The sequence below is a fragment of the Lissotriton helveticus genome, chromosome 3_1 (assembly GCF_964261635.1).
Source record: "Lissotriton helveticus chromosome 3_1, aLisHel1.1, whole genome shotgun sequence".
Taxonomy (NCBI): domain Eukaryota; kingdom Metazoa; phylum Chordata; class Amphibia; order Caudata; family Salamandridae; genus Lissotriton; species Lissotriton helveticus.
This window is the reverse complement of record NC_136061.1, coordinates 535,748,004-535,820,092: the sequence shown is the minus strand read 5'-3', so window position 1 is coordinate 535,820,092 and position 72,089 is coordinate 535,748,004.

Below are 72,089 nucleotides of genomic sequence, written 5' to 3'. Positions count from 1 at the left end.
GCCTAGGTTACGTGCGTGGTCTGTGGGTATGGGTGCCGTGCCCAGGGCTGATGGCCACCATGAGTCGTCCCAGGCAGAGGGGGATGATCCTAGGATGAGGACTTCTGTTTTGTCTGAGTTAAGTTTTAGGCGGCTGTTTTACATCAATTCGGCTACTTCTTTCATTCCTTCATGAAGATTGGTTTTGGCGGTGTTAGGGTATTTGGTAAGGGAAAGGATCAGCTGGGTGTCGTCAGCGTAAGAGATGATGTTAAGGTTGTGTTGTCGCGCGATGGATGCGAGGGGACTCATGTAAACGTTGAAGAGGGTGGGACTGAGTGATGATCCTTGTGGTACTCCGCAGATGACTTCGGTGGCCTCTGATTTAAATGGGGGGAGTCGGACTCTCTGGGTTCTCTCGGCGAGGAACGAGATGATCCAGTCCAAGGCTTTTCCCTGTATGCCGATGTTGCTGAGGCGTTGTATGAGGGTGCTATGACAGACTGTGTCGAAGGCGGCGGAGAGGTCGAGTAGGATGAGGGCAACTGTTTCTCCGTTGTCCAGTTGTGTTCGGATGTCGTCTGTCGCTGCAATAAGGGCGGTTTCGGTGCTGTGTTTGGCCCGAAAGACGGACTGTGAGGAGTCGAGGGAGTTGTTGGATTCAAGGAAGGCGGCGAGCTGTCTATTGACGGCTTTCTCAATGACTTTGGCAGGGAATGGGAGGAGGGAGATGGGGCGGTAGTTCTTAAGTTGAGAGGGGTCCGCTGTGGGTTTCTTAAAGAGGGCGTTGAGTTCGGCGTGTTTCCAGCTTTCTGGGAAGGTAGCGGAGTTGAAGGAGCAGTTGATGACATTATGGAGATGGGGAGCGATGATGGAGTCTGCTTTGTTGAAGATGTGGTGGGGACAGGGGTCGGTTGGCGAGCCTGAGTGGATGGAGTTCATAAGGCGATTGTGTTTTCAGTGGTGATTGGATTCCAGGCGTTAAGGATGTTAGAGGGCGGTTTAGGTTCGGAGGTGGGTGGAGTGGACTGTTCTTTGGAAATGTTCTCAAAGCTGTTATGTATGTCGGCGATTTTGTTGTAGAAGAAAGAGGATAACGAGTCGCAGAGTTCTTGGGAGGGAGTAATGTCGTTTGAGGCTGTGGTGGGGTTGGTAAATTCTTTGACGATGTTGAATAGTTCCTTGCTGTTTTGGGCGTTGTTGTCGAGTCGATCCTTGAAAGCAGATTTCTTGGTAGATCGGATCAATTGGTGGTGTTTGCGGGTGGCTGTCTTGAAGGTGGTCAGGTTGTCAGTGGTTGGGTTTTTTCTCCATGTTTTCTCGAGAGTACGGCATAGTTTCTTGGATTTCTTGAGGTCCTCGTTGAACCAGGGGGCCTTTTTGCTACCCTGTTTGGTTTGGTGGTTTTTCAAGGGTGCTAGTTCGTCAGCGCTGTGGGTGATCCATTGTTTGAGTTTGGTGGCCGCTTGGTTTGGGTCTGATGAGAGGGCGGGAGGGTTTTGTTTGAGCGATGTGAGGAGTTGGTCGGTGGTGATTTTGTTCCAGTTTCTTCGAGGAATAGGTTGTGGGGGGTTGTGGGTCGAGGTAGTTTTGTAGCTGAAATGAACACAGCTGTGGTCCGTCCAATGGAGAGCTGTGGTGTGATCGAAGGAGATGTGCTTGCTGGAGGTGAAGATTGGGTCGAGCGTATGTCCGGCTATATGGGTGGGGGTGTCAACAAGTCTTGGTATCATGTTGGTCTTGTTTGCACAGATAAAACGTGGTTATTTTTCTAAAACTGGTGGGGTGTCTTTCTGTAGTGTTTACACTATTACTGTTGGTTATGTGAAAATGCTTCACACACTGCCTCTGAGATAAGCCGGACTGCTCGTGCCAAGCTACCATGGGGGTGAGCAGGGGTTATTTCAGTAGTGTAACCCCCTTATCCTGATTAGAAGGAAGGGTCCTTATTAGGATAAAGGTGCAAACCATTGCCAACTAGAGACCCCCATTGCTAACACTTGTATAATCTATTTCATTTCTGTTGGGGAAGTCTGTCTAGATTGGTGTTTGTTTTGAGCCAACTATGTTGTAATGTTCTAATTTGCTGGTTTACCTCTTTTATCTCTATATTTCTCCAATGTGTTTTTTTTTTGTTCTGTTGCATTGTTCTTAGTGTATTAGGATATCAAAAGCATCTTGTAGCCACTCACAGTTTTTTAACCAAATGAATTGTGTCTAGATCTGTAATAGAAGTTAGTTGTGTTTTTAAGTGTTCACAATTGGGTTTGTTCCATGGTCAATAGGTGGATGCATGTAAGGTGGGTATAGGTGTATTGATTTGCCTTGGTTTGTGTTGGAAAGCAAGCAAATGGTGGTCTGACCATATGACTGGAGTAATTATTTGAAAGATAACTAGTTATGTATTTGCAAATATGTCATCTAGGATGTGTCCAGTGATGTGTGTGGGTTTGTGGGCGATCAGATATAAGTTCAGTGTGCCTAGGCCAGTGATGATTGACTTTAGATGTGGCATATTGGGTTTGTCAAACCAAATGTTTAGGTCACACAGAATGCATAGGTTGGAGTGAAGTGTTTTAAGGTTTGAACCTGTATCTAAGAAGTGTGTGTTGGAATGTTGCATTGCAAGGTGAAGAATATTTGACCAGTGAGTTGTGACACAGTGCCTAAGAGCTCTTTACTTGTTGTATATTGTGGTGGTTTGTGTAAATCTGGCATTTGCAGTAAAACTCTGTTCCAAATTCAGGAATGATGGCGTGGTTTGCAATAGACTAGCCTTTGGTCATTAGTAGTTAGAGTATTGGTTTAGAAGAAACAGGACTATCTGCTGAGAATTGTCTCTTACATGATAACTGAATATAGTCGTCGATTAGGTAACAGTGAGCTCTGTGCTCTACATCTCTTACCCGTGTCTTTTTCTTACTCTAAAAAAATCTAAATAATATGTCAACAGTTGTGGATTCTGTGTAGGGTTTTGTAGTGGAAAAGAAAATGGCTGGTTGTTGTTTTTTGTCTTGATGTCAACCTTCCAGAACAGGTAGACCTAATACACCCTAAAGAAACTTTATATACGTGTCAACCCTGTCTCATTACGACTGTTTCGTGCTCCTCACTCTTTATGTAAAGAAAATCTTTATGATTAACTATTTATAACGTGTGCACAGGACTTGTGTTAATATGTCAACAGTGATGTCTCTGACCATGTCATAAGTGATGCAATGTATGAGGTCATAAGCAGTGCCCTTAAGGGGTGTACATTATAGTTCGTTCAGGTAACTGTTGAATTTCTATGGTTTTGTGTGTAAAATCTGAACCTAACTATAATGTTCCTTTAACCTTTGTTTTTTTCTGTGAATTTCTAATGTTTTTAGTGTTATTTCGTAACTATAAAGTCCCAGTAACATTTGTTTTTTTCAGTGAGTTCCTATGTTTTTTAACGTTATTTCCTAACTATAACATCCCTGTAACCTTTGTTTTTTTAGTAAATGTATATTTTTTTTAATTGTATTTCCTACCTGTAACTTTTAGCCTATGAGAGTGGGTGTGTGAGTGGCTGTATGGCTCTGTGAGTCGGTGTGTGAGTGGGTATGTGAGTGGTTCTCTTGGAGTGTGAGTGTCTGTATGGATCAGTGAGTGGGTGTGTAAGTAGGTGTATGGGTCAGTGAATGGGTGCATGAGTGGCTTTATGGGCCTGTGAGTTGGTGTCCGAGTGACTGTATGGGTGTATGAGTAGGTGTGAGTAGTTTTGAGAGTGTGTTAGTGGGGGTATGCGCGTTTTGTGGGTCAGTGAGTGGGTGTGTGAGTACCTGTGTGGGTGGGTTTATGAGTGGCTGTATAAGTGTGTGAGTGAGTGCATGGGTGTCAGTATGGGTCTGTGAGTGGTTGTGTGAACAACTGTATAGGCCAGTGAGTAGGTGTGTGAGTGGGTTTTTGGGTATATGAGTGGGTTTGTGAGTGGCTGTTTGGGTTTGTGAGTGGGTGTGTGAGAGGTCTTGTGGATCTGTGAATGGGTATGTGAGTGACTGTATGGGTCTGTGAGTAGATGTAACAGTAGCTGCATGGGTGTGTGAGTAGGTGTTTGGGGGAGCTGTATGAATGGCTGGGACAGCACAGAACCTCACCTGCCCATTTATGCAACACATTTCCATAATTTTGCACAAAATGTCTACCCAACTGGAGTACTTTCTACTGGTTGATTAGTAAGTGCTACCTCATTGGGTAAATGTCTACTGCATATTTTATATTATAGCTTCTTATTGGACCATGAGGAAACGTCTCCAGTGACTTTGTGTGTGTTTCATTTCGGCAATGTGATTGTTCCACCTATGCCTTCTTAATCCACTTCCAGATACTCCTACCCCTTTATCTCACTCCTGCAGGTTCCTGCTTTCTGCCTTTCTGACAAGTTATCTGTCTTTCTCTTCTTTCTTCTTTCCCCTTAGTGTATTTTTCCCTCTTGCTTTTGGGAAATGCCTGATGAGGAAAATTAAATGCCAGTCCCCAAAAATGAGTGACGGTGCCACCCACTGGCTCAAATTAAGCTATGTATATGCCTTGGAATGTGAGTACCAGAAGCTATACATAGGCAACATTCTTAAAAAACAAACTAAAAGGGAGGATTCTGAAACATTTAACATTTAAAATCCATAAAAATGGGTCCTGGCACACAGCAAAACATCAATGGGAAAGCCATGGGGGAAAGAAGCAAAATCTGCTCTTTTATTGCATCAGACAAGTTCCAAAAGCATGCATGAAGGGATAATAGATGGCTCGCTCTCAGAAGGGAAGAATCACAGTAGATCCTACTGGTGGGCAGTGAGGTGCCATGGGGACTAAATGAGGATGCTAAATTGCATGTTCACTTGTAGAACATAGGTGAATACAGCAATGGCTCTTTGTATTTAACCCCTTGGCAATAAATAAACCACTAAATGAATGCAAATTGGCTAAAATTATGGAATCAAGTGAGTATCATTAATCTTTGAATACATTTTTGAATCTCTGGGTCACAATTTTACAAATTTCTTGCTTGTGTGAGTTGTGACACTTGGGTCTCTGCTGCTATCTTGGATCTGTGAGATCTTCTGTATGAAATAAACTTGGAATCTAAAATCTACTCTGCGTCCCTTGTGAAGGGATTATTTTGGATTACAACAATGGCTTAGTCAGCAGGTGCAGATCTACAGGCGACTTTATGGTGAGACCCAACTGAATTTGTGACTGATTGAAACATGTGTTTTATGGTTGAGCACATAAACATTGCACTGTGCTTGCACTGGTTTTCTAGGCGCAACTACCTCAAACATAGGTTTATGCAGTGCGCAAGAGGATCTTGTGCTGGGTCTGGCATCATCGCACGAGCAAGGAGTCGGTCTGGTGTGTGTTCCATGATCACACCCTGGCCATGCGCCTTGTAGCAAGTTCTGACCCTTGCTACAGCTCCGATGTACCATTTTTAAAATAATCAACCGCTCCTAGTCAAGGTGACATTGCAGCTGTATGACTCACCTCTTCCGGAGTTTCAATGTGTCGCGGCTCGATATTCCCTTTCTCCTGCAGGGCACCTCTGGTCTCCGGTTTTCGCCATCTCCTCATGCAGGACTCTGTCCATTACGGCAGCTGGTTTTAAACGTGCCTGGAAACTGGAATGTGATTGGAACGTGATTGGTTACTGTGCTTGCCACTTGCAGCGATGCACACACTTAGAGGAAAGGGGAAACATCCTTTACAACGCAACTTTTACCACGCAGTGCCTTTATGACGCAACTTTTACAACACAAACCATTACAACGCATTGCGCTGGGGGCGCTCTAGGATAGGGAATAGATTGAATTTACTATCCAACAGCTTCCCTACTATCCGCGGGGACTGGAGTTGGAATAATAAATTAAACTATTCACTTTCCAGCACCCCAAAGCGTTATGTGTTGTAAAGGCATGCGTTGTAAATACCGTATTGTAAAGGCATGCATGGTAAAAGTATGCGTTGTAATGTCATACAGTCAGAGGTGCTTGTCTTTTCAGTGACATGCACACTTGTTACAAGCAATACTTTGGTGCACGATATTCTTCTTATGCCCATAAATAGAGGTTCTTGTCTTTTCAGTGACACTCACACTTGTTTCAAACTGTACTTTGGTGCGCAATATTCTTCATATGCCAATAATTAGAGGAGATTGTTTCTCCAGTGATACACACACTTTAATTTGGAGAAGTGCTTGTTGTTTCAGTGAAAGACACACTAGTTTCATTGAGCCTATGCACTCACCGAATATGATTGTCATCTTCATTGATACGCACACTATTTAATGCTCACATTTTTACTTTGATAAAGCGCCTGTCATTTCAGTGACACACCCTCACTAATGCTTGCTGCACTTTGGACATAGGTGTTCACCTTGTGTACTAGTCACCTGCAGTAATACTCGCACTATTTAAAATGTATAATTTAACTGTTGTGATTGTATTTGGTTAATGAAAGGTTTATTTGTGTCATTTTGGTGTGCATTGGTTAATGATCAGTAACACACTTGCATCTCACAAATATTGCTTTATTTTCTTTATTGCTTGTTCAAAAACATTTTGATTCATCCTTGTTGAATTGGTGTCTGTATTATTTCTTGGGCACTGTTAGTCGTGTGCCTCAAAAGTCCTGCAGAATGTTATGGCACCACCATGTCAAGTCCCAGCATTCCTTCCATCAAGTGTCAGAAGTGGAAAAAAGTGTTGTGAAAGATACACCAACGTATGTGGAACATCTTTAAGTGCAGAGAGTAAGACCTCACTACTTCTTCACTGTCTAGGTTCAGAAGGGCAGGAAGTGTTCGATCATCTTCCAGAGCTTCCAGCTATGGAAGCAGAGGACCTTAATGAGTATGACGTTAGTGTAAAAAAGTTAGATAAAGATTTTTTTCCAAAAGTGAGGACTATATTTGAAAGATATCATTTTGCAAAAAGAACTTAAAGTAATGAGGAATCTGTTGAAAGTTATGTAACAGATTTAAGGAAGCCGGCATTGTCATGCAAGTTTGCCTACTTGGTTGAGAAACGCATACGTGCAACATGGAGAAAGTAAGAGAGGAACTATGGCTACATGATGAGCCTACTCTTGATGAGGTTCTTTGAGTAGCTAAGAGAATTGAGCACTCCATGCAGTGCATGGCAGTAATTAAAAAAGAGAGTGATAAAAGCCTAAAAGTTCAGGTTGTGAAGGAGAAATTTTAAAAAATACAGGCGATAAAGAAGTACGGAAAAATAAGGTAGATTAATGCAAGTGCTATAGGGGTGAGAAAAGTGGTCATCTAGCTAATGGCAAGAGGTGTCCTGCATTGAAACATGTCTGTAGTAAATGCAATGAAAAGGGGCACTTTGCAGAGGTGTGCAAGAGCAAGTGTGAACCTAAAGTCAAGAAAGTTGATGTAAAAGTGGAGCGTGACAGTGACGATGATGATTCAGATGATTTTGAGTGTGACCAGATAGTAGAATTGGTTTGTTACGCTGCTACACTTAGAATCGCTGCCGTGATTTTTAAGCATTACTGGAGTACTAGTCTCCTTTTAAAAATGGATCTAACTGTTTTTTATGGATTTATGTTATCGATGTTAGCTTAAAATTTTTGTTGGTGGGATCACCCGACATAGCGGGTGGAGAATTGTGGACATTGCTCCCTCTACAACCTATTTCGCATTGCCTGCACTTTAAAACATTGAAACACAGCAGTCACCATTTGGGTGAGACTCGCGCTGCCTTGGCTCCCGACCGCCATCTTGAGTGGGGGACTAGGGGCTCAGAGACGCTCCCAAGACGCCATCTTGGGTAGCGCTCTAGTGTTTGGAGGGCTGCTTACCAAGTACGATTTAAGCACCCAGAATGCAAGCGCGCAGTGCACGCGCCACAGGCGCGCCAGAGGCGCGCCAGAGGCAAGCCCGTCTGCGCCAGGACGCGCCAGGACGGGTCCAGGGGCTAGGACCTCTCCTCAATCTTATATTTACTCCATGGATACCCTCCTGGCGTTAAGAACTGGAAATGAGGCGCTAGCCGAGTTTACTTCAGCCAGGTTACAGGAAGAATCCCTCTTGCGGGGAAGGTGCGAATACACACGACCTAAGATGGTGCCACACTCTCACACGATCCAGGGGTTAAAAGTTGTAATGTTGAACACACGCTCCCTGCAAAAGCACCATTTAGAAGTGTTCTCGCTCCTTCTGGATGGCAAGATTGATATTCTTGCCCTCACTGAGACCTGGCTGGGGGCTTCATCTAACCCGGATGTTCTTGCGGCACTGCCATCGGAATATGATGCATTGTGGTATAACCGCCCTAAGGAGTGCAGAGGGGGGGGTCGCAATATTATTTAAAAAAACTCTCAGGGTGACACAGGTTGTCGCGGAAAATTGTGATAGTGCAGAGCTACTGGGCATAAACATTTTATTAAAATTGACATGCTTTATGATGGTGGTAGTGTACCGCCCACCAAAGGGCTCCCCAGATTTCAATGATGCTTCCCTGGAGTTCTTAACTGATCTGGGTTCTAGATATAAATCTCTTTTGGTGGTAGGGGACTTTAATTATCATTGGGAGAAGCTACCCAGAGACCCTACAGAGGCAGGGTTTGACACCAACCTCACCTCACTAAATCTGCACCAACTAGTGGTGGGCCCCACGCATGTCAAAGGCCACACTTTGGACCTGGTTTGGTCCTCTATATCCCGGGCAGAGATAATTGACGTTAGCCCTTGCATATGGTCAGATCATTCCCTGATCAAGTGCTGGGTTCCGTGCGACCTCTCCCTGGCAACGTCTGATCCACTTTGGAGAAAGGTCAGAGCTTGGAAGAAGTTGGAAGCTGAGACTCTGACTTCCACGCTTCTTTCCATTCCACCTCCAGAGAGGAGTGAGGGCAATCTAGATTCAGACACGACAGCCCTTATGGCCTGGATTCGCGCTGCCTTGGATACTCTTGTCCATGAGCGAATGGAGAGAACCAGAGCTAAAGGGAAGGGAGCACCTTGGTTTGATGCCTCGCTTAGAGAAAAAAAAAAGTTCTTCGGCAAGCAGAGAGAAGGTGAAGACTCAATTACAGCCAGGTTGAGTCTGAAATTTATAAAGTACTTCTGTCAAAATATAAGGCTGATATACTGCTGAGGAAGGCAGCCTTTTATGAGGACAGAATTAGACGTGCAGGGAATAAGCAAAGGGAGATATTTGCCATCCTCAGGGAACTAACGCAGTTGGATGGTAAAGCCCCTGCAAACGATCGACCGGACTGTGATACCTTCCAGAGGTTTTTCCTCCAGAAAATACAAGACATCATTAGGGACATCTCAAAAACTCCAGCTGATCCTCTTCTTCTATCCACACCTGCCCTCCAGGAGTCGACCTGAAACTTGAACAGTATCCCATGTTTGGATGCAGGGAGTTTGTCAGCTATCGCTCGCCAAATTAAGTCAGGATCTAGTATGGACCCATGTCCCCTGAGAATATTTCAAATGGCCTTGCCTGGACTTGAAAGACAGCTGCTAAGCCTATTAAATGAGTCATTAGAGTCTGGTTATATCCCAGCGAACTTGAAGGAAGCCAGGGTCATCCCCCTCCTGAAGAAAGCAGGAGCGGACATTAAGGCTCTAAAGAATTATAGGCCCATCTCTCAATTGCCCTTTTTGGGAAAGATCTTGGAAAGACAAGCCCTGAATATGCTGGCCAGCTACCTGAAGGAGCATGGTCTACTTCATCCAAGGCAGGCGGGCTTCCGGCCGCAGCACAGTACGGAATTGGTCATGGCAACGGTCGCTGACGATCTAAGAATCAGGGCAGATAATAAACAGCCTTGTGCCTTGATTCTATTAGATCTGTGAGCGGCGTTCGATACGATCAGCCACACCATTCTGCTTGACTGTATCGCGAAGCTGAGAATAACAGGGCAAGCATTTAAGTGGCTTAAATCTTTCCTTACTGGCCGGACCCAAAGAGTGCAATTGGGAGACCAAATATCTGAGGCCAATGTTGTGACCTGGGGGGTACCCCAGGGGTCAGCACTATCCCCCCTGTTATTTAACATATACCTTCAACCTCTTGTGGAGGAGTTAATGCATAGGAATTGCCAAGTTTATAACTATGCCGACGATACCCAACTGCTTGTTCAGTTGGAGAATTTGAGGGAGGCACAGGAATCAGTAAAGAACTTGCTTAGATTCACTGTAAATTGGATGACCAGAAACCTTCTGAAAGTGAATGCCGAGAAAACGGAGGTGTTGGTTATTACCAATCAAGAAAATCCCTGGTGTCATTTGTTCTGGCCCTCAGAATTAGGGGAAACACCGACTCCGGGAAGAGTGGTCAAAAGTTTAGGTCTGAAGATTGACGCAGACCTTTCTATGGCCCCCCAAGTTTCGGCAGTGGTAGGTTCCTGCGTTGGTGTGCTTAGACAACTCCGGAAGCTGGTACCCATTCTGTCTACCCCCACATTGCAATCCATAGTGTCCGCCACCATTATCTCTCGGTTGGACTACGGCAATGCTTTGTATTTAGGCCTCCACCAGAAACTCCTGAGGAAACTGCAGGTTGTGCAGAATGATGCGGCCAGGTTGATCTATTCTCTGCCGAGGAGCTCTCATGCGACCCCCCTTCTTTTGAAGCTGCACTGGCTGCCCGTCAAATTTAGAGCGCAGTTTAAATGTCCTTGTGTGGCCCACAAAGCCATCTTTGGTAAGGTTCCTAAGTATATTAAAGAGCGCTTGAGGAAGTACATTCCAGGGAGAGCCCTGCGGTCGGGCAAAGCCTGCAAATTGATTGAACCTAGATTTAAGCTTAAATCTAAAGGTGGCAGGGCTCTGTCCGTACTCCTTCCGCAACTTTGGAATGAGCTACCTGCATTCCTGCAGGAAGACTCACAACTATTGTCTTTTAGAAAGAACTTAAAGACCTATTTGTTTAAAAGGATAACATCAATACCTTAATGAGGTTTGATGGCGGAGGGCGCTTTTTGGGTTGCAGCAGGTTATGTACTTTTTCTGTGAAAGCGCTTAGAGACCAGTGGTTATTTGCGCTATACAAAAACATTGTAACATAACATAACATAACATAACATATTACAGGTGTCAGGTACTGGCAGTAGTAAACCCAGTCCCTTGACACCATGTTGGTGGAAGGTGAAGCCACAAGTGTCTTGATTGATTCAGGTACTAAAATCAACATTTTTCCCAACAATTTTTTCACTAGAAAATTGAAAGTTAAGGTTGGGTTGATTAAACCAGACATTCAGCCCTGTGTGTATGCTTGTGAACCCATAAAGTTGCATGGGTATTTTGTTGGGTTGAATATAAGGACAAATTGGTTGCTGGGAAGATATATGTTTCAAAGAAGGGTGACATCATCATCAATTGGCTGTATTAGGGTCATTTGTAGATTATGCTTGATCCCAATGTTAATTCCCCTATTCAACTTAAGGAGAAGGATGAGATGTGTGCGTGGAGGTGGACTCAGATCTTGGGTTTGTGGATGATTTGAAAAGAGATTTTACTAAGGTGTTAAGGGAAGATCTTGGATGTTTGAGAAATTATAAGAAAGCCTAAGTCTCAGATGGGGTACCCTCTACCTAAAATAACTGAGCTGCTGGTGTTGCTAGGTGGGGGATAAAGTATTTAGTATCATTGACCTCACCTCTGCATATCATTAAGTCGAGTTGGAAGAATTGTTGAGGTATTATACAGCATTTATCACTTCCTTTGGAATGTATAGGTTCTTCAAGCTGCCCTTTGGGTTAGTTTTGGCTTCATCAGTTTTTCAGCGTCTTATGGAGAGGGTGCTGAAAGATATAGATGGGGTATGCATATATCTTGATGCCATCCTGATTTTGGGAAGGGATGAGGCAGAACAAGATGTACGCCTGAGACTAGTTTTAATGGAGTTATGTGAGTATAATCTCACAATTAAGGTCAAGAAGTGCAAGTTTTGCACTGGTTCTATTAACTACCTTGGTCACAATATTACTGGTGAGGGTATCAAATCAAAACATTATCTGGTCTCAACCACCCAGGGCATGAGTTCTCCTTCCTCCAAAAAAGGAGTTAATGAAATGGGGATGGTGGAATATTATGGAAAATGTGTTAGAAATTTTGTGGAACTGACTGTTAACATAAGGAATCTGTTAAGAAGACGTGTGGAATTTGCATGGACTGAGAGTTGCGAGAGTGCATTTATCTCAATCAAGGAGAGTGTTAGTGCTGCACCTAGTATGAAAAACTTTGATTCAAGGAAGAAACCTATTTAACAACAGATGCAAGTGTAATAGGTCTGGGTGTAGTGTTGCAACAACAGGGCACTGATGGCGTGAATACCATTATGCTTTTGTCACAGGGCTTGAGGGATGCAGAATCTAAATACTCAGTGGTGGAAAGGGAAGCACTTGCTGTCTATGGGGCTGTTAGGAAATTAAAGAAATTCTTGTGGGGTGTTAATGTTGAGATCCAGACTGATCATGAGCCTCTTGTTGAAATATTTTAGAAGAAAGGTTTAGATTTGGTTTCAGAACAAGAAAGTGATCTCCCTCTAGACCTACATTATTCTACAAATGAATTAATCCAAATACATAAAGTGAGCACCCAAACCAACTTATAAACCCACTAGACAAATACTCCAACAATTATAAAAATATATTATTTTATTTCATTTCTTTTGTCAAAAATATTTTCATTATTGTACATGGTGTTATATGCTTTTTTTCATTTCCATCAACATTGATTATAAATTCATAAATAATAACAAAGTAAGAAGACAATAGATACAAATGAATCAAATAAGCCCCGGTAGAGAAGTACAAATCAAGTTCAAAACAACCCATTCAAACCATACTCACACAAACCCAGACAAACCTTCACATTCATAACGTATCTGGGGAGCTCAACTACAGAGTAACAATGTAATTGGAATGACCAAAGACAAAGACTGCAAAAAGCAGGATGTTCTCAAGGCAGTGGTCGACGCGTTTCGGTGGCTGCAAGATGATAAAATGCCACCTTCATCAGGACCTGCCAGATATAAAGCCCTCACAAGAGCCACTCCACCCGGGGAAGAAAATACCACCTGAAAGGTATAAGAAAATAAGAACACTATACCCACAGACTATGTCAAAAATAATTTGTATCGAAAGGACCAGCTTCTACAATGGTAGAAAGACAATAAAATATGCATTGCTTTGACGTTATGTGCTCATAAAATCACATAATGTGTTCATGCCGACTTAAGACAACCACATAACACAACCCACTTGACCCCTACCTACTTAGGGCCATCGTGGGGGTTGTACAAATACACCCAGTGTTTACATTTGCAGTCACCAAGAAATTATACAAAAACGTGCAATCAAACACCAACTGTGTGGCAGACATAATAAATGAACCAACATTTCACACTCCACAACAAAGCCCAGTATGATCCTCTATATATACTTACTCGAAGAACAGTTTCAATATCCTCTTTATCGATACAGACTGAAGTTTCGAAATACACTGTATGCGGATCAGCCACTGCTCAAACAGTTGCCAACAAACACCGCTTGCAGTACCTGTGAGGGCAAAATACACATAAGACCAATTTCTACATATCTGTAGGTCAACAGACTAATATGAAAGGCCCATCCAGTGTACGCTAATATCGCCAAGAGGACCACCCAGTATACCAATAGTCTGGGAATTTCACCTGTCACAAAGGTCCAACAGCATAAGGCTCCCCTTATACAGACTACAGTAGTCTAGCACATAGCAAAAAATATCTCACCTCAAGCGACTAAACACCGTGTATCTTTGCTTCACACAAGGTTTGTTTGTAGATGATCCAAAGAAGCTCTAATCCTGCATACAAAAGGAGAAAGAAAAGGCGTGTTTCACAGCCTGCCAAGTCAGATACCAGTGGGAGCCTCCAAGAGGTATATTAATTTACGCGACTGACTGACTGACTTTTGGAAAAATATGTACAAGCTGGTAAGTCGCTATTAAAGGTTCTCGTGCACAGAACACCAGTTATCCTCGAACCTAGTAGTGCAAAATCCCTAGAGAGATAATGGACATGAAGTGAGCCCATAATGTGATCAATAGAGTAGCCCCTACTTTGATCGATATCATACCAAAGGAGTACTAACAAAAAAACATACCTAGTCGGCCATCCATATGTATCCACAGAGATATTCCATATAAGTCACGTTTCTTATTAGCAAGAGACAACTGTTTTAACTGTGGGGAAGATTATAAAACCAACCATAAATATTAACTACTTTATTAGAATACCGAGTCTATTACAAATATTCACTCTACTTCGTAATTACCTAGATTGCTTTCGTATCGTCCATAGGGCTACCTACTCCTGTATTGCCAAATTTCTGAGCTTCAATCTCTAATGTGCTGTAATTCATAAAACAACAGAAATCTCCATGTTATCACAGGCTACAAAACGTGCAACAGAATCTAACTGTACGAGAACCCTCTATAATTGCAGGGTCCACACGGCGGCTGCACTCTGTATTCCTTGTCATAGCAAACAAAATTACACCTTCAGAAATGCACTAGTTGCCCCTAATCCCTTTAGATCATTGCCCACCAACTAGCTTGTTTACTCGACCGGTGTGACATTACTTATTATTCCAAACACACTACACATAATCCCTCCTCACCTTCCATCGTGCACGGAGACCCGCATAACCGTTGGCACGTCACGTCTTCACAACAGCCCGATCGTATTACGCCGAGACTGCCAGTCCGATTTAAATATACAGAACACATGCGTTTTTTTACAAAAGACCAACACCTGCGATTATTGGTCATAGCGATAGAAGAAGGACAAAAAAGATTAAATATCAGAGCCATCTATAAAGGTCAAAATACGAATAGAAAGCTGTCTGGCATGGGCATGAAGGGAAAACCTCACCTAACATAATGCACCGAACCCAACATAACCCATAGCACGTCAGAACATCAAAGCTGCCCGATCGCATTACGCAAAATCTGCCGGTCCGATTTAAATATTCAAAACATGTGTGATCTTCACAAATGACCCACACCAGCGGTAATGGTCACAAAGATAGAAGAAGGACGACAGAGATGAGGTATCCGCGCCATCATAGAAGGGTAAAATATGAATAGCGAGCTGCCCAGCATAGGCATGGAGAGAGGACCACCTAGTATTCTACAAAATAGAGGAAAGACTAAATACAAGTATATGACCTACAAGGTAGACAAAAATTCAAAAATGTTTTTTACAGAAGATACGTTACCATCTATGACAAGCACACAAGTTGCCAAAGATACAGCGACCTATAAGAAATCCTTTTCAACACATAAATCACAAAAAACAACGGTTACACAAAAACGGGTGATCCTTGTTTCTAGTTAGATAGAGGCACATAAATCGAGTGCCATGTAATTCAATAGTGCCAGAGGCACCACAAATATCAAAAAGGAAAAGGTAAATAAAGCAGCAGATACATCAGATGGCCTACCACTAATTTCCTTCAATATGAAGTCTCCCCAAATGTTGCTGCCTACCTTTAAAGGCAGTACCTAAATTCACAGGGAATGTGAACATATCCACAAGATATCGCCATATTCTCATTATAAAAAGATGGAGATCGAGGTTCTTTACACCTAGCTGCACAAAAGGATATTCCTAACTACAATCATGGTGCACAGCCACAAGAACTAGATCTGATATACGGTAGCCATTGCACATTCTCTCATAACTCATGATAAAGAATTGATAAGTAGATTACCAAGATTGAGTCACATACCATTGGATGTCTTCATTAAGCCCCTGTTTCACACTATCCAGGGTGAAAATCCAAAAGGTTTCCCTTCTTTTTCGTAAAACATCAATAGGGAATCCCGCTTTGCTTCTTATTTTCTCTAAGACGCACCACCTAATGTCACCCTCAGAGTGGTCTTTATCCACACAATGTTGGACAAGAGGTGCTGACAACTTCCTGGTACGTATGGCCGATTTGTGCTCGCTAAAGCGTACTCTGAATTCTCGCGCAGTTTCCGCAGTGTAGATTAACCCACACGGACACATGAGCAGATAAATTATGTTTTTTCTTCTACAATTAGTAAGGTGATGCAGCCTGATATTGCGGCCATTGTAATTTAGTTTATCTGCAACAATAGCAGCCTCACAGGCGTGGCACGATCCACACTTATGGTTGCCTGATATTACTGGTAGACCTGTAATGGAAGTCTGGTGCAAGGTCTTTGCCACTGGTCTTGAGTGGACAAAAAGGTCACGCAGATTTCTATTTCTACGGTAGGCCACCAAAGGTTGCTCCATTTGTGTCTCATCCACATCGCTGTTAAGAATTTTCCAATTCCTTTGGACGATGTTTTTAATTTTGTAATTCAGGGCGGAATGGTTCACGACACATACAACCCGATCTTAGGGCTTACGACGTGTGCCTTCCAACAGAGCATCACGGTTATAGTACACTGCTCTTTTGTACGCATGTCGTACCAGTCTCCGGGGATACCCTCTAGCCAAAAGGCATGTCCTCAGAGCATCACCATGTTTATGAAACTCAGCCATGTTAGAACAGTTACGCCGAACCCTCAGACATTCTCCAAAAGGAATGGAGTCCTCTTCACAGGTCGGATGGAAACTAGTGTATTCCAAGATGGTATTCTTCGCAGGAGGCTTCCTGAACAAACTCACTTCCACTAACACCTGAAATCAAGATGTCCAGAAATTCCACACTGAGGGGACTACTGTTTGCAGTGAATTTCACATTTGAATCGCTCGCATTCAACCGCAGGATAAACTCCTGTAGTGACGCATTGTCTCCCTTCCAAACAAAAAAGATATCATCAATGAAGCGTCTCCAAAGACCAATCTGGTCAAAAAAATGAGACACCTCAATGAAAATATGCTTAATTTCCCACTCACCAATGTAGGTGGTAGCTACGCTGGGAGCACAAGATGCTCCCATGCTGCTCCCCTTTAGCTGTTGGTAAATAGTACCATTAAAATCAAAGTAGTTGTTCTTAAGTACTACCTCCAAGCACTCAAGGATAAAGCCATATGGTCTATCTCCAGCAGACCTCTGCAACAGGGCGGCGACCGCTTGTAACGCTTGACATTACGGGATATTAGCATATAAAGCCTCAATGTCAAGCGTTACAAGAATCTCAGTGTCTTGATTAAATGGCATACCCTCAATCTTGCTTATAATGTCACCCGTATCGCGGATGTACGAGGCGTAAGTCTGTGTCAGAGGGCACAAATGCACATCCACGAACTTAGACAATGGTTCCGTGCTGGAACCGATGGTAGAGCTGATAGAACGCATCGGGGGATTTTCGACATTCTTATGGGTTTTAGACAGCCCATAAAGGGCTGGTGTCTTAGGGAATGATTTGTTAAGGAAATTAAATTCCTCTTGACAGATGTATTCCAAGTCCAGAGCTTGTTCTGTCATTTACCCAATGGTGGTTCTTAGCTTAGTGAGTTCTCTAGGGTGTGATCTTTTGTAGTGCTCTGGGATAGCTAGCATTTTCAGCATTTTGTCATTATAATCTGCCTGTTTCATTAAAACTATCCCCCCACCCTTGTCACATGGGTTCACAATTAGGTCTTTATTTTCCTGAATGTTTTTTATTGCTTGATTCTCAATATGTGACAGATTACCACGTACTGACTGAGGAGGTTTCACAATGCGGGCGATCTCTTTGATGACATTTTGCTCAAATATCTTGACCTCAGGACCCACCATGTCAAGAGTTGGAGTGAATTGGGACGGAGGTTTACACTGGGAGCGATTATCCTTATTTAGTTCAGAAGGACGATCAAAGAAGAATTTTTTCAATCGCACTTTTCGAAAAAAGGAGAATAAATCCTCAAGTAATTCGATGACATTAGGGCGGGTGTACGGAACAAAAGAAAGACCCCAACTGAGGACAGATAATTCATCTGAACTCAAATAAGTAGAGGAGAGATTAAAAATAGCTAAAGTGTCTTTGTTCACTGCTTCAACCACAGAAGGGGAACCCCCTACCACCAATACTGCTGGTTCCGGGTCTTTTGGTAAGGCTACTGATGTGGAGGGGCCATCTGTTGGGAGTCCCCTCTGTCTGGTGCCCATCTCCGGTTTCTGCCTCTGTACTGACCGCTCGGTAAAAAAGTAACCTGGCCACAAAATGATCGTCGGCCTGTTTGCCTACCTCTATACTGCCGTGGGTCAAAACGATCCCGACCCATCTCCTGATAATTTTCATTATCGGAATCGGATGAGTACGTATCGGAGAAATTGATGACTTTTCTCCTATAGTTATTTCCTTGGTATCCCTGAGCCTGAACAGAGCCTTGATTACACTCTTGATAATAAGATGTATGGAGGTAAGGATAGGCTTTCTCCTGGGAGTACCATCTAATATCCTTCCTTAACTTTTCTGATTTTTTATTCATCAGGTACGTTTCAAAATCTTGCATGTCTGTGTTGACTTTCGCCAGTTTTGCGGTTGCTTCTTCTAAGGCCGTTGTGGATTTTAATAAATCCTCCAAGGCTAGGATTTCTTGATTCAAAGCTTCCATTATTTCCTTTACAGTTTCTATTATCAGAAGCATCCAATCCCTGGAGCAGCGGTTCGCGATATGGGACCACCGCTCCAAGAATTTGCGAATTTCCACAAACAAGGCTGGAACATTACGTACCCTCAGACCTGATGGTATGATACCCGCTCTCAAATATTCACACATAAAATGCGCATGGGACTCCATACGTTTGAGTTTCTTCCTCAAATATAGAAGATTGTTCCTTTCTGTATTATCCCCTTGATGTGAAGAGGATGGGTTATCACTTGAGATAACCTGGCCCATTAGTGCTGATAAGTCTTCATCGGTAAAACCGAATGTTTTTAATCCCTCCATGTTCCTCACTCACCAGACAACGTCAAAACCAGGCTGTTTTTTTGTTAGTACTCCTTTGGTATGATATAGATCAAAATAGGGGCTACTCTATTGATCACATTATGGGCTCACTTTATGTCCATTATCTCTCTAGGGATTTTGCACTACCTAGGTTCGAGGATAACTGGTGTTCTGCACACAAGTACCTTTAATAGCGACTTACCAGCGTGAACATATTTCTCCAAAAGGTATCTCTTCTATGTCAGTCAGTCGCGTAAATTAGCATACCTCTTGGAGTTTCCCACTGGTATCTGACTTGGTATCTGACTTGGCAGGCTGTGAAACACGCCTTCTCTTTCTCCTTTTGTATGCAGGATTAGAGCTTTTTGGATCATCTACAAACAAACCTTGTGTGAAGCGACGATACACGGTGTTTAGGCGCTTGAGCTGAGATATTTTTTGCTATGTGCTAGACTACTGTAGTCTGTATAAGGGGAGCCTTATGCAGTTGAACCTTTGTGATAGGTGAAATTCCCAGACTATTGGTATACTGCGTGGTCCTCTTGGCGATATTAGCGTACACTGGATGGGCCTTTCGTATTAGTCTGTTGACCTACAGATATGTAGAAATTGGTCTTATGTGTATTTTGCCCTCACAGGATCTGCGAGCGGTGTTTGTTGACAACTGTTTGAGCAGTGGCTGATCCTCATACAGTGTATTTAGAAACTTCGGTCTGTATCGATAAATAGGATATTGAAACTGTTCTTCTAGTAAGTATATTTAGAGGATTATACTGGTCTTGCCACACAGTTTGTGTTTGATTGCATGTTTTTGTATAATTTCTTGGTGACGGTAAATGTAAATCCTGGGTGTATTTGTACAATCCCCATGATGGCCCTGAGTAGGTGGGGGCCAAGTGGGTTGTCTTATGTAGTTGTCTTAAGTCGGCATTAACACATTAAGTGATTTTCTGAGCACATAACATCAAAGAAATTTATATTTTATTGTCTTGCTACCACTGTAGAAGGTGGTCCTTTCGATGCAATTTTTTTTACATAGTCTGTGTGTATACTGTTCTTATTTTTCTTATACCTTTCAGGTGGTATTTTCTTCCCAGGGTGGAGTGGCTCTTGTGAGGGCTTTATATCTGTCAGGTCCTGATGAAGGTGGCATTTTATCATCTTGCAGCCACCGAAACGCGTCAACCACTGCCTTGAGAACATCCTGCTTTTTGCAGTCTTTGTCTTTGGTCATTCCAATTACATTGTTACTCTGTAGTTGAGCTCCCCAGATATGTTATGAATGTGAAGGTTTGTCTGGGTTTGTGTGAGTATGGTTTGAATGGGTTGTTGTGAACTTGATTTGTACTTCTCTACCGGGTCTTATTTGATTTATTTGTATCTATTGTCTTCTTACTTTGTTATTATTTATGAATTTATAATCAATGTTGATGGAAATGAAAAAAAGCATATAAAACATGTACAATAATGAAAATATTTTTGACAAAAGAAATGAAATAAAAGAATATATTTTTATAATTGTTGGAGCATTTGTCTAGTGGGTTTATAAATTGGTTTGGGTGCTCACTTTATGTATTTGGATTAATTCATTTGTAGAATAATTTAGGTCTGGAGGGAGATCATTTTCTTGTTCTGAAATTTCTTCCCCTCATCTCCCTGACCATTATCTGTTTTGGCAGAGGGGTCCCCTACTTATTGCATTAGATTTGGTTTCAAGCAGGATTACAAAGTCGGTCATTGCCCTTAAAGAATACAGTTTTTCCATAAAGTACATTCCAGGAGTAGACAATGGGGTGGCTGTAATGTTATTATGCCTTACTCCCAAGGAGAGCCCTCTGCAATGGATGATGAAATGGTGGAAGATGAGTCTGAATGGGTGTGCATGTTGGAAAGGGAATTCTTTTCTGAGCAAAGATGGCATGAAAATATGTCTGCTGATCCGATCATAACTGAAGTGGTGTTACTCATTCAGATGGGCTGAAACAATAGGAAACAGGGGTTTGAATCCACCAAATCGTTCTGGGATGTGTGAGAAGAGCTTAGTGTGTATATGGATTTATTGTTTCACAGGACGAGACTGGTTCCTGTTGGTGGTCTTAGGAGGGAATTACGCGATGCAGTTCATCAGACTCATCTGGGTATCACAAAGACTAAAGAGAGGTTGCATACTTCTTATTGGTGGCCAGGCATGGATAAGCTGGTGGAGAGAATCATGCATGATTGTCTTTCCTCTACTATGAGTGAGCGGTCCAAGAGTGCAACCAATGATTGTAAGAGAGCACCCCACACAGCTGTGGCAAGATATCGCACTGGACATTTTGGGGCCCATTCATGGAAACGGTCTTTAATTTTACGTGATTGTGGTTGTAGATACATACTCTCGTTGGCCAGAAGTTTGCTTTACTTCTGCTATTGATACTGAACATACCATTAAGTTTCTGGATAATCTGATGTCTAAAGAGGGGGCCCCAGAAACTATTCTGAAGGACAGTGTGTTCAATTAGTTTCCAAAGAAAGTGAGTAATTTTTGTGTAAAAGAGGTATACAACATACGACGTATGCGCTTTATCACAAGGAAACCAATGGCATGGTTGAAAGGTTTAATAAAGTGCTCAAAGAAGCAATTAGCACGGCAAAATCTAATGAATTGAATTGAAAGCAAGAGTTACTTAAAAACGTTGAGATGTACAGATTTACTGCACACAGCATAACTGAAAAAAACTCCTTTTCAATTATTTATTTATTTATTTAATGCGATTTTTAAAGCGCGCAAATACCCTTACGGGTGTCTCGGCGCTGGCGTAACAGAACTCTCTCTTGAGAAGAAAAGTGGTAGTTTATGCAGAAAACAACCAGGTCTTAAGCTTCTTTCTAAAGTCCAGAAGCGTGGGAGTGGTTTTAATATGGAATGGTAATGTATTCCACAGTTTGGCTGTCGCTATGGTACAGCATCTGTCTCCCCAGTTGGTCTTTCTTGTGCGTGGAACCTTCAGCAGATGGGCCGTTGATGATCGTAAGGTTCTTGAATGCTCAAGCAGGCAGAGAGCTTTTTTTAGGAACAGTGGACCTGGATTATTGATGGCTTCGTAGGCTATGCATAAAGCCTTAAATTTAATCCGACTCCTGACTGGGAGCCAGTGCAACTTTCTGATGTAGGGGGAAGTGGATGTGAATTTGGGAATGGTTAGTAAAATCCTGGCCGTGGCGTTTTGCACCGTCTGTAATCTGTTGAGGACCTTTTCTTGAGCGTTCAGTAGGAGGGCGTTGCAGTAGTCTGTTCTTGAGAACACCAGGGTGCTAATTAGAGTTTTGCCCGCAGACGGCGGTAAGTATGGAAGTAGTTTTTTTATCCTTTTTAGAATATAAAAGGATGAGGATACCACCGAGTTGGCGTGTTGAAGGAAAGTCATCTTGTTGTCAAATATGACTCCCAGATTACGTACCTTGACTACCGTTTGGGGGGCGCTCCCATCTGAGGTGGCCACCACTGAGGGGACCAGATAGGTTGCAAGTTCCCGAATGTCATCACCTCTGTCTTATCAGAGTTTAATTTGAGACAGTTAGATGACATCCAGGAACTTATTGCCTTCATTCCCTCTTGAAAGTTGGCTGCGATTGAAGTACCATCGTTATATACCGATAACACCAGTTGGGTGTCATCCTCATAGGTTGTTAGGGCAATTCCATAAGATTTTATAACCCTCGCTAAGTCCGAAACATAGATGTTAAAAATCGTCGGACTTAGCGAGGAGCCCTGTGGTACTCCGCAAGGGAGAGAAAAGGTCTGGGAGGTGTAATTGCCCATCTTAACTGTCTGAGGACGGTTGGCCAGGAACGAGGGAAGGAGTTCTTTGGCTTTGCTTTTTATTCCTAAGGCCGAGACACGGTCGATCAAGATGACATGATCGACCGTGTCAAAAGCAGCGGAGAGATCTAAAAGTATTAAAACCGCAGATCCTCCCTTGTCCATTGTGGTCCTTATCTCATCTGCTGCTTTGAGTAGCGCTGTCTCCGTTCCATGACCTTGTATGAACCCAAATTGGGTGTCGTCAAGTAGGTCGTTGTCGTTAATGAATTCCGAAAGTTGCGTGTTCATGATTTTTTCGAAAATCTTTGCTGGGAAGGGAAGACAGGCAATAGGTCTGTAGCTGGCGGGAAGAAGAGGGTCCAAAGTGGGCTTTTTTAAAAGTGGCCTGATGATAGCCTTCTTCCAAACAGATGGATAAGTGCCTGTTAGAAACATTGCATTACAGATTGTGGTTAGAGCTGGAGAAATAGCTTCCGGGATGAGATTCAGGATGGCAGGAGGACACGGGTCAAGGGGGGGACCCCGATTTAGTACAGGCAACAAGATGTTGAATGTGTTCCTGGGTAGTCGCTTCAAAGGCTAAAAAGTTAGGTGAGTTATTAGTAGGGAGTACCTTGGGGATAGGAGAGCGAGAGGAGTGAGAAAAGGTCAAAAAGATGGAACCAACTTTATCCTCGAAAAATTTGACTGAGATCCTTCTAGGTGCGGAGCAGGGGGGTTAGACAGATGAGTAACCACCTGAAATAGTTCCCCTACCGAGTTTTTCACCTGGTTAATTTGGGAGGTGTAGTAAAGACTTTTTTCTAATGTAATAAGTTTTTTGTAGTTGGAGAGGGCATTTTTGTAGATCTTTTTATCAACAGGACTGAAATGGCGGCGCCACTGCCTTTCCAGGTTCCTGCAGTATTGTCTTTCTGTTCGTAAGGGTTCCGTGAACCACTGTGCTGAAGGAAATTTTCTACTGCGGTGGGAGGTTTTAATCGGAGCTAGTTTGTTACAGGCTGTGTTTAGTTTGTTCAAATAGTTAGAGGACGCTAATGTAGGATCCTGTTCATAGGGGATATTACTATCTTGCATCATCTCCGCTAAATGGTCAAGGTTAATATGTTTCCAGTCTCTAAAAGAGACTAGGGTCGAAGATGTAGAAGGGGGTTTGATGGAATTAATTTTAATAGAAAAGCAGACAGCTGCATGATCCGTCCAGATCAGGGGAATTACCTGGGTAACGGATATATGCGGGTTGTTGGTAAATAGTCCGTCTAAGGTGTGACCCGCTTGATGAGTGGGTTCTGTTACCATTTGCAGAAGACCGGCTGCAGCTAGATCGTTAATTAACAGTGATGTGTCTGGGTCGTTGAGGGCTTCAAGGTGAAAATTAAAGTCTCCTAATAAGGTGAAATGTGAAGATCCTGCCGAGGCCTCAATCATGTTGCCTATGTTCGTAAGAAACTTCGATCTAGACCCAGGGGGGCGATAGATTAGCATACCCTTAAATGATATTTTACCAGAGAGGCCAATGGTGAAAAGAAAAGCCTCACACTCAAAACAATTTAATTCTACAATTGTGAGTTTGAGGTGGTCTTTAAAAATAATTGCTATACCTCCACCCTTTTTTTTAGGTCTATCCAGTCTGCAAACGCAATAGTTTGCCGGAGTGGCTGCTCTAAAATCTGGGCCGGAGGATTTGTCCCCCCAAGTCTCCGTAATGAATAGTAGATCCAATTTATGAGTGTCAATTAGATCGGATATTTCTAAATTGTGTTTGGGAAGAGATCGCACATTTATTAGTGCTGCTAACACCTGTTGTGGGGCAGTCGTGGGTGGGTTAGGGGTATCCTCTGTACACGTCGGACATTTGTGCGGGACTAAGATAGGATTGGTATATCCGAATTGTGGTGGGGCATGTGGCATTTCTGCTAAGTGTCTAAGGTTCCGTAATTGGGCGGATGTGTACTTACATCCCGCCGTATTGAAACCCGGCCGTGGCACCGGTGTAACAGGGAGGGTGGCCCTAGGCCCGTCCTCGGCGCGGACGAGCGCAGACGAGCTTGCCTTATGCGCGCCTTCGGCGCGCAATCGTCGCGCCCGCTGCGCTTCCGATTACAGAGCATGATTTATGGTGAATAGTGACATGGTAGGGGGCGTGGCCAGTGTCCGTGGGCGTGCCTGCGGGTCAAGTAATGGCGGTGTAGCTCCAACAACACTCCCCTGCTACAGCGTGTAGTCGGCTGGGCGGGGTGTTGTGGAATAGGAGGCAGTGGCCGAGGGTAAGTCCAAACACAGTATCACATTTAGTTATAAACATTTTAAAAAGGTGAGCAAAACTCCCGGCTTTTCGCCTCAGGAGCGAGTTCTTTCAAACACTGCGCTAGCAGTCAGCGCGCGTTTTGTAGGTATGACAGGGGGCGTGGCCAGCGTCCGTGGGCGTGTCCGCAGGTCAAGTAATGGCGGCGTAGCTCCAACAACACTCCCCTGCTACAGCATGTAGTCGGCTGGGCGGGGTGTTGTGGAATAGGAGGCAGTGGCCGAGGGTAAGTCCAAACACAGTATCACATTTAGTTATATAATTTTTAAAAAGGTGAGCAAAACTCCCGGCTTTTCGCCTCAGGAGCGAGTTCTTTCAAATTCAATTCAATTCAATTATTCCATTGGAGGCTTCCCAACACCTCTCTTGAGCCATATTAGGTAAACAGGTACGAGAGGGCTCGAGTGACAAAATGTGAAATTTGTTTTGATAAAAGAAAAGCAGAGAAGAAAACTGAGATCAAAGTGTGGGACTTTGTAATGATTAAAAGTCCTGGTTTGTCTGGGAACCATTCTAAGTTTTAAAAACCCATGCAAGTATTTAAAACCTTTAATAATGTTTTTTAAAAGCAAGATCATCGCATTTGGAATCTAAATAGAGTTGCAATATTCCAAAGGGAGTCTGATGTGCCTGCCACTTTGGGCGAACCCATCGGTATATCGGGAAAAAGTAGGTTGTAACGAGGGAACAATTTGTTGTATGGGAGAGTTAGTTGCAAGAAGGCAATCGGATAAGATTGTGAGATGACCTATGTATCTGAACGAATATGCGTGATACCTTTTGCACAATGTTATCGTTTACATGTAGGCTCTGTCGTTACACAACCAGCTTGTCATTTTCTTCCCCATTCTATTCCTCGTTATATATAGTTCTTTGTTTCTGTGAAGGAAAGGAGGTGTGTGGCATGCGCCTGGTTTAACATTACACCTGTTAAATTTTACCTTACAGAAACGGTGATTAGAATTGATGTAGATCAGAAGCCATGTCATAAGGGGTTTAAGGAGCTTTTGGGAATGGTGACAGTTGGGTCCCTGCTACTGTCTGTGATGGATGAGATCTTTTGTATGGAATAAACTTGGAACCTGAAAATTACTCTGCGTCCTTTGTGAAGTGATTATCTTGGATTACAAAAAACATATAATTGGAATTGACCAGAATATTGCTGTCACACCAGATCATGATTGTGTATTGAGACATATGAGCCAGTCATTGTTGAATGAGAACTACAACAGGGTTGATAATTGTGTGATAAACAGTAGACAGTTTGTCACAGGATAGAGGAAAATGAACAACATGATTGTATATATAAATAATAATGAGGAAAGCAAACAATATAATCCCTTCCCATCTTTTTGTGGTGCACTGTCTGTTTGCCTCCTAAGCGCTTGTTTGCCTCTGTGCCCACATCTCTAATATGGTGCTGGTGCAGAGTGAAAGTGATTACCTCATTTGCATAGGGTCACACTCATTGCAAATGAGGAAATGCCCTGTGAAGATACCGCTTGTTAGAAATGGAGGTCTTTAGTTGGCAAGGGCTTGCACCTTTGTCCAAATAGGAACCCTTCTTCCTAGTCAGGATAAGGGAGTCACAACCCTTAAAATAACCCTTGCTCACCCGCTTGGTAGCTTGGCACGAGTAGTAAGGCTTATCTTAGAGGCAGTATGTAAAGCGTTTGCACATAACCAACAGTAATACAGTGTAAGCACTACAAACGGACACCACACCAGTTTAGAAAAATATCCAATATTTTTATATAGTTAACACAAGACCAAAACATATAAAAATCCACAATACAGTACTTACAAATTTACAGTTATCAAAATACGGTTGAAAAACAGTTCCTTGGTGTCAATAGCTCAGTCCGGGGCTATCACGGCGTTGTGATCAAACAAATCCAAACAGTTCTGGCTGACTGCAGCGTCGCGGGCCAACTTTGTGTCGGGAAGACCCGCAAACTGTACCTTTTTTAGAAATGCAGGCCATCAGCGACCTCTAGTTGAGCTTCCGAAAACATGGCGTCCAGAGGTCGATGCAGGAGTCATCAGGGCCCCCGAAGTCACACACGTGGCAGATTGGCCTCCTCTCTATTGGAGTCAGGGGCGCTGGCGTCGGCAGGCGTTGTGTGCAGCAGTGCGAAGTGCAGAGGTGCGGTGTGCGATGCCCTCGGGTCGCGGTGCGAGCTGTGGCTCGGTGGCGGCATCAGATGGTGTCATCAGTGAGACCAGGATCGCGTTGCGAGATGAACTGGAGTTGATGGTGCCGGCGTCGGTAGGCCAAGGCTGCAGTGCGGGATAAGGGCGGTGCATCATATAGCTTTACAAGTGGTGCCCTCGAACCACAGTGCAAGCAGCAGCGTCAATTTCGGCGTGGAGCGGCATCGTCGAGGAAACCAAGGCGTTGTCGTGAAGCGAGTCGGTGCGGAGTGCGGAGTGCGATGCCCACAGGTTGCGGTGGGAGCAACGGCTCGGAGGCAGCATTAGCAGGCGTCGTTGGTGAGATCAGGGTTGCGATGCGGTTTTGCGATTGTGCCCTCTGCGATGCCTTCAGGACACGGAGTCGGCAGTGGCTTTGTAGACGTCGTCGAGTTGCTTTTCTTCACTTGTGGCTCAAAACACACAGTCCACAGTGCTGAGGGCAGAAGCGCTTGAAGTCTTTGCTGTTCCTGAGACTTCTTGAACAAGGGGCAAGCTCTACCTCAAGCCCTTGCAGAAACTCACAAAGTAGATTGCAGAAAGTTCAGTCCAGTCCTGTCATCGCCCAAGACAGAAGCAGCCACTGCAGGCCAACACAGCAAAGCACACAGCAAATTGGTAGTTCCTCCTCACAGCTTCTAAAGCTCTTCTTCTTGGCAGTCTTCTTGGTCCAAAAGAGTTCTAAAGTTTAGGGGTCTGGGCCCCAATATTTATATCCCAAAATCCTTTGATCTCCTAGGCAGAGGGTGTCTGTGCCCATCCCAGAACCAGTTCTGCCTTCTCTGGTGTGACTTCCTGGCAGGAGATGGAGACAGCATTGTCAGAGGCAGGCCAGGCCCTTTGAGGTGCGAGGAAATCTCCTCCCCCTTTCCCAATTGCAGCCCAGGTCTATTCAGCCCTTTCCTGACCCACCCAGACTATCTGGAGCCACTCCTGCTCCCCAGCCTTCTGTCATCCAAAACCCAGACGGGCAATCCACATTCCAGCAGAGGCACACGGAATGACTAAGCAAGAAAATACCTACTTTCTAAAAGTGGGATTCTGAAACACAGAATGTAAAAATCACCTTCACTAAAAGATGCATCTTTAGATTCTGAGTTCAGGCATACTAAACTTTATTTTCCTACCTAGTTCCCAGGGCCAGTTATGTTTATAAGATGTTATAAACAAACTTTCCATTTTGTCCTATGAAGAACAGGGAGCCTTGCAATAGTGAAAAACTAAATTTGCAGTAGTTCACTATCTGGACATGCCACACACACCAGGGCATGTCCTACCTTTCACATACACTGCACCCTGCCCATAGGGGTACCTTGGGCCTACCTTAGGGTTGGCTGATATGTAAGAAAAGGGAAGGAGGTTAGGGACTGAATGGCAAGTGTGTGCACTGGCCAAGTCGACATGGCAGTTACAAACTACGCGCAGACTCTGCATTGGCAGGTCTGAGTTACTTTTTCAGGGCTACCCATGTGGGTGGCACACTCAGTGCTGCAGGCCTACGAGTAGCATTTGATTCACATGCCCTGGCACACTCGGTGCACTTTACTAAGGACTAACAAGTAAATCAAATATCCAATCATGGAAACACCAATCCATAAAACGATTTACCTCAGGAGCACTTGCACTTTCCCACTGGTCAGCAGTGTGGAAAGTGCGCATAAACGCTAAGCCAGCAAAAACAGAGTAAAAACCGGGAGGTCAGAAAGCAAAAACTCTGGGGAAACATGCCAAAAGATGCCAAATCTAACACTGCCAGTGCTAAATATGCGCCAGCGCTATCAGTATTACAGAAGAAACTGCATAAGCATCTACGGTCTCTTCTGTAATACCGTAGTGCCCCGGGGTGCAAAAAGCGGCCTCACATGTCCATTGTGCACCGGGGATACAATCTATAATACAGCTGGAGGTCTTATCTTTTGATCTGCTGGAGTGGTTGTATAACCGTGCCTCAATATAAACATACATTTTGAACCTTAAATTCTCAAAAACTACTCCAAGGATTTACCCCATATCACACAAAGCACACTTTCTGGATAAAGATCTAGCTTTGTGCTAAATTTGGTATAGCTCTTATGGAAATTGCATGGGGAAAAGTTGTTTTGGGACCTCCCCTTTCTCTTGGCCGCCGCTTGACGGATCACTTCAAAACTTTGCAGGAAGGAGCTAAGGTAGATGAACCTTTTTTGCAACAGTTTGTGAAGATTTGCCAAACTACGCTAAAGTTATATACGAAAAAAATCTAATCCCTACGGAAACCCAGTCTTACCGATAACTACACAAATATATTGTTAACTGAATTGTTATTGTTAACTGAAACTTGTATAGCGCCAAATCACCGTCAGGTCTCTAGGCGCTCATGACAGAAAGAGATAACAACAGCAGGATGGATAAAGAAAGAATGGCTGTGATACTAAAGTAGTGGCCGTGATACTAAGTGGTACTTAAGGCTTCCCTAAACAGGAGCATTTTTAATGACTTCCTGAAGTGCAACAAATTTGATCCTTTACGGAGGGACTCTGGCAGTTTGTTCCAGATCTGTGGGGCCAACACTGAAAAGGATCTCCCTCCTTTAGTTGCCAATTTGTATCGAGGACAGGACAGCAGCTGCGTGTTAGAGGACCTTAATGATTGTGTGGGGTTATAAACCCCAAGGCGCTCTTTGATATAGGTAGGAGCTTGGCCGTGGATTGCCTTATGGGCAATACATAAGGTTTTAAACTCCACCCTTTGCTTTATGGGGAGTCAGTGTAATCTACACAGCAGTGGGGAAGCCTGGGTCCTTCTAGGTAGCCTAAAGATTAACCTAGCTGTATCGTTTAAAACCACTTGCAGCCTACTGGTCAATGTTTTCGGCAGTCCCAAATAAAGGACGTTCCCGTAGTCCAGCCTTGAAATTATTGTGGCGAAGACAATTGTACGAAGCGTGGACGGCGAAAGAAGAGGGACTAGCTTTCGTAGCTGTCTAATTAGGTTTGTGCAGGTTCCAACAACAGAAGAAATCTGGCTGGCCATTGACAGCTCATGGTCCATCTTTATACCAAGGCTTTTTACGTTAAGACATGTTTTCGGAGTAGAGCCAAGCTCTTAGGGCCAAAACAGGTCACACCAAGGTGAGGCAGTAGTTGAGACCACTAAGACCTCCGTTTTGTCCGCATTTATCTTCAACGCATTCGCTGTCATCCAACTCACAGTATGTCTAAGAATATTTTGGGCTTGGAACTGTGCAGATGCCGTATTATCAATGCTGAGTAGCAACTGAGTGTCGTTGGCATAGTTAAAAATTCTGCAGTCCATATTTACCAACGAGCCAAACAGGGGTTGCATTAAAGGTTAAACAAAAGTGGGGACAATGCAGATCCCTGAGGGACTCCACACTCAAGAGTACCCAGGTCCGATGTACAGTCTCCTGGTTGAATCCTTTGAGTTTTTCCAGAAAGAAATGATTTTAGCCATTGATAGGCTAAGTCTTGTATCCCAGAGGCAGCCAGTCTGTCCAGGAGCAGGGCATGGCTGACAGTATCGAATGCCGCTGACAGATCTAATAATATCAGGGCACTCTGCTTCTTACTGTCAGCCATACCTCTGAGCTCATCCAGCACTGAAAGCATCACCAATTCAGTGCTGTGATGCGCACGAAACCCCGCTTGACGTTCCTGGAGTAGATGGTGTGACTCCAGGAATGATGAAAGAGACGTCAAAACGTGCTGTTCCAATATTTTGGACAAAAAGGCAGCTGGGATATTGGTGTATCATTTTTTAGATTGGCGGGGCCTAACCCGTGCTTCTTTAAGACTAGAAGGTAAATGGCCAGTATCTAATGAGTTATTCAATAAGGAGACAATATGACTCTCTAAGATGGGAAGCGCTAGTTGAAAAACGCTAGGGGGACATGAGTCTGCTGGAGAGCCAGACTTAGTTCGGCTCATGAGCTGCCCGAGGACTGTAGAGTCTATCAGGGGAAACTTGGAAATGATGTGCTTTGGAGGGGGAGTTTGAGAGTGCGCTGATGAGAAATGACTGTTGGGGATGTTCTTGATATCAGCGAGAATGGTTTTCACTTTATCAAGAAAATAGTTCTGAAAGGTATTACAGTCTATTAAAATGTCTGGTTTTTCCGCTTTCTTACTCAGCTCCGTTAAAATTATAAAAGTTTCTTTCTGGATGTTGGTTGCATTGTTAATTCGGGATTCATAGTAATCTGCTTTTGCTGCCAGAATACACTTTTTATACAGCTTAAGGAATGCTTTATAATGTTCCCGATCTGTATGATCACTCGATTTCCTCCAACATCTCTCTAAGTGGCGGAGCTTTCTTTTGTGTTCCCTCAGAGAGGAGTTAAACCACGGGGCTCCTTTTACTGCTCCGTTTATCCTCTGTTTCCTTTTGGGTGCTATTTCGTCTATAGCCTGACTGAGATAATGCATCACATTCTCATATTCCTGATCTAGATCACCAAGAGTGCCGGGTGGCTGAGTATATTTAGGAAGAGTGTCCGACAGTGTTTTAAAATTAACTTTCCTCCATTTACGTACTTTTTTAGTTTTTGGGGGTGGTGGCTGAGACAAGTACCCATCTATTGGGATATCACAATTAATTAGGTAGTGATCCGACCAGATGCAGGGTAGGACACATGTAAGAGCCATCGCCGGATCTGAGGTCCAAATAAGATCGAGGGTATGGCCCCTATTATGTGTGGGTACCTCTACTAGTTGTTGAAGGCCAAGTGTGGTCATAGTGGTCTTCAGCTGTCGGGTTGCTACCTCTTCATGAGTTTTATCCCAGTGAACGTTAAAATCTCCAGTTACTACGACTTTTTGGTAGCGTGTACAAATATCTGAAATGATAGGGGTAAGTAAGTCATTGAACAAAGGGGTAGATTTTGGGGGACGATAGACTGTAAGGACAGCAAGGCAGGTATTTTTTAGAGTGATCTTTACCCCAATTATATCAGCTAGGTCAACTGTTTCTGCCATTAATTTGGAGACTGTTAGATGTTTTTTAAACAGAATTGCCACCCCCCCCTGACATTATCTGCACGATTGTGCCACATAGCGTCATAATCATTTGGGAGGGCGACTATGATGTCTGGTAGTGAGCTATCGCCCAACCATGTTTCCATGAGGGTTAAAACGTCTATGTCCTCATTCTGAAGGAGGGTGAAGATTTCAAGATTATGTTTTTGTAATGATATTGTATTAAGGCTGGTTAGCTTCAGAGTGGGTAGATTCTTTTGGTCCATAAGATACCGGTGACCTTTAGCCTACCTAGGATAGTTGAGTCTAGGGTATAGGTACTTGAGTTTAAACGGTGTAGCTCACCTGAAGAATATATCCGTCGACGGTCAGGGGGTCCAGCCCCAAGGCCCGGAAGTGCTCGGACGGGCGCAGACGGGCAGGACTCTGGCACGACTCCGGCGCAGGTCCGGCGCATCCGCTGCACGCATCCGCTGGGCGGAGTCATGGCCATCCCCTTTTAAGCGCAACTAGAGCGTGTCACAGCAAGCCCACACCCAATATGGCCGCCGTCAGTCACTCACGTGACCGGGAACCAGCTCTCAGCATCAATGCTCAGCCGAGAGCAGTCCGGTGGCGAGGGGGGGGGAGGTCACAACAAAAGTGATTACAAGCACACGATAAAAGCTTATTAAATCAAGCCCAGATTGGAAATAAAACGCGCAACTTTTAAAATGCGCACAAAGTGAGAGATAGACCTCCAGGCTTCCGCCTCAGGAGGGGGAAAATATCTTTCTGCCAAGACAAGCGCCGGGCTCCCAGGGCCCCTTTTAACGCAACTAGAGCTCGTCACAGCAAGCCCACACCCAATATGGCCGCCGTCAGTCACTCGCCTGACCGGGAACCAGCTCTCAGCGTCAATGCTCAGCCGAGAGCAGTCCGGTGGCGAGGGGGGGGAGGTCACAACACCAGTGATTACAAGTACACGATAAAAGCTTATTAAATCAAGCCCAGATTGGAAATAAAATGCGCGACTTTTAAAATGCGCACAAAGTGAGAGATAGACCTCCCGGCTTCCGCCTCAGGAGGGGGAAAATATCTTTCTGCCAAGACAAGCACCGGGCTCCCAGGGCCCCTTTTAAGCACAACTAGAGCTCGTCACAGCAAGCCCACACCCAATATGGCCGCCGTCAGTCACTCGCCTGACCGGGAACCAGCTCTCAGCGTCAATGCTCAGCCGAGAGCAGTCCGGTGGCGAGGGGGGGGAGGTCACAACACCAGTGATTACAAGTACACGATAAAAGCTTATTAAATCAAGCCCAGATTGGAAATAAAATGCGCGACTTTTAAAATGCGCACAAAGTGAGAGATAGACCTCCCGGCTTCCGCCTCAGGAGGGGGAAAATATCTTTCTGCCAAGACAAGCACCGGGCTCCCAGGGCCCCTTTTAAGCACAACTAGAGCACGTCACAGCAAGCCCACACCCAATATGGCCGCCGTCAGTCACTCGCCTGACCGGGAACCAGCTCTCAGCGTCAATGCTCGGCCGAGAGCGGTCCGGTGGCGAGGGGGGGGAGGTCACAACACAAGTGATTACAAGTACACGATAAAAGCTTATTAAATCAAGCCCAGATTGGAAATAAAACGTGCGACTTTTAAAATGCGCACAAAGTGAGAGATAGACCTCCCGGCTTCCGCCTCAGGAGGGGGAAAATATCTTTCTGCCAATTATATATATTGCCAATATATATATTCATCAATGTGTCCCCACTTCAAAGACGCACTCCACAGCAGATCTAGCAAAAGAAAAAGCCAATTTTAATTCAGAGATCTTTGTTTGCCTAATGCGTTTCGGAGCACATCTCCATGGTCACAGGCTGCCAGAGTGCACGCAGACATACTGAAAGGCAAAACTTCTCAGCGCATTTCAATTGACCTTTAGTAGGTTTCACAGGTGAGTTAACTTGTGTTCATGCTGGGATATGTAGTCCCTTTCAGACAGTGTTCTATCTCTTGTAGACTCTGCGCTGCATCACTGAACATGCATTTTAAAATTACCCTCCAGTGGGCCTCCAAATTATAAATGCTCCATAATTTGTGCTGATCTACTGTCCCAACCAGATCCCCGTTTCCAGGCTTTCAAGGCCCCAACTCAGGGTGGTGCAGTCTTCATGGCCAGACTGCCGTTCAGTTACATGTTCATCAATGTGTCCCCACTTCAAAGACACACTCCACATCAGATCTAGTAAAAGGCATTTTTAATTCAGAGTTTTTTGTTTGCCTAACGTGTTTTGTTGGACAGCTCCTTGATCACAGGCTGCCAGGGTGCACGCAAGGTCCAGTTGAAGGCAAGGAGCCGAAATGCGTAGACCGTCCGTTTTTTGATGCACCTTCATTTTGCACATGGTGTGTAAATAAATCAAGTGAAAACCTATCTGTTGCTGTGCCATGTCTTCATCTGCGGGAATCGTGGGGAGAAGAAGCTGATGTAACATTTGGCGTGTGCACTGGAACGCGCAACACAGGCACTCTTAGAAGAGGTGAAGCGGTCGAGAAAAGGAATTGAAAATCCAGTGAATTCGAGTTGGAGAAAAAACGACCGACGCCTCTGCTGCAAGCCGGGAGCTCCGCGATACAAGCGCTGTGAAAGATTCGCAGTGAAAAAGAAGGTTGCGGGAAGATTGGAAAGGCGAAGGACTTGAGGGTGAGTGAACCGGCAGGGGGTGGGTCGCTTTTGCTCTACTCTGTAGCGCGGCGGAGGCGGCGTTCGGGTGGGGTAGGGAGACAGCCTCCCGTCGGAGAACCAGCCCTTGGGAACGGTAGCCGGGGTGTAGCGGGAAAGACATACGTTCGGGGATTGTTCCCTTTTCATCTGTCACGAAACGCTCACCTTACAATCTACGACCCGGCCAACACCCGCGGAAAGCGGGAGAATATTAGAGAATTACCCAGAGGGGGAGCCGAGAGACTACATCATCGGTGAAAATCTAACATCCCTTAAAGGGGCCGTGCAGCATATCAGGAACTGAATGAACACAGGGTGTTCAGTAGGAGCAACAGATACTCTGGGGGTCAGCGAACTTTGCTATAAGGGAGCTGACTATCCCCGAAAATTTACAAACAAAGACACACCTGGCAATAAAAACGGTGCATCAATAAGAAGTTAAAAAAGTCAACCCTGCACAATCAAATAATGGCAGACAAATCCAGGAATCGCCGATTAAGGGCGAGCGAGTTACTGAATGATGATAATCCCCCTACAACAACTACTGAAACTAAAGGGGATGGAGGAGAAAAAATAAAAGAGAGAACAATTGCAAACATAGTTAGAGAATTGCAAACACAATGAATCCAAGAAATAAATAAGTGGTGGGAAAAAACAACACTAGAAAAATACATTGAATACAAGAGAATCCCGCGAGGATTGAGGATCCTCATAATGCCAACCCTAAATCACTTGGACGTGGATTTAATCAAACTATGGCAAACAGACACAAAGGAATGCTCCTTCAAATTAATGAGAACTTTAATCATCCATGCCGAAAGGAAATTAGAGAAGATTACGAATATAATAACGGAATTAGAATCTGAACTCGCAGATATCCCCACATCGGATGAAAATAAAGAAACCATTGAGAACATGGAAAAGAAGGTGGCAAAACATGAAATGGAGGTGGAGAAACGAAAGGCCAACAAATTCACCAGAGACAGACTGGATTACATGAATGGGCGAATTTACACATTCGCTCGCAAATATGACACCCTGAGAAGCCATGTAGCAATGGACAAAAACATGGATAAAGTCACTGAACCAACAGAGGAGGTTGATAGCTCGGAGGTGAGCTCCGTCGAAGGAGAATCCATTAATACACCACTGGATTTTCGGGGGGAAATACAGCTAGCGCACATGGTGACGCGACAAAGAGGAAGAGGCAGATCCAATGCGTGGGGAACGGAACAGCGTCCACCAAAGAAACCCCCAACAAACCAAAAACCAGAAGGGGTGGAAAAAGAAGCAAAACCAAAGTGAGGCAAAGGAAAGCAAAAGTAGCTATGAAAAAGAAGATGTCAATATCCAACAATATAGTAATAAACTTATCGAATAAGAAATTGACGGATATACAACTAAGACTTTTAAATAGAGGCCTCTCATATTGTCCAACGAAAACCATGAATGTACCTAATGCACGCATTGATCTTTACAAATTTTGCCGGAAAGTAAAATTGAAAAAATATTTTGCTGAAAAGGACTATAGAAAATCACATGTCCCGAAAACAACCCAAAAAAATATATCTACTGTCGTGCAGAAAGATCTACCAGCTATGATAACTCTTGCATCGATCAAGGAAATACCCTCAACAAGCCAAGAAGACAACACAATATCTCCTGAAATGGAAATCGAGTTCTGTAATACTCTGGGAATACCAACGAACTTTGAAGGCGATAGTGGACTGAAAAGAAACTCTAAATTCTGTCCGCAACTTCCACCAGGCAATAAAGTGGATTTGTTTCAAGAACTGATGGTTGGAGAAATAACTAAGATTGCTGATAAATCAGCTAGAGATGTGAAGAAAAAACAGAATCTCTCACCAGAAGAGTATAAAGCCATGGCTGAATTGAAAAATGACACATCCATAATTATCAAATCATCTGATAAAGGTGGCAATCTCGTCGTACAGGACGTTTCTAGGTATATCGAGGAAGCGAATAGGCAACTAAAAATTCAAGAACATTATGAAAAATTAACGAAAAATCCTATGGAGGAATGGACCAGCGAATATCACTCCATGTTGTTGGGCTGGAAAGAAAGAGGTCTACTTGACTTCGAGGAATATTGCTACCTGAAAACTGACAATCCAATCATGGCAACCATATACTTTTTACCAAAGGTTCACAAATCCCTCAAATGCCCTCCAGGAAGACCGATTGTGAGTTCAATAGGATCACTACTTGAATCCACATCAAGATTCATAGATATTTTCCTTATGAACTATGTAACAGCTTTGCCATCCTTTCTGAGGGATACAATGGATTTCTTACACAAAATCTCGGAAAGTGAATGGAGACCAACCTACTTAATGGCAACCATTGATGTTGCCTCGCTCTACACCTCAATTCGCCACGAGGATGGCGTAAGGGTGGTCAGGAATGCATTAAAAGCACGCTCCGTGAACTTGTTAGAACATACGACAATGTTACTGGACATGCTCCTTTACTGCCTGACACATAACGCTTTCTTGTTTTTGGGGGGAGTGTACCTTCAAAAACAAGGGACTGCAATGGGGACATCATTTACACCCACCTATGCGAATCTCCTGATGGGAGCATGGGAGAGCGAGGTAGTGAGGAAAGACCAAGAGAATCCGGAAGGGCCCAAAATAAAACTATGGTGTCGTTTTATAGACGACTTGTTCGTCATATGCAACGGAAATGAATATTCATTGAAAACTTTTATTGGATCCTTAGAAAACAATGATTACAACTTACATTTCACCTCATCAATTAGCTCTCGGACCCTGATTTTCCTAGATGTGGAAATATCAGTGAAAGACAACAAACTGTGCTCCAAGATCCACAGGAAACCGACTGCATGTAATAGCATCCTACACGCAAATAGTGGAAATCCTGTAAGATTGAAATGGAGCATTCCATATGGCCAAATGTTACGAGCAAAAAGAAATTGCTCCGAGCAGGAAGATCTGGTAGAAGAAATAAACAAAATGAGCACAAGGTTTCTGGAAAGGGGATATCCTGAAGAAGTAATATCCTCTGCAAAAACCAGGATGCATATGAAGAACAGAACTGATCTACTGATTCCAAAGAACAAAAGGCCAGATAACAGCATGGATCCTGAAACTAATCATGAGAATGAAGTAACTAGACTTATTATGGATTTTGACAATCAGAGCACCAATATGAAAAAAGCCCTTCAAAAACATTGGAAAGTTCTACTTCTGGATGATACTTTAAAAAAGACCTTGACAGTACATCCGAGTATTACATACCGGAAGACCTCTTCCCTAAGGGACATCTTGACACAAAGTCATCTGGAACAACGGGAATGGAGTAAACCAACTTGGTTAACCACACCAGGTTTCTGGAAATGCTATAAGTGCAAGGCCTGTGAGCACGGAATGAACATCAAAGACTATAAGTTGCAAAACGGCAAAACAGAAAAAATCCAAAACCATATCACATGTGACTCAAAGTGTGTGGTCTACAGATTACAATGTCCATGTGACAAATTTTATGTCGGTAGCACTATAAACAAACTGACACTAAGAATACTTCAACACTTAAGGGCCATTAAGAACAAGGACCCATGCTACCCGATGGCCACACACTTTGCTAAATATCATCAGAACAATCCCGCCCTATTAAAATACTCAGGGATTAAGCTGAGCAAAATCTCAGAAAGAGGCGGTGATCAAACTGTACTACTAAGACGACTTGAATCGAGAATGATATTGAGTATGGGAACTGAGGTGCCGTTTGGGCACAATCTGGATGCCGAACTACATGTACATCTGTAGATAGACATTGATGTGGTATGAACTATGAGATTGACTTCGTCACTACGGAGTTTTTGTTGATTAATGTATATAATGAGTATGATGAATTATATAAAAAGATGTGTATGATATTGGATACAGCACACACCGGAAATCAAACCATATATCAATTAACCCCACTGCCTCTGTATATAGGATAAGAATCAGGGAAGGTAAACAACAACAAATATAGTGCATAGTAGATATTATGGGATATGGAATGGTTTAATATAGTACTTTACAGAGAGCATAAATAACCAACCCCCTAAATCTAGCACAATTGGCCATACAATTTAAAATCATTTGAATATGTACATAATTGTAGATAGAAGATCTTTATATCGGTCATGATTTGAAAAAGTGTATATATGTCTATGGGAAGTTTGTATGGCTAAAGAATTTGTAATAATTTTGAAACAATTGAGGAATTGTTTTAGAAACTAACTGAACCTGAAAAGATAATGGTACTTCACGGAAAAAGTGAAATGCAATGAGTTTTAGTCTAAAACTGTATTGTAGGATTTGCACTGTACATAGGAAGGGGTGGGGAAAGGAGGACTATGATCACATAATCATACCATTGTAAATACTTTATTTTGGTTTGTAAAGGTTTGTTCTAACATGAGTACTTTACGGTAATTAAGAACACAAAATGGCCCCGAGTATGAGCCGGCCAAAATGAACTGTGCAGGGTTGAAGGTCTAGATGACCATGGAAAGGGAAGAGGGTACTTACACATAGCACAATATTTAATTCAGGTCTAGACCTAAGGACTCTATGGTCCAGTTGAAGGCAAGGAGCCGAAACGCGTAGACCGTCCGTTTTTTGATGCACCTTCATTTTGCACATGGTGTGTAAATAAATCAAGTGAAAACCTATCTGTTGCTGTGCCGTGTCTTCATCTGCGGGAATCGTGGGGAGAAGAAGCTGATGTAATATATATATATATATATATATATATATATATATATATATATATATATATATATATATATATATATATATATATATATATATCCAAACAACCTCTTCAGTAAAAAAGAGCAGAAGCCTCAGTAGGGGACAACATGGAAGCCGTTTATTTCCACAGAATCGGCGAATGCATTTCGGCATAACAATGCCTTCCTCAGCGCCACAAGTATTCAGGAGGTTTTCATCAACGCACTGATGTTGTCCTGTTGCCTATATTGGCAACTAAAGGAGGGAGATCCTTTTCAGGGTTGTCCCCACAGATCTGGAACAAACTGCCAGAGTCCCTCCGTAAAGAATCCAATTTGTTGCACTTCAGGAAGTCATTAAAAATGCTCCGCCCCTGATGTCAAAATCCCACCTGTTGCAGTTCTTGGCGTAGCCCCAAACTGCAACTCCCAGGATGCAGCGCTTGGCTCCCAGGTAGGTGGATGCATGGAATGTCACACCCAGTGGTCGGGCGGGGGCAGGAATTGCCAAGAAGAAATCAAGTTCCCCTGCTTGTACAAACAATGCGCCTCCTTGAGTCCCCAAACCGCTTAAGCTCCGAAGTACAGGTCCAAATTTCAGCGGGGGCAGCGGTGTCCCTGCACGCCGCCCAAAACGAAGCACAGTGTCCTTGCAACCGTTTTGTTTCTCCCTGCACATCGACGCGGGCCCAGGCCGTACCAATTTCTTAGTGTCCAAACATATATATATGAAGCAAATTATCCCCCACACTATAATCCATGCCTCCCACTGTCACCGCAAATTGAAAACTGGCTTGAGTATTATTTTCAGATGAGTCTTAAGTCTGGGGGATAATTCCTTTTTTTGTTCTGATCATTGTATTCCGCATTTATGTGGTTATCTGTTACAACTGATGTGGTGGCACATAACTCTTTTATCATTTAGTACATGTATTCAGATTAACCCTGGGCAAAGCACTACGCTATGCTCGCGTACTTTGCAAAGTTTGCGCTACTTCGCGAATTGCAGGTAGCACTGTGCAAACACACGTAGCGTAGTGCAGCGGTCATTTTTTGCTTGCCCGCGGTCCTCAATGTCAAGTTGGCAACCGCGAGCAAGCAAAATGACATCCCGGCAAGACTTTTTCCTCATTCGCGATCAGCAACATCAAGTTGCCAATCGCGAGCATGGAAAATAAACCTCCCGGCGACCTTCTCAACGCGGGGAGGTCAGGTTTCACATTGCAAGTGGTCGCGTATGCTCGCGACCACTCGCGATGAGAAACTACCAGTCCGCGTTGAGAAAGCTGCCGCTTGAGTAAAAATCCACTTGAGTGGCAGTGAAAGACATCTCGCACTGTGCAAGATGCCGTTTTCGATGATTGCAGAGTGCGGACCAGCATCCGGCACTGTGCATTAATCGCGAACAGTGTACTACGCAGTTCGCGTAGTGCTACGCATAGCTCACATAGTGCGAAGTGCACTTTGTGTAGCTTCACGTAGCGCTACTTCGCGAACTATGCCCAGGGTTAATTCAGATGTGCTCACTTATAATAATTACTTGCTTATCCAGCACTTTATGCTGCACTTCTGTTGTTTCTAAGCATTATGCATAATACATTTTATCACCTAACATTTGGTGCTCAATTTACCATCCAGAATGAAAGTGTGAGTCTGCCTTGGTGAGATCCCAACCCTTCAACATTTGGCAGTGACAAGAGTTCAATTTTTTTTGTCATTTCCAAGGTCTAGAAAATACACACCCTATGTGAGGAATGTAGCATTTAGCAAGGCAGAGGATGGGAATAAAACCACAATTTTTGTCACCACAAGTATTTCAAGCATACTTTTCGTAACGAAGGGTGTATTCCTTTAGTTTGTTTGTATGTACATTGTATTTCTATAGCGCAAACCTAACCAAAAGTAGGCCTTGTCAAAGTTCTACTCTGTGGAACTCCGTGAAGTGCCAGAAAAACACTGCTAAGCTCTGCAGAGTTCCGCCAACAGCCGAGTTTGTTAAGTCGTGCAGCTCACACCAATTTTTAGCTCTGGGAGTTTGTCCCATGCTGTAAAATCAATGCAAACAGCACTACGTGTTGCACCAGAGAGCGCAGCTGCTTTCTGAAGCTCGAGTGGACATTCAAAATGGACGACAGCTTCCTCAATAAGAAAGGCAGATTTCTCAATGCGAGCGGTCACGACCTGCTACGACTGCCCGCATTGAGAAATCGCATAGGGAGGAGGTCTAACGTGATTTGTTTTGCAAGCGCTCGCCAACTTAGCATTGGTGAGTCACTCAAGAGAAAAAACTCTGCTCTGCATCACTTCCTAGAGTTTTGCGTAACTCCATACTAAACTCTGCGAACTCTGCCGCAGTGCGGAATTCTTCACACACCACCAACCAAAAGGTAGCGGAGTGCTGTACATGGTCAAAGCTCTATAGATGTTCAAAGCATTCAAAATATAAAAGAGGGCCATCTGTCTTCTAATTTGAAAGACTCATATTGGGTTGTGTGTAACTTTTTCTCTGCAGGCTTCCTGTGGTCACTGCCTTTTACCAAACATTGATATTTTGGGAAAGTATTCGTTCTGGCTATAGCAGAATCGGACCTACACTGCCTTCCTTTTGTGCTGACAGCACCTGCTCTGTCATTCATAGTATGTTAATCCATATGGTGGAGAAGTGTGGCTCAATGGTTAGAGCGGCAGACCCTGATGCAGAAGTCTGGCCCGGAACCAGGGTTCAATTCCCGCCTCGGCGGGTCTTGGGTTCAATTTCCTCGGACCTGATAATTCTCGCCTTGGTGCCTATTCTAATCATGGGTCCCACTCTGCAACTCTGGGCAATAGCTTGCTTAATCTACACAACTGCCCCAACAGCGCTGGATGCCTGGCTTCACCTTGGGGGTGCCCAGGAGTGGACATTTTCACAAGGAAAAAACCAGGAAGGGTTCCATAGCGGTATACGGACAGCACCGGGACACTTCCGTTGGAGGTAGCTGTGCGCTTTACAAATGCTGGCATTTATATTTACATATACAGATCACTTCATTCTCCGTCTGAAAAGGTAAATCAGGAATCCAATGCAAATAGGAGCTCTTTGGGACTTTGTCACAATGAAAAGGAGGTTCTGAACTCAAAGGGGGCTCCGTAGACAAACATACAAATTGGTAAATGTGTCCACGCCTATATCCGGGAAGCTAAAATAAGCTATTTTATGAGTGAGATCATTTTGAGTCCTTAAGAGCATATGTACTCCTTCTCCTACTCAGTGCTGACTGCACTTTAGTACGTTGCCCATTCCATCCTGAGAAGTCGACCTCCGTGGAAGGCAGATATCTAATAACTAGCACTGACAATACCAATTGTTTTGTATGGTAAAAATGTTTTCTCAAGTTCCAGTTAGCACTAGAATACAGGTACAATGTGAGCATCAGCAGTGGAAGCTAGCCTCAGGCACACAGCCAGTGGCAGCTGCTACCAGACTCGGGTCCTTCAGGTGGGGGGGAGTGAGGAGGGAGAGTCGGTAAAAAAAAAACCACAAAAACAACTTACCTGTAACGGCCAGCGGCCACCTCTCCTTCGTCCTCCATCATCTTCCTTCTCCCGGCCAGCAGCAGGAAGTACCTGGGCTCCCAAGCTCCCCATAGTCAATCACAATGCTGCAATGCAGTGTTGTGAATAGTCTGTGCACAGTGGTTCGGTGCTCAAATGGGAAAGTGGAGGCTTTGCATGTTCCTCACAGGGCTATGTAATGCAGCCTGCTGGGGAAGATCTAAAGTGTGCAGGACTGTGTAGCAAACCCAATAGGGGCGGCCAAGCAATCATGTGTACTTAGAAAGTGTAAACCACTCCTCCCCCTGCTCTTGCAAGCACTGCCCGAGAGCCACTGATGAAATAGGAAAACTAAAATGATAATAACGATCATTTAATTTTTCCTTTTGTTCAGTTGGGCGATGCTCCTCCGCTTTAGTGGAGGAGCTGCCACTGCACAGAACTCAGTTGTCACAAGGATATCAGCAGTGCAGGTTACCTTTGTCCACAAGGAACAGGTAGAGAGAAGGCAACAGTGGTGTAAGTTTCCCTCACACACAAAAGATACAAGCCCCTCAGCAAGCTTCTCTCACTTCTTAAACAGTTGCAACAAATGCAGCTGGTTGCATAGTGTAGGCTCCAGAAAACAAAGATTCAGGAGGGAGTTGCAGAAGTTAGATTGAGTCTTGCAAATGTAAAGTGGTGCTGTGGGGGTGCTGCAATGCACTGGAGTGGATGATTGCAACAGAAGGTGTCACTTGTCACCAGTATGGTCCAGATGCACTTTATGGCACTTTAAGGCTTGGTGGGGTTCCGGCAAGTCAGACTGAGGCAACCTTTGGGAAGAGTCTCTTCACCAGCATGGATACTGTTGGCATAAATCAGGGGCACAGTTTTCTTAATCCTTCTATGAGGCCGAGGTAAAGAGAAGCATCATCTTTGGCCTGACATCACTGAAGCCCTCCCACTGACTGAAGGTGGGGCACCTGGATGGAATGTAGTGCCATGCACTAATGCACTTTCTACAACTGACAGCCAATTAGCTACAGATGAGCTATGACTAAAAAAGATCTACTTGATATGGAGCTTCTTTCTTAAGTGGAAGGATATGGAAGGTCCTGGAGACTGAGGAAAATATGCCTGTACCAGTATCCCATTGGCAACTAGACATTGTCTATAGCCAGCCCATGTGAAAGTTCTCCCCTTTATCTGGAGCATGGCGAAGGTCACACTTACTGAATGAATGGAACTGCTGCAAAGGGAAACCAAGAACCAGTTACCCCTGGACATTTTGCTGTAGATCTGAATTTGTCGGGAGTCGCCTGCATTTGGAAACAATGTAGAGATGGCTTAGGGGTCAACCTGAAGATCTGGCTTCTTTTTACAGTCTCTATATTTTCAAAAGGAATATACGTTGTACTAGCAGGTAACTCATTTTTTAACACTTCCAGAAATATTATATATTAAAGTACTCAGTTTGCGACATTGCTTTATTTCAGTGCTAAAAAAAGGAAAGAACTGGTTTCCCATTGTGGATGTTTTTAAGAACCACAGTCAACACATTGCATTGAGTTTGCTTCCAAAAACTGCCTTTTGATTAAAAAGCAATCTAGTGGGTTTTCAAAAACACCTCATCACTTTACCATATTCTCTTATTTAAATATCTCTTTGTTAAATTCTTACCTTATTAACTTACTTAGAACCATGTTGTGCTGTATGTCTTAGTTGAATTGATGTTTTAGTTGGATGTCACTTATGAATTGCAGACATTTCTCTAGCGGTACTTTTCTGCCTAAGCCATCTGTCAAAGGTGAATTAAGTATTACTGATATAAACCAGTTTACCCAGTAGGTGCAAGATTATCTGGGCTTAATGGAACTTCCTTTACAGATCTCATATAAAATGTGCCTCCCCCCAAACTTAACAGTCTAGTTAACCAGAGGCGTAATGCAAGACCCTGCAGCCCCTGCAGGGTGGGGTGGGCAACTTTTTAGGGGCACTACATCATTCAGAGGGGCCCTATTCTGTCCCAAGGTTGACTAATATCCGTAAGATGTGTGATAACCATGGACCCCATTTCCCATTATGCAGGAGGACTCCATAATTTTACTGTACTGTAGTTAATTACAGTAAAGTTCAGCGACCTTTAAATATAGATAATTATTTTATTAGGGATTTTCCATTATTTACAGTTTACTGATGTACATTAAAGTGAAGTTTTAAAGTTACTTATGGTAAAGTTACTTTCAGAATGACGGAGGATGAAAGGACACATGAAGTGTTATTCAGTAGCGACAACTTATTTGCAAATGAGAAGTGGCCAATATGTCATTGCTGACTGGGGCCCCATAAATTGGTCAACTCCTAAATGATATATTTAACTTATCTATAATTCCCTGATGTATGGTCCAAGGTGTAACCAGGTCATGTAAGTTAAATGCCAATAGTGTACTGAAACAGTTATTGACCATCCACTTCAAGGGCACTGTAAACATGGCTACCATCCTGCAATTGTAACCTGACTGCAGCAGTGTAAATACTGCATTTCAACTTATTAAAATAAAACATTTGACAGGTGAAAACCTGTGTTTGAAATATTGATGAGTCACCCCTACATATGCCTTATAGCCCATAAGGCAGGATGCATGGTATCGCCCAAAGCAGGGAAGCCCATCAAGGTAGTGATTGGTCTACCCTGCGTTTTGGCTGGAAGGGGTTGTGTTGGACTTGGTCCTTTTTGCAGGGTCATCCGTTAACTTTTTGCCTTCCTCCTATATTTTTCAGACCTGTTGTTGGCTGTTTTATGACTCTGAGCACTTTACCACTGCTGATCAGTGCTAAAGTGCATATGCTCTCCCTATTGTAAATTGATGTATGGATTAGTAACTCCATGATTGGCTGGTTTTGTTTACTTGTCAGACACTAGTACAGTGCACTGAGTGTGCCCAGGGCATGTAAACCAAATGCTGCTGGTGGGCTTGCAGCACTGGTTGTGCCACCCACAGAAGCAGCCTGTAAACGTGTGTCTCAGGCCTGCCATTGCAGAGCCTGAGTGCAGTCTGGTACTGCCATGTTGACTGGGCAAGTGCACCCGCTCGCCATTCCCAAACCTTCCCTTTTCTTCATATCAGACACCCCTATGGTAGGCCCAAGGGCAGGGTGCATTGTAAGTATAAGGTAGGACAAGGCCTGATGTGTGGGGCATGTCCTGATTGTGAATTACAGCCATTTTCGTTTTTCACTATTGCAAGGCTACCTATTTCCCATAGGCCAGAATTGGCAGTTTAATTATTACATTTTATAAACCTAACTGCCTCAAGGAACTAGGAAGAAATTCGAGTTTAGTATGCCTGAACTCAGAATGCTAAAATACATATTTTAGTGAAGTTGGTTTTAACCTTCTGTGTTTGAAAATACCACTTTTAGAAAGTAGGTATTTTCTTGTCTAACTATCCAAGCCTGCCTCTGCTAGGTTGTGTATTCATTGTCTGGAATTTGAGTGACAGGGGCTGGGGGATTCCAGGAGACAGGGTGAGTCAGCACACTGCTGAATAGAGAGATCTGCATCTAGATGGGTGGTAGGAGTGGCACCGAGGACCTGAATAGTGCTGTGCCTTCCCTCCACAATGCTGGCTCCACATCCTGTGGTGCGTCTGATGTCTCTGCCCTGCACTGTGAAAGGAACTAAGGAGTCATGTAAACAGTAAGTGTGGGCCAAAAATTTCTTCCGCTCGCGGAATTTGAGGATTTTCTGCAATTTCACGATCCGCGAATCTCGCGAAATCGCAGAAAAATCCGCAAATCCGCCAGCGGGACACATTTTCCGTGAAGCACTTACAGGGTTACAGCAGCAGGTACCCAAGTTGAAGCAAATTTCTTTGTACCCATTTACAAAAGGGTTACAAAGAAATTAACTTCAACTTGGGCACCTGCTGTAACCCTTTAAGTGCTTCCTGAGCGGCGCCTCGTTGCCTATTTGCAACTATTCTCTGACCCTGCTCTGACCCTTGAAGCAGGGTCAGAGAATAGTTACAATTAGGCAACGAGGCTCCTGTCACAAAAACTAAACCTCAGCAGGAAGCACTTACAGATATAAATAAAGCAGGTGCCCGAGTTGAAGCTCAAATTCAGTAACGCATTATAATCAGCCCAAGAATCTAGTGAGCACGGTCGATGCTAGGCAGGTGTGCTTTCTCCCCAAATATACCGTCTACAAATAGCAGTAATCCGTGATGGAGATCTAGGCATCCCCGAGTTTATCGAGTGCAATCCCCCTGTACTTCCAGTGACTAGGAGGCTGCTTTCTCCTCATCTGCTGCTCTGATCGGTCTCTGACCCTTTATAAACAAGAGGCATGTGAACTCGCACAGAAGTCCGACCCCACACACACTGGGCTATGCAACCTCTTCCCGCCCTTTCCCCCACTGTGATGGACAGCTCACTCAAGGGACCTCAGCGCCTATGGGCGAGGTGGCAAAGTTACAGACACACGTGGTGACTGGACAACTCTTCTGGGCCTTTACGCAGCTGTAGTGTAGGAAAAGCACGATACATTTACCCAACGAGGTAGCACTTACTGCTTTCTCCCTTATCTGCTGCTCTTATCGGTCTCTGACCCTTTATAAACAAGAGGCATGTGAACTCGCACAGAAGCCAGGCCCCACACACACTAGGCTATGCAACCTCTTCCTGCCCTTTCCCCCACTGTGATGGACAGCTCACTCGAGGGACCTATAGGCGGTGGCAAAGTTACAGACACACGTGGTGACTGGACAACTCTTTTGGGCCTTTACGCAGCTGTAGTGTAGGAAAAGCATGATACATTTACCCAACGAGGTAGCACTTACTGATTAGCCAGTAGAAAGTACTCCAGTTGAGTATAGTGCAATTGCAAAAAAATCTGCGATTTCGCAGGGATATCCGGGAATTCGCGGTTTTCTTTGCGAATTCACGCAAATTCACGAATCGCAAATTCGCAAAGAAATCCGCGAATTCCCGGATTTTCCCCTGAAATCGCAAAATTCGCCCATACTTAGTAAACAGAGTGCTCCAGGACTGACCAGAACTGGTTCGGACTAGGCAAAGGCCTCTCTGCCTTCAGAGAACACAGAGAAACTGTATATAAAAGAATTTTAGAACACTTTTGGACAACAAGAAGAAACCTTTGCTGAGGAGCGGAACCAGAGAGACTGAGGAGAGACTACACCTAAGCTGAAGTGCTGCATGGGGGATTGGCCTGCAGTGGTTGCCTTACTGCCAAAGAAAGGAGAGAGGAACTTTGTGTGTACTTTCATCAACTTGTAAAGATCTCTGAGGGCTTGAGAAAAGAGCTTGCCTCCTGTTGAAGTCTCAGGGACAACAGACTTCACCCACCAGCTCCCCAAGAGTTCTTTTGAAGTGCCTGCAGTTGTGCTGGACTTTTTGAGGAACTGTGCATCGGAAGGAGCTGGAAGCGTGACTTAAGAGTACGAAGTGTGACTCCGAACTGCCGCTGCCGCTTCACAACACGAGAGCGCCTCGCATCACTGGAGAAGAGGATCAACGTTGCAGCAGACGCCGCCGCGTCACCGGGAAGCATTTCCTCGGGCCTGTTGCAGCCCCCAAGAATCGCTGAGTCATCGCAGGGCCCCCGAAGTGCCTTCGATTGCCGAAGAAAAGGATCAACGTCGCAGCAGACGCCGCCGCATCTCCGGGAGGCGTGTCACAGGGCCCGTCGCGACTCGCATCGTTGTCAAAGGACCGTGCATCGCAGGTGAAGAGGATCGACGTCGCAGCAGACGCCACCGCATCACCGGGAAGAGTTTTGCAGGACCTATCGCGGTCCGCATCGTATCGCACCAAGAATAAGACAACATCTTTATTTCTTTGCACCAAATCTTACAGTGGCCAGCATCTAAAAGCTATTTTCACTGTAACAAGTCTGGCTATTACATAGATGAACAGTGGGATGCACTATTACATTTATTAATGCTATCTGTGGCTAGGAAAGACCTAGAAACATCAGTTCTCTCTGTAGTATTTACTAAAATCCCAATCGATTGGTGAAGTCAAATTTTGTATTAATATTATTATTAATTTTTAGGAAAAGGTACTTTTAGAAAATTTCCTTTTCTCTGCCTGGAATCTTTGGTGGCTACTTTGCATTAGCTCCTACTGCAGCCCTCTTCATGCTCAAGCCATGAACAAGATGTGAAAAATTTTCCCAGAGCTAAAATAAAGGCCTGGGAGAGGGAGTTTTTTTTTTTTGCTCTGGCAGAGTGACCACTTGGACTGTGCCCAGGAATTTAATGTACCCCTTTTGGGGCCTCCCCTGTCACAGGCAGGTGACAACTAGCCATATTCTTTCTTTCTTTGCACAGTCAAGGAGGCCCTAATCCCAGTGGGAGTGGAGTTGCCCATAAATCTGGTTTAGAGTGAAAGAATAGGACAGATGTAAGTGAAAATATGCTGCACCTCAGCCACAGAGGCTGGAAGGTAAGAACAATCAAACAATTCTCTACTTTCATAACCTTTACATATTGAGCTAGCATTTGATGATAAACATTATAACTATACACCTCATATCTCATGCTGGGGAATATATGAGACTGTACTCTCAGATGCAGGTCATTTTTCTACAGATACAAGGGTGAAATCTGTCGTACCATGAAGAATATTCCCTTCCAACAGATAAATATCCACAGTCATCCAATCATAGAGATGGAAATGGCAAGTTCCAAACCTAAAAGCAGAATTTTTCAGGGTGGCTGCTCCATATCAGCGTAAATCAGAGCAAGGAAACTTCAAATCTCAAATGAAGATGGTTGGTCCTCTAGGCACTATCCTATCGTCACTACCCTATCTCGAAGCTACTGGGATATTTCCATGCATCATCTGGAGGCCTGAAGGAGCTACAGTCGTCGGAACGTTACCCTAAATCTCGGACTGTCCTTTCAACGTTTGTCAGTGCTCATCAGGGATATACTCCTCAGGTAGCTTGCCTTAAACTTAGAGAGGTTCATCAATGTCAGTTAGGCCATCACCAGAGTCAAATCTGATTTTGGCTACATGTGTCCAATTTGAGTCTGAATACTTCCAGTTGATCTTTTGCTCCCTTTTGGGTCATTTGCTACTGATCAAGTCCAGGCTTTCACCCACTACATTCTGGTCGACTTGCTCTGGGTCCTCTAACTCACTGTCTTTCCTAATTGTCTCTGGTCGTTTCTTAGCTGTCCCATATGGCTGGGTCCAAACTGGAATGGCATGGTGAGCAAAAAAACGATTGCTTTAGGCCCAGATCTCTGTTCTGGGGTGAATGTATGACATTGTTCTGCATTCTGTCCATCAATGGTTCTTTTTGCGTTTTTTAGCTGTTAACAGTCTCTTTAGGGTAGTTGTAGTTCTCGGCCAGCTTTCCTCAGAGGTACCTTGATCCTTAGAGGTACTTGAGATTTCGGGCTCTGACAAAACTGATTTGCTCTCTAAAATGGAACTTCCTTGTCCTGCACTGCCCCCCACTTCTTGCGGCTTTGGCTGTGGCAGATGAATTTCAGCCTACCATGAATTTTCACTTTCCCGATGGATGGATATTCTCACTCCAGTGGTTTGTATCACAGTGGTTGTTTGAATTACAGCACCCTTATCTGACTTCTGTTCCAGAGAATGCCCATCTAATTGAGACTGTGTACACTTCAACTGGTCTTACTCTTCTTCTGAAGCCTTGGACAATTCAAACAATTCAAACCTGGAATGTTGGCTCCACTTTTCCTCTTCGTGTCTTGCCCTTTTCATATGGGAACTGTGCATCCAATTGGGCAGACCAGCTCACTTGACTGCAGTGTTGGTGACCCGCAGCACCTGATAGGGAACTCTCCAGCGCTCCTCCAAGCAAAGTTTGTGAACATGTTTCTCGGCGTGAATCCAATCACCAGGGTTCACATCATGTCCAGGAGACTTGTACAGTTGGAGTAGCGGTGTTGACCTGATGACAGAAGGAAAGCACCACATCAAATAATCCCTTGAAACACTCAAGGACCAAGTCATCTGTGATATTGACAAGAGCGGCTGCTTGGACGAAAGGAATTTGCATGCCTCTTCTCATCGACACCTCATGAAGAGACAATTCTGTTCTCTTACAGGAAGGGCTTCAGATACTCATTAGCATCAAAGGAAGCGTGTCAGGTAATTTGAGTGATATGGAGCCACAAACCTTAACCAGTTCAGCTTTGATAGTTCCATTCAGTCTTTCTAAATTGCAAGATGCACCAGGACTGTAGCCATAATGTAATCTCTGGTCAATCTCTAAGACTGTACACAATAGCTGCATTACCTCACTCTAAAAGTGTGTTCCTTGATCCGATCCAAGATGAACTGGCATCCTTAATCGCAGTATTAACTTCTGTAGCAATAATTTTGCAACTATTAGGCTGTCACATCTCCTGGTGAGACATGCCTCGACCATTCGTGAACACACAATAACGAGGGTGTGCCTCAGTTGGTTACATTGGGCTATTTCCACAAAGTCAACGTGTAGATGATTGAAGGGACCATCAGACTTTGTAATATGACTCATGGCCACCTCAATTCTTTTACCCACGTTTTTTTAATGGCAGGTGGTGAAATTCTGTCATATGTTTCCTGTCATCAATTGGAAATGGGGTTATACCAGTAGAGTTTGAATGTGGACCTCATCCCATCTCCACCCACGTGTGTTGGACGTGCATATGGCACACAATCACGGGCCAGAGGGAATCAGGGAGAACTGGTTTTCCATCACTGGATGTCATTCATCCAAATGTCATAGGCATCCTTAACACATCCCAGCCTTTCCCACTTGACCTTCTCTAGCTCTGGGGCAGTATGCTGCAGGTCCCTCAGATTATTAAAATATGTACAGTATTTAGTAGAATGTTGGCAACAGTTTTCCCTCTGCATTACATGGCTTGTCCAAATGGAAGGTGTTGGGCTCAAGGGCCCAATATCGGTCAATTTCATCCGCATAACGTCTGCCCCTGATTACACAATCGCTGCCATTCTTATGCAGTAAACTTCACCAAAGCAATTTCCAATAGCAGTTGTAAAGCATCCAGCAGATTTGAAAAATACAATACATTCCGATTAGGAGACCCAGCCAAGGTCCTAAAACCTTGTTGTGACCACAACTGACTACAGTTGTAAACAACTCTGAACCCATACTGACTGTCAGTGTAAATAGTGTCCCACACATAGTTCCCTCTAAACCGTGCGCCTGAGCGCGTGCGCACACTGCCATTTCTCTCCACGCAGAGACCTTTAAACACCGCGCACCACAAAGGATTCCTCTGCACTTGTGAAGTGCTTAATTCGAGTCTTTGAAATGCGGCTGTTAAATGCTGATCTAGGAAGATTAAACACCTGCAGTGAAGGGCAGTCCAGAAGCAGAAGGAGAGATGTCACAAACGGTGCACAGACATAATATCGACTCCACAATATCGAATGGACAAAATATCGAGTTTTAAATATCGTTTGGAGAAAATATCGACAGGACAGAATATCGACAGCCAAAATATCGTTTATAAGGTAAGTGAAGTAATATCGACTGTAAATAATATCGAAAGTAAAAAATATCTTTTTTTATATAATATGTAATTATTTATAGTGTTTTTATGTTATAATATGTGTGAAAAGTGTCATTTTATGTTATAATTATTTTTAATTAATGATTTTTTTTAAATTATTGTGTAATTTTATTCTGTAGCGGGTTGTGGGTTTATAGGGGAATAGGGTGGGAAGTAATTTAATTATAATTAATTAAATATGTAAATTTATTAATTGGTAGTAATAATTAATTAATTGGTAATTAAATATTATATGTTAATTATTTAAAATTTAATTGGCAATTAATTTAATTTAATTGATTAATTGCTAATTATGTAAATTAAAATAATGTATTTCCTGTAGTGGATTGTGGGTTTATAGGGGAATAGGGTGGGAAGTAATTTAATTATTATTTATTAAATATGTAAATGTATTAATTGGTAGTAATATTTAATTAATTGGTAATTAAATAATATTTGTTAATTAATTAAAATGTAATTGGTAATTAATTTAATTTAATTGATTAATTGCTAATTATGTTAAATTAAAGGGGTATTTTTAGGGTTCAGGGTCAGTTTTTAGTGTTTGGGTAAAGTCGTATTTTTAGGGTTCAGGGTCAGTTTTTAGTTTTTGGGTAAAGGGGTATTTTTAGGGTTCAGGGTCAGTTTTTAGTTTTTGGGTAAAGGGGTATTTTTAGGGTTCTGGGTCAGTTTTTAGTTTTTGGGTAAAGGGGTATTTTAAGGGTTCAGGGTCAGTTTTTAGTTTTTGGGTAAAGGGGTATTTTTAGGGTTCAGGGTCAGTTTTTAGTTTTTGGGTAAAGGGGTATTTTAAGGGTTCAGGGTCAGTTTTTAGTTTTTGGGTAAAGGGGTATTTTTAGGGTTCAGGGTCAGTTTTTAGTTTTTGGGTAAAGGGGTATTTTTAGGGTTCAGGGTCAGTTTTTAGTTTTTGGGTAAAGGGATATTTTAAGGGTTCAGGGTCAGTTTTTAGTTTTTGGGTAAAGGGGTATTTTTAGGGTTCAGGGTCAGTTTTGGGTTTTTGGGTAAAGGGGTATTTTTAGGGTTCAGGGTCAATTTTTAGTTTTTGGGTAAAGGGGTATTTTTAGTGTTCAGGGTCAGTTTTTAGTTTTTGGGTAAAGGGGTATTTTTAGGGTTCAGGGTCAGTTTTGGGTTTTTGGGTAAAGGGTTTTTTTAGGGTTCAGGGTCAGTTTTGGGGTAGAGGGGTACAGGGGTACAGTGTAAAAATAAAGTAAAATTAAATGTACATTAATTAAATTAAATTATATTTAAATAATTTTAAATAATTTAAATTAAAAAAAATTATTATATACTTACCAATACTTACGTTGTAATGGTAGTGCGTTGTAAAAGTTGCGTTGTAACGTCATATATCCACTGTTGCACTCTTTGCAGTGGGAATAGTAATTTTTACTCCTTTGTATTTGTACGTTAATAATATTGGCTATTTAATTAAATTTTGTTACTATATATATATATGTTTTAAGAAATATGATTAAAAAAATATTATTTTTTTACTTTCATTAATTATTTAATTATTAAAAGTTATTTTAAGTATTGTTAATTATATTTTAGTAATTATTTTTTATATTAATGTAATTAAACATTGTTTTTATTAAAGTCGATATTTTTTACAACTATATTTTTGTTAACGATATTTTGTACTCGATATTTTTGTACTTACCTGTTTGTACATACAAACTCGATATTTTGGTTGTAGATATTTTCTCGTCGATATTTTGGGTAGTCGATATTTTGGTAGTCGATATTATTTCAGTGATCCGTCACAAACATTCACTGCAGCTCAAGAGTCGAAGCTGAGGCATACCATGGGAATTATGGCAGTTGTCAGACATTCACATACTCTGGAAGCAGTGGCTGATGCCAGCAGGGATACTTAGTGGTGCAGCGCGGGGGACAATTATAAACTTTTTTTCGGGCAAAATAACTTCCACGTTGTTTAGTACAGATGCACTAGGCGGTACTATAAAATAAAATTGTTTTTGGTGTACCTGCCTTCTTCTAATCGGGCTGAAAAAGTTTGTTGATCAGTCCTCTGCAGCAAAGCACTAGTTTTCTGATGAGGGTAATTTTGGAAGGTAACAAGCCTGATAATAAGGTTTGTGAATCCTGGCCTTTCACAACAGCCTTGCCCACACTGAAGCTCTAGCTGAGGTTCAAAGTTGATATTTCCTAATATATATTTTTAGCGGGTGGATATTTCCAATCACAGCATTGTTTCTGTATGTTTGGACAGAAATTGAAAGGAAATGTAACAATCTGGCCAATCGTTTTCTATTTTGTGGCTTTTGTCTTCAGACCACATACTATTATAAATAACACACTCCTTACCTGTAGATTTTAACAAATAAGGGATCTTCAGACAGTATCCATGTACAGGGCCATCAGTCTGCAACTACTGACGCGTGCTGGGAAGTCTGCAAGGAATGGGCTCAGAGAAATGTTTTGTATTTAAGCTTTGTCCCTCTGGGACTGTACCTGTTCCATCTCCGACTCCTTTCACTTCATGCTAACTATCTCACCCCAAGCTCTGCACTTCCCTACAGAGCCCTGAGGGTTGCCCCTTCCGGTCCCTGCCAGGGAGGTTGTGTGAGTTGGGTCAGGGTGTGCAGTGGTGACATGACTAGCGGAGGTTGCAAGCTTCCCATTTATAGTGGCGCATCAAGGCCGGTTTCTGCTCTGCATTCTGAGATTTGCAGTGCTATGTATCCCATCAATACTTCAAGACTGTAAGTCAAAGAATAAAAAATTAAAAACACAGACGGGTTGAGCTGCTCATGCATAGTCCTGGGACGCTTGGCAGCTATGGAAGAAGGTGGAGGGGGAAAGGCTTGCAGAGCACATTACTGCATAAGTATGCAGAGCATTACGGGTGGCACAGACTTTAGTGATGTCTCACACACCACTGGTGGCACCAGAATAACAAACTGCCCAGAAAAATCACATCCCCCCCTCAGACTCTGATCTCTCACTTGGCTCCAAGCTCACCTTAAGCTTCATGTTAACCCTCAGTCACAATCTCACCCCAAGCTTTTTTGAGAAAAGGGATTTATTATATCATAGGTCTGATGTATCTCTTATGAAAAAGTCTGACACAAGCAGTAGACCTGATTTATTTATTATGAAATACACCTGTTAAATCCAATAGGCCATTAATGATGGGTTATTTTTGCGCCCTGAGTTTTTAGGCAAGACTGGGCCATATTTGCCAATTTCTCATGCACGATTTGCACTGTAATAATTATTTCTAGAATCTCTTCAGAAGGTCTGACAAGCATACCACTGGTATATATACTCGTATATATATACACCACTTCAGTCATTGACTCTCTTGCGCTGTGAATGACATTTGTCTGACCACATCTGCACAGCTACCTGAACATGAGTTAATTTCAGTGCAAAGGATGGTGGGACAGTCCTTTAGTTTTACATGTTCTAGTCACAGGTCTCTTTTCCTTTATTTCCTTCTTCTCTTTGTATTTTCATGATTAAAGCCTGACACACCTCCAAAGACAGTTCTAACTCGCTGCTTGCTTGTCGCTCACTCCATTTGCAGTCTACCACAACATGCACAGCCACTGCATCTAAACCACCTGACCACCATGGAAGAATATTGTCCATAATGTTTCATTGTTTTTAACATTGCGAAATGGCCAACATGTTGGTTTTAAACGTGGCAGTCAGATGCAACTATAAAATAATACCCTGGGTACAGCACCATTGCAAGACGGCACCTGCTGCGTTGTTTAATTTCGTTCTTGTGAGCATATTTCTGCCATTTTTAGGATATAGCTTGTTTTCATTTTTTTGTTTTTATTCTTTAATTTCTTGCCTAGGTTGCTGAGTTTGTGCAAGCATTTTATTTTGGTTGTGTAAATGGGTAAACTCAAGAGTGACTCAGTTATGAATAGATGCATGAATGCAAGGATGAGTAAAAGAATGCATATATGATGACTTATTCTGTACCTAAACCCATCAATGTCTAAAGAGGCACTTTTATATATGAGCCACACCTATTCACATTGCCAATGCTTGTTATCAACCTTCAATTGGTAGCTAGTCGATTTTCCTAGTTGCACATCTCATCACTCAGTTGCGCACACAAACATTCTGTTGCCGCACACAAGGACGAATAATTAGAGGGAACATTGGTCCCACAAGCCTTCTGAAGTACAGTAGGCTTTGGTAAGAGCAATCAGTTCGGCCACTTGTGCGGACAATACATGGCGCAAGTAAGACTCTTCAATGACTCCGCTCAGCATGCACACAGCATAAGTGCCTCTTAAAATACCACGTTGGTCTCTCAAGCAGGACCCATCAACCAAAAGGTATGGTTAGAAGGGGTAAATCCAGTATGTCAGGTCTTGGTTTTGTGCACAACTCAGTAACACTAGCACAGTTGAACAAAAAGGTATGGTTGGAAGGGGTAAATCCAGTATGCCAGGTCTTGGTTTTATGCTCAACTCAGTAATACTAACTCAGTTGAGCCCCTCATCATCTCCCTCTGGCTTTGGCAATAGGGAAGCAGGGTTTAGTGTGTTACATCACCAGATGGAAAAAAATTCTGCTGTCAAAATGATTTTCTCATAGAGCGTTAAGCAGCTATTTATCAAATGTTGGATTCTGGTATGGGTTCTAAGAATCTCAATGGAGTGAGATACTATTACAATTGGGGGTAACCTGTCAGTCCCCTTGGTTTTCAGAATGCTTTGAGACAACGAGGCAACACTGCTGCCACCCTATCAAAAGTAACTGAGAAGTACCCCATGGGATACTTAATCTCCTCATAGGCGTGTGTTAGTACAGACAATATACACCCATGTCTTTTATGACAAAAGAGTACTTTCATTAGTCTGGCATTCAAAGAGAAGGTGTGCTACAGAATAGATTTTAAATCTCCGGGAAGGCTTCCATGCTTTTGTCTTCCTTTGGTACCAGGTCATTGACATTAGTGTCCGCCACAAAAGAAAAATTTGGGATCCATTGTCAGCAGAAGCCAACCACGCCCAAGAACTTTGGCACTTGTGTGTTTGGGAACTTCATCTTAAGAACAGTCTCTATGCGTTCATGAGACACTCACTTCACTCGCTGCTCTATCTGATGTCCGAGATACATGACTTCCTTTTGACAGTATATTAATTTCTCAGTAGAGACCTTATGCCTGCTCTCAACCAAATGGCTGAGCAGAGCAATTTTGTCTTGCTTGCAAGCTTCCTTAGTCATTGAGGCAATCAAAAGATTTTTGATGTACTGTATTAAGGTCGAACTACATGGTAGATGAAAAAACACTAGATTCTTTTTAAGTATCTGATTGAAAGAGGATGGGCTTTCAATATATCACTGTGGGGCACAGCAACACATGAAGGTCTTCTTTAGGAACCAGAACCAAAGAAAAACTGTCTCTCTTACTGTAAAGGAACTGAGAAGAAAGCCTGACAAATGTCAATGACCATGAACCACTCGGCCTCTGGGAGAGGGATTACATCATGGTTCAGTACCACAGGATAGCATGGAACAATGACTTGGTTAATCTTTCGGAGGTCTGGAGCGATCCTCCACTTTTGTTTTTTGTAAGGCCATGATCGGTGAGTCACATGAACTCTCGATTATGTCCTTCAAAATGCCTTGTTCTATCATGCTCTCAATGACAGGGGTGATTCCTGCAATAGCTTCTGGAGTCAATTTGTATGTATGCATTGCCATTCCAGAACTGGGTTCTACCTCGTGTCCTTGAAACTGAGTTTTAAGTGCCTTTGCCCCCTTTCCTTCTGTGCCAACTGTTTTGTTTTGCTTTAAACACGTAACTGCAGTATTTTGCATACTGTAAGATGTCATCAAACAGTTTACTGTGCTAGCAAAGGACACCTTGGATGATTTGATTACTAATCACGGGTCTCATTCACTGTACAAAGGAGGCAGGAAACCTTCCCATGGTATCTCCCAGCAGGTAGTACATCCACTGTGCTCCCTGTACACCTGCATCAATCTCTCAAGTAAGCGTGCACTGACCCTTTTGGTTCTTGAGAGGTCCAGAAAATATTAGGTCAGTTCATCTCATTTTGGGGAACTTTAGCTTTGAGATGTTTTATTAAGTCATCATATTTGGTTTTGACTATGTTATGTTATGTTATGTTATGTTATGTTATAAAATGATTTATATCGCGCTCTAATACTCTAGAGTGTCCTGGCGCGTGCGTGGGCTGTGGAAGAAGGGGCAGGATAAATTAGATGACCAGTTTAAAAAGATGAGTTTTTAAATGTTTTTTAAAAAGGCGAAAATCCTGTGTATGCTGTAGCTCCACGGGGAGGGCTTTCCAGGCAGCTGGTGCTTTAGCAGAAAGGGACTGGCCTCCCAAGCGTGCCCTACAAAACCGCGGGATGACCAGCCGCGCTGAGTGGCAGATCGTAAGGGGTGACTCAGCGTATACAGACAAAACGCCTCCTAAGGTACACCGGCCCTTGGCCATGAACGGCCCTAATGGCCTATGAGGAAGGGGCATTTGTTCCCCCCACCTTTAGAGGCTCTTTTATTGGCGAATCAACTACTCTCTGGCATTCTTCCCATGGGACCTTTGGGACCCACATCTCAAATAGTACATCCAAATCTTCCCACAGAACCTTAGGGATTATCACAATCTGTTTCATCTGTGGGACCCACTTATCGGGTTTTTTTCTAAGTTTAGGTAAGGAATTGGTAAAAATTGAAAAGATCTCAGCATGACCATGGGACATGAGCACATTCTCCTTCCTGTACTTCTCGCAAAGGGTACTCCTTCACCGCCCCTCTTGCAGTTTCTTCCTCTTCTTCCGTTAAACCCTCTTTATTTTGCTTCACATTGACTTTCTTCATCCTGGACTACAACTCCCTAAACTTTGTTGTCTCACTCCGTTCTCTGATGTTCTCAATTAATTCCCTTACATGTGTTCTCAACCACTCCAAAAGGCAAGAAGAAACATTTTACTATAGAATACGTTTGAAGATTTTTTCATGGTAGTATTACATTGGTTTTTGGTAATTCTCTCTTTTTTTAAAAACATTTTTTTTTTTTACCAGAAGCAGCATAAGACAAACAAAGGTAAATTTATACAATGAATAATAAGGAATAACAGAGATAATATAAAAAGAACAAAAAGCTACAGAAATAGATATGTTATACATACATTTGAGAATTGAAGAGCTAAATACTGAGACTACGACTAAAGGCTATTGAGTAAAATAAGGACGAAGAAAATTATAGGAGAGCTAGTAAACAGAATCTTGTATGAATCAGCCAATTCCACTAGAAATTATCCCAGTTTTCCATTTCGAGACTGGCCGCCAAGTTGCCTCCCCTCGTAGCCTTGCATTAAAGCCTCTAATAGCAAAAGTGGCCGACTCATAGCTATACACCGCCAAGAAACGGGCTAACCACATCTGAAAGCTAGGAGGGGTAGCTGCTTTCCAGCGGGTGGACAAGATTAACCTCAGTACCGCAGTGCCAATGAACAGCAATCTTTCTTCAGATTTTGAGAGTTTTAAAGAGTTGTGAAAACCTAAAACAAATAGGGTATCAGACTCGGGGAGTTTATGACCAAATAATTTTTCCCAGAAAGAAGCTATCATACTTTTCAAAACAGTAAGCTCTGAACAATTGCTAAACATATGGGCAAGAGTCGCCGGTCCATGTGAACATCGCGGACACACATCATTCTCTCTTTTACACCATGCATAAAGTTTGGCTGGGGTAAAATAGAGATCGAATACTGTCTTGAAAAGTTGTGCTTTAAGATTACTGGCCATGAATAATTTATGGCTCAACACCAAAACTCTGTCTATATCTACGTCTGGATTATTAAGTTTCGCCACCCATTTGACTTCAGTTTGTTCAATATCTTCCTGTGTTTCCGTCAAGAGGATATCATAAAGAGTTCCTATCCTAGTATTTGGTCTAGCCAATACCTCGATTATTTCTATTTTGGAAAGACACACTGTAGACCGTTTAGCTCTTAGATTAGCAAACACCTGGGCAAACTTAAGAAAGTCCCCATTAGAAAGACCAAATTTCATTTTTAAATCCATAAAAACAGTGTTGAAACCTTTTAACAAAAGCTCATTAACAGTTCTGATGCCTAGCCTTTCCCATTTCCTTGCCGTAGAATCAAAATCAAGGCTTTGTGTAATACTAGACTGCCACAAAGGTGTATAATGGTTGATTTTCCCAATATGCATGTGTTTGGCTACTTTATCCCAGATTCTCCAGGCGCTAATTAAGATTTCTCCCTTAAGCTTCTTATAATGATTTACCTCAGTCCTTCTTAATAATAAGCCTTTGGCATCCTGGCCAATTAGAAGCTCATAAATTGAGGGGATTGTCGCTGTATCGGTCAGATTATCTTCGATCGAATGTACAAGCATAGGGCTAAGCTGTTTAAGGAATGCTGCCCAGTGGTAGAAAGTCATGTTGGGTAACGTGAGCCTACCCCTTTCCAATGGAAGAGACAGAAAAGAATGAGATCGCCTAATCTTTCCATGTTGATATAACGAATTTCGACATAGGGGCTTTAATAAAAGTTAAAACTTTAGGTTCAACAACTAAAGGAATAGCACGAAATAAGTATAGGCATCTGGGCAAGACATTCATTTTCAGATAATTAACCCTACCGATGATGGAGAGATAGAGACCGTTTACTCTATCCAAATCGCTCTTTATCTTTTCCAGGAGCGGATCAAAGTTAAGCTTCACTACTAGCTTAGTATTAGGGCAGATGGCTACTCCAAGATAAGTGGCTGTATTGGCTCTTCTTTGATCTGGGCAAGCTATATTATCGGTGCATAGGATAACAGTCTTTCCACGATTAAGGGAATACCCCGAGCAATTACCGTATTCTGAAGCCACTCGCTCAATTTCACAGATCGCCTCGATCGGGTCAGGTGTTAATACCGCGATATCATCGGCATAGGCTAACACTTTTGTCTCAAATTGGTTACAGAGCACTGGTTTAACCCCTTCGCTGCGGTGGCTATTCCGCGGCAGCGCTAAGGGGGTGCGGCGGTTCCGTGCTTGTGACGGAACCGCTCCGTCACGGCTCGCGGGTGAGCTGTGCTTGTAACGGAACGGTTCCGTCACGGCCCCGCCCGTTCTTTAGAACGTTAGCGCAGGCGCGGAATTCGCGCCGCGCAGGCGTGGCGGCAGGGCCGTGACGGAACCGTTCCGTCACCAGCACAGCCCACCCGTGGCTCGTGACGGAACGGTTCCGTCACGGGCGTCGAAGAGGTTAATAATATTACTTTCTAGAAATTTGAGAATCAGGGGATTAATATAAAGAGCGAAGAGCAGGGGCGAGCAGGGACATCCCTGCCTTGTGCCTCTTGCAATATTAATGTAGCCAGATTCTGAACCTAGCATTAGAAGTTTTGCTTTGGGATGTAGATACATTGATTTGATGGATTTCAGAAATTTGGGCCGAAATTAGTACGTGCCATGGCTACCCACAAGAAGTTCCATGAGACACGGTCAAAGGCTTTCTCAGCATCGAGTAGGATCATTGACATCCGGCCCCCCGAGACAGACATGGCATCAAATAGGGCAATAGCCCGGCGAGTATGGTCAGTAGTCCCCTTGCCCGGGACGAATCCATGCTGCCATGGAGAGACCAGATGCTCAATGACCCTACTGAGTCTGACAGCCATCACCTTTGCGTATAATTTGGAGTCCGAATTAATCAAGGATATTGGGCGATAGGAAGATAATTGCTCGGGTGGTTTCCCCCTCTTTGGGAAAACAATAATGCTAGCCTCGTCCCAAGAATCTGGTGGAACACCATTGTACTGGACCCCCAGAAATAAGTCATACAGGAAGGGACAAAGTTGATGACCAAGGATTTTGTAAAGATCGATCGGCAATCTGTCTGGACCGGCGGCCTTGCCAGATGCCAAAAGCAGTAGTGATTTCACTTTCTAACTCTTCCCTGGAGGTATCATCCAATAAGCTGACAGCCGCAGGGTTATTAAGGAGGTTCGCCAGAAAGTAATCAATATCATTATCAGTGGCAACAACTTCTTCTGTATACAGCTTTTGATAATAGTTTTGAAATTGAAGGATGATATCAGCTGCTTGCGTAAAGGTCTGCCCACCATCTACGAACATGTAATCAATCCGAACTTGTTTTTGGTGCGGATGTGAGAAATAAGTGTAGCCAGGATCATGAGTATTGTTTTGCAGCCACACATCAATCAAGCCATAGCTACCCAACAATCTTTTAACGGCCTGATACACCCTTGGTTTACGACCAACATATTTCTGTTTGGGGGCATTGTTACACAGCTGCGGAATGAGTGAGACGTTAAAATCGCCACACAAAACTAGTGGGCCCTGCCAAGAGGCCAGTTCAACTTCAAGTACCTCAAATATAGTTGGATCGTCATGGTTTGACCAATATAAGGTACAGATAGTAATACCACAAGCGAGTTTAACAATAGCCCATCTACCCTGGGGATCTGAGAGATGACGTACTCCTAAGCCTAAACTTGTTTTGGCTAGGACTGCTACGCCCCTTATATTTGAGGATTGTGTAGAGGCTATCAATAAATTATACCCCTTCAGATTCAGCCATGATCTCTTAACCCATGGGACATGAGTCTCCTGACGACAGAGTACATTAACAGGATATAATTGCAATAACTCAGCCATTCGCCATCGTTTATCCCCAGATAAGAGCCCTCCAACGTTCCAAGTTTGGACACTTAATCTACCCATTATTTATAGGAAAAGATAGTAAAATCATATTAAACAAATACAATTTTAATTTAGTGCGAAGCTCAAGTTCTTTTGCGTCTATTTTCCCCTTACTTAAGCCTTTTGCTGACAAAACTGGTTCTTTTTTAAACTTTTTCTCCCCCCCGACCCACCCCCAATATCCTTTCACTGCCAACCTCCCCACCCTACCCACACACAATCCCTTACAATCCCCCACCCCAAACAGTAGGCAATCAGACTCAACCAGAGTTTGGGTGATGCAGTTACAGCACAACATCTAAGCTACCGCCATCTAGTTTGAGAAAGTGAGATAATAAATGACTACCCAGGACAGGGAAAAGAGAGACCGTCAAAACACACAAAAAAGAAAAAAGAAAAGATAATACAATCAAGTATTAAATGACAGTCCTATAATGATTCCATGAATCCCACCATAGCCATATCAGATCCTATCCTAGTTTAAGTGTCTGTATTAATCAAAAATTGGAGTTGACCAAGCCGGATAATCAAACCAGGAGTCATTATAAAAAAAGACATAAGTAATCGGTCATCATTCACATAAATCATTTCTGAGTCAGTTCATCGAGATATGCCTTTGCTTTGATTTCGGAGAGAAAGAATTTTGTGTGACCGCCCATTACAATTTTAAGCTTCGCAGGGTTGTTCAAATAAGCTTGGGCACCTTTATCTTAGAATGGTTTAATCAGAGAGCGGAGCCGCCACCGTCTCTCCACAGTTGCATGGCAATAGTCTGGTCTTGTGAAATAGGAGAGCCCATTATATTCCAACCTATGGTCTGGTCTCGCTTTCTCAGCCACAGCCTGCCTTAACAAAAAGTTTCCAAAATAAACTAAAATAGCTCGGCGATACAACCCGGGTTTAGATGGCAGGTTAAAAGGCATCCGGTGGGCACGTTGGATTTCGGCATCCCAGTTCCAATTCTTAAGTTCGGGCATAGACTCTCTGAATATTTTAATTACAAAAGAACGTGCGTCCTCCCCCTCCATTTTCTCCGGGATTCCCAAAATACGCAAGTTATTGCGTCGCTGCCGATTTTCAAAATCCTCCAGCTTCCATTTAATGTCTATGAGTTCGGCTTCCTGAAGTTTTATCCGCTCCGAGTTCAGAGTTGCCTCTTTCTCGTTCGTCATAACCCTGGTTTCCATCTCGGTGACTCTTTCACCTACCAGGTTGCAGGACTTGGAGAGTTTCCTAACAACTCCTTGCATTTTGCGAAGTGCAGCCCGTGATCTCTTGCTGTCCAAAGCTGTTTCTTCTCTATGCGCTGCAATAGCCTGTAAGATGGTTTCCACTGCAGAGTGCGATATCTCCGAGGTACCTGAGCTTGTAGGGGCCTCCGCCATATTTAAGAGCGGTTTAGAAGTACGGTGATGGTCGGAGTGATTATCAGCCGGACCACGCTGTTTAAGTCTAGACATGGATTTGAGTTTGGCTCTGACAGTGTTAGCATTAACGCTCTCCTCACAGTAGCTGCCCTCAGAAGAACTAAGCAGGGGTTCTGAATCAGACTCTTCATCTTCTGAGTCCTCTATAGACTCACAGTCTTCCGACCATTCTCCCACAACATTAACTCCATTCTCATCAGAGAAAGAGGAGAACTCACTAGGCTCTTTATCCTTCTCCTCGAGCAGATGAACCTTTGAAGAGTTTCCCACTGACAAATGTTCGTTTAACTCTTGATTCACGACCATCCGGCCGGAGTGGTCGGTGGGTTGAATGGGTGGGAGTGGACTTGGGGGCCCAACAGATATGGCTGGCACAGGTAAAATCGGCAGTCCCGTAGGTGACACCTGTATTGAATGTTTTTCCCCAAGCAAAGTTACTTCAGCTTGTACCCCCGACCGATCATCCCCTGCCCCTAAGGATGACATAGAGCGCCCTTCAAGAACTTGAGCCTCACCACCAACAGACATCCCGCGGGGTGTAATGGGTTGAACAGATTGAGCAGATTGTATAGATTGGGCAGACTCAGCTGCAGTGGTGCTACTAACAGTTATGGTGATAGATGGTGACGATTGCCCCAGGGCCGTAGTAGTAATAGTGGAAGTAGAGGTGGCTCCAACCATAAAGTTACTAGGAGCATTCAGCTGAGGGTCGAGTTCATACCCAGGTCCAGATATCGCTGTGGGGACCCCAGAGTTACAAATGACTACACCCGAATTATTCATTGATTCCTCATTGGCGGGGCTGTTCAAAACGTCTTGTGTAGCTTCCTTTCCAAGGTGCCGGAGCTTTTGCTGGAGCTGCTGCACTCGGAAGCCGATAGGTTGCTGCGTAGCAATGGTGATTCAGTGGCTGTCCCGTGACCCTGGGAGAGCACGGGGGATGCTGCTGATCCTGCGAGACCCCCAGAACCATGCCGCCGCAAACCAGGGTAAGATCCGATAGGGCGGACAGGGTGACGGGCGTAAAATTTCAACCCCGTGATTTCACGGAGGAGTAGTCACTTAGTCGTTCGGTTAGATCAAAACTCACAGGGAGAGCAAAGCGTAGTGAGGCGGAGCGGAGTCATGTCTCTCCCCCCTTCTCCCTTCACTGGAACGAGGAGCAGGGCTCAGGCGCTGTACTGCTATGCGGTCTACGGACAGACCGCCATCTTGCCTCGGTTTTTGGTAATTCTCACAACTTATTCAATCATGTTAATAGATACATTGGACGTTGATAGCCTGAGACCGCTGAGACGCCCTTGGCTAGGTACAGTGAGGGAAAGTCTCTGAGAACATTCTGGGTTTGCAGATGTGAATCTCATACTTCTTTATTTAGAACAGGAAACAACAGCAACATGTCATGTTATGTATTGTGACATCAGTGCAAGATGGAGAACAGTATAAACACAGTTTAGGTTGACAGAAACTCAATTCAAAATGTATTTAAAATGAGAAATGAAAAAGTTACTCCCACACAGCTCAACATAATTACGTCCCAAAAATGCACTTTATCACTCAGGATAACACACTGCTACATTCATAAGTGCACATTCTTCCTTTCACTGCACTACCACCACAACCCACTGTACCACTATATTCACACAACTGCACAAGCACCACACAGCACAACTTCGTCACAACCTCACCACCACCACCCATCACTGTATTATGATCCAAGAGTCACTCCACACTTCAGCACTATTATTTCTCCCCTGAGCGATACATTCGTCAGACTACTCACACTAGCCCCTACAGCACTGTACTCCCACACCACAGCACTGCTCCCTTCCACCACAGGACCAATCACCAGCATTGCATTAAAAATAAAAACCTGTGTCTACATTGCCTCAACAGAAATATGCACATACTTATGCTTAACAGACACGCATGATTTTTGACTATAAAAAAACTACACCCATTGGCGTGGTTAATACTTATGCACTTGTCGACGAAAAGGATCAGCAAGCTGCATATCTGTTTCCAAAAGCCTTGACGCCACCACTGATGTGGTTGTACCAGACTGGAGCAGTGGGAAAAGTCCAGGTGCACATCATTAGGTTTGCTAAATGGACTGCAGCGTGTGCTCAGTGCACGCTGGGTCACGTGCCTGAGTTAAAAGTCTATTTATCCAGCCTTTAAAGTTAACAGTCTGTGGGCTGGTTCACAAATGGCCTCCCGCTGGTGGCGGAGGGTGGCCCTGCAGTCCCCGCAGTCGTGGGGGAGTCTCCGGACTCACTTGTGGCAGAATCTCCGAAATGAGAATTCTCAGGGCTGAGATTCCGCCTGGAGCGCGGAGACTCCCCCAGGCCTGCAGGGCCGCCTTGGTGGATCAGTCCCACAGTATTCCGTTTCTACGCTTGCTGTCACGCACATAAATATCTGTATTTATTTCATGAAAAAATATTTGTTAACCTGAGTTTGAAGCCGCGTACGTTGAAAATTAGCAGTTACTGCTTAATGTGAAGGCTGCAGTGTCTGATTGCTGCCCGTGGAAGGTTTTGTGTGGCTGTAAAATCCAGACACCCACAGTACCTCAGAGGGCTCCTCGAATGTTCTTTCTTTAGTTGGCTACAAGTGAGCCATACAAGTACAACAGTACATAAAATACAAACATATATTTAAAATATAGATACAAACAATACTAACTCGTAATAAATAAAGTATTCTGTCATGAATAAATACTTGATAAATGTCATTTAAACTAACCTTTTCTGATCTTCAAGGCTACGCGAATAAAACTATTTACAGCGAAACGTATACTCTCCGAGGGGGGCTGCAGTACTGAAATCAAAGCCGTTTTGCAACTCCGAATATTTAGTTTTCAACACAGGGATAAGAAAACATTTCCCTAGAGTACTATATAATGTGCAAAATAGCAATGTATGTGCAATGCATTTTATCGATCCATTTTCACACAGACAGCTGGGCAAACATAATGACCAGGTACCTGCAACCGGAAATGCAAATCGAAAGAGCAGTATGTTCAACCTTAGGGGTGACATAGAATCTAAGCTGTGCATTTCGGACAAACAATAAATAAAGGGGCATATTATCAAGAACAGGCGATACATTATCGCTGCTTTTATCGGCAGGAAACTGCCGATAAAGCGGCGATAATGGCCTTGATAATATGCTCTATGAATTCCAATCGAAGCCCATGTTAGATGTCTTCACATCTAACATGGGCTTCGATTGGAATTCATAGAGCATATTATCAAGGCTATTATCGCCGCTTTATCTGCAGTTTCCTGCCGATAAAAGCGGCGATAATGTATCGCCTGTCCTTGATAATATGCCCCAAAGTTCAGTATCTCTTGATAAAACCAGAGCGGGGTAATTCCTTCCTGTTGGGCTGCTCAACACCTTCTCCAGGCGTTTTGCCTCATAATAATCATGCAACATGACCTTTATTCTGCATTTGACCGACCTGTCAATATGTTCTGAGCACTCAAATTATTCCGGGACCCGATCTCGGCATAGGATTGTTTCACATGCTTAATTAAGCCACCTTCGCCCCCACTTCCTTCGCTACCCGGGCCACCCTCAGCTGAGCATTGACGCTGAGTCGGTAGGTCCCAGGCAGGCGAAGCAACATAGCGGCCATATTGGACGGGGGGAAGCGTTCTGACGCGGTCTAGTTGCCGCATAAAAAGAGCAATTTCCAACCAGCCCGAGACTGCTGTGTGATTGATTTCCCTCCTGAGGTGGAAGCCGGGAGGTTGCTGTTTTGTATATCTTTGTGTTTTTAACCGCTTGATTTACTAAGCTCTTAAAACTTTAATCGTTAGCTTGAATTAATAAGCTTTTTACTCGTGTGTACCCTCACCCTCATTGTTGTGTGATTCCTCACCCTCATTGTTGTGTGATTCTCCCCGCATTGTAGCGCCTCACCTGTTCATTGCTTGATTTAATAAGCTTTTAAACTTGTGTGCACCCTCTCCCCCATTGTTGCGTGATTCTCCCCGCATTGTACCTCATTGTACCGCCTCACTTTGATCCTCTTCCCCGGTACCCCGGTGTCCCAGCTTGACTCGCTAAGCCTTGTCACCTTCGCCCCCACTTCCTTCGCTACCCAGGCCACCCTCAGCTGAGCATTGACGCTGAGTCGGCAGGTCCCGGGCAAGCGAAGCAACATAGCGGCCATATTGGACGGGGGGAAGCGTTCTGACGCGGTCTAGTTGCCGCATAAAAAGAGCAATTTCCAACCAGCCCGAGACTGCTGTGTGATTGATTTCCCTCCTGAGGTGGAAGCCGGGAGGTTGCTGTTTTGTATATCTTTGTGTTTTTAACCGCTTGATTTACTAAGCTCTTAAAACTTTAATCGTTAGCTTGAATTAATAAGCTTTGTACTCGTGTCTACCCTCACCCTCATTGTTGTGTGATTCCTCACCCTCATTGTTGTGTGATTCCTCACCCTCATTGTTGTGTGATTCTCCCCACATTGTAGCGCCTCACCTGTGCATTGCTTGATTTAATAAGCTTTTAAACTTGTGTGCACCCTCTCCCCCATTGTTGCGTTATTCTCCCCGCATTGTACCTCATTGTACCGCCTCACTTTGATCCTCTTCCCCGGTACCCCGGTGTCCAAGCTTGACTCGCTAAGCCTTGTCACCTTCGCCCCCACTTCCTTCGCTACCCGGGCCACCCTCAGCTGAGCATTGATGCTGAGTTGGCAGGTCCCGGGCAGGCGAAGCAACATAGCGGCCATATTGGACGGGTGAAGCGTTCTGACGCGATCTAGTTGCCGCATAAAAAGGAACGGTCATGCCTCCGCGCAGCGGACGCGCATGGCGGACGCACCGGAACTGCACCGGAGTTGTGCCAGAGTCCTGCCCGTCTGCGCCCGTCCGCGATCATGCCGCGGCTGTGGCCAGAAACTCTGGTAAGACCCACAGCGGACCCTCAACTAACATCTTATACAGTAAGGAGACGCTGCTTAATCTACAACCGAGCCGCTGCACCCTTGAGAACTCACCACAACTAGACTTAATTATACCTCCCTACCCGTGTCTCCCATGTTCTTTGGGAAAAGATATAGGAAAGCCGGACACTTATTGCCCCCTCCGTAAGGCACCCATCCAGCCCGCTTCAGCTCACAGAAACCTCAGGCTAAAAGCAGGATTGGTCAATTGCCGCTCTCTGGTCAAACACTCTCTTGACATTGCCCAGACTTTGATGGACAACAAGTGGGATCTTCTCTTCTTGACGGAAACCTGGCTCGGCGAGGAATCCAACCCTGCCTTGTGTTTGGCCATTCCCCCGGACTATAACATCCTCTGTGCCAATAGGCAGAGTCATAGCCATGGCGGAGGGGTAGCCGTCATTTACAGGACACAGTGGACTATCTCTTCCTTTCCCTACATTCCAATTGAATCCATAGAAGCTCTTCCATTCTGTATTAAACTGACCCCTAACGTTACCTATTCTGGCCTGCTAGTATACCGTCCCCCAAAATCCAAACCTTCTTTCCTCCCAGTTCTCCTGGACTTTGTGCTCCAAGCAAGCTCTCGTTATGCTAATTTCACCTTGCTTGGTGACTTTAATATTCACGCGGAGGACGCCTCTGATCCGATTAGTTCCAACATTTTAGCCACCTTAAATGATGGTGGTTTAACCCAACTGGTCTCTCACCCTACTCATAAGGCCGGACATACACTAGATATTATTTGTTCCAACATCCCCGATACCCTCACTAGTGAACCCTACCCGGTAATTTGGTCTGACCGTTTTTTTTATCCCCTTTGCCATTTCCCTCCATCATCAGAACAGACCTACACTTCCGGCCAAGATGGTTGGCCGAAACTGGAGTAAGATCTCCCTGGACAAGATCGCTACCCAACTCTCTGCCCCCCCCCCCATGGAAGGCCCGATCTAGACACTAGGCTCTCCAATTTTAATAGTTGGATATCTACCGCCATTGACTGCATTGCCCCTATCAAACCTATAAAAACCTTCCGAGCAGCCCCCTCGGCACCATGGTACTCTGATGAACTACGTCAGATTAAATCCTCCTGCAAACAGTTGGAGCGCCAATGGAGACTTTCTTACACCCTAGATAGCAAAAACAAATATAAACAAGCTTTAAAAAACTACCGGAAGGAAATAATTGATCACAAAAGAAATTACTTGGAGGACAAAATAAATAAAGCACAAGGCTCTCCAAGAGAAATCTTTAGTACGGTAAGAGCCTTTACTGATCCCATGGCCCTCAAACGCCAATCTCCGGTATCCCAATCCTTTTGCACCCGGCTTTCCGAATACTTTGAAGAGAAAATTGCCTCTATTTATAACACTCTCCCCAATAAGAATTATTCAGGCACCACTGACAATCTTGTTGTCCCTTCTGATCCCCATCTGGTATTTTCTGATTTTGCAGAGATCACCCTTGATCGCTCATTGACGGAACTCCTGAAATGCAGATCTGGTTCCCCAGACGACCCATGGCCGGCCAAGCAGTACAAAGCTTTGGCTCCGTTCCTCAATCTCACACTAAACGGCATCTGGAACGATTCTCTAAAGACAGGCATCTATCCTGATGCTTGGAAACATGCCAAGTTGGTTCCTATTTTAAAAAGGGCCAACGCAGACCCGGAGGAACCAGCAAATTATAGACCCCTCTCCCTACTGCCTTGAAAAGCTGGTGCAGCAGCAGCTAGCATGCTTCCTTGAAACCCATGACCTTTTCCATGAGTCTCAACACGGGTTCAGACCAGGCCACAGCACAGAGTCTGCCTTGATTAGGATGGCTGACTCTGTGCGATGGAGGCTGGACGGAGGATGGAGGGCCGTGTTGGTGCTGCTGGACCTGTCGGCAGCATTCGACACCGTCTCTCACCCAGTCCTGCTTGATCGTCTCCGGTCTAAAGGTATCCAAGGCAAGGCACTAAGCATGAGCGCAAAATCCGCTCCGATCGCGGATTTTGCGGATTTTCGGTAAATCCGCAATCCGCGAACTCTCGCGGATTTACCGAGAATCCGCAATCCGCGATCGGAGCGGATTTTGCGGTCAAAAGTTCAAGCCTGCATAATTTACGATGGCGCCGGCAAGCTGCCAGCGCCATCCTCAAATGGTTACTTAATTAGCTTCGACAGGAAGCTCTAATAGATAAGATACAGCAGGGGCTCGAGCGCCTGCTTTATTTTAACAGTTGGAGCTTCCTGTTGAAGCTAATTAAGTAA